The sequence below is a fragment of the Littorina saxatilis genome, linkage group LG17 (genome assembly GCF_037325665.1).
Source record: "Littorina saxatilis isolate snail1 linkage group LG17, US_GU_Lsax_2.0, whole genome shotgun sequence".
NCBI lineage: Eukaryota > Metazoa > Mollusca > Gastropoda > Littorinimorpha > Littorinidae > Littorina > Littorina saxatilis.
The window spans coordinates 71586473-71652760 of NC_090261.1; the positions used below are offsets into that span (position 1 = coordinate 71586473).

The 66288-nt window shown below is 43.5% G+C and overlaps 4 protein-coding genes and 1 long non-coding RNA gene across 5 annotated transcripts in view; 2 read left to right on the plus strand and 3 right to left on the minus strand.

The window, feature by feature from the left end:
- Positions 1-12000, plus strand: part of LOC138953689 (neuroglobin-like) — a 163729-nt gene extending 151729 nt beyond the window's left edge. Inside the window, exons 2-3 of the mRNA XM_070325582.1 lie at positions 6715-6952; positions 11794-12000. Coding sequence (XP_070181683.1) covers positions 6715-6952; positions 11794-11967 — 412 coding nt within the window. The 3' untranslated portion in view covers positions 11968-12000. The remainder of the gene's footprint in view (positions 1-6714; positions 6953-11793) is intronic.
- A 6881-nt stretch (positions 12001-18881) lies between these two features.
- LOC138952430 (lysosomal proton-coupled steroid conjugate and bile acid symporter SLC46A3-like) lies at positions 18882-31209 on the minus strand. The gene is made up of 8 exons (XM_070324099.1): positions 30274-31209; positions 28312-28555; positions 27130-27276; positions 26072-26310; positions 25368-25593; positions 24771-24854; positions 24300-24456; positions 18882-21508 (listed from the first exon to the last, which is right to left on the minus strand). The coding sequence occupies exons 1-8, from the start codon at positions 30817-30819 to the stop codon at positions 21424-21426; spliced, it is 1728 nt and encodes a 575-aa protein (XP_070180200.1). The 5' UTR covers positions 30820-31209; the 3' UTR covers positions 18882-21423.
- A 3427-nt stretch (positions 31210-34636) lies between these two features.
- LOC138952429 (uncharacterized) lies at positions 34637-39040 on the minus strand. Its single transcript, XM_070324098.1, has 2 exons — positions 37562-39040; positions 34637-36649 (listed from the first exon to the last, which is right to left on the minus strand). Exons 1-2 carry the CDS (start codon positions 38550-38552, stop codon positions 35703-35705), a joined length of 1938 nt encoding a protein of 645 aa, XP_070180199.1. The 5' UTR covers positions 38553-39040; the 3' UTR covers positions 34637-35702.
- A 4323-nt stretch (positions 39041-43363) lies between these two features.
- On the minus strand, positions 43364-44563 carry LOC138953690 (uncharacterized). The gene is made up of 2 exons (XR_011451588.1): positions 44258-44563; positions 43364-43973 (listed from the first exon to the last, which is right to left on the minus strand). It is a non-coding gene; the product is annotated as an uncharacterized lncRNA (long non-coding RNA).
- Positions 44564-50347: 5784 nt separating this feature from the next.
- LOC138953061 (uncharacterized) lies at positions 50348-53443 on the plus strand. The gene is made up of 3 exons (XM_070324834.1): positions 50348-50544; positions 52232-52388; positions 53284-53443. The coding sequence occupies exons 1-3, from the start codon at positions 50355-50357 to the stop codon at positions 53381-53383; spliced, it is 447 nt and encodes a 148-aa protein (XP_070180935.1). The 5' UTR covers positions 50348-50354; the 3' UTR covers positions 53384-53443.
- The last annotated feature ends 12845 nt before the right edge of the window (positions 53444-66288 follow it).

Genomic DNA, 66288 nt, shown 5'->3' on the forward strand with positions numbered 1-66288 from the left:
GCTGCAAACAGAAAGCATCGGTGCACTAAACATGTCAGCTACCCCTCACCCACCACCTTAAAACATGTCATCTTTAAATACCTCATCGAGCACGTGGGCCTGCACAAAACGGACTTTTTACAACAACAAAACAGCCATTTTCCGTCCTTCTCTCCCTATCTGCAAAAACCATATACAGATTAGTATTTTAGCGTCACAGAGAGTAAATTATGCGCTAACCTGGAAAGAACAACAGAGAGTATTTCATTCCACAACACAGACTCATCAACAGCGTTAAATAATGATTTATTACCTCAAAAGCCTATGATTGTACTCTCAATGGAAGCAAAGTCCGCCTCCTCCCTGGAGCAGCCTCTGTTCGTCAACAGTGACCAAAAAACCTCCAGAACCCCTTGTCGAATCCTTATGCGAAAGCCATCGCCGACGAAGGAATGTTGACGACTTGTCCTCAGCAAAATAGTGGCAGTGAGAAAGGAAATAACTGGTGGAAGCTCCCCTAGAGTGCCGAATACAATATTCGGTGAAAAACCATCATACTCTAGAAACTGTGTATTAGATCCTTCCCCTTCTGCCGCTGGGTGTCAAGTGCCCCGTACTTGTGTCTCTCTCAGACAACCTAGCCAATAACACGTGACTGACCTTGTCACAAAACCAGTCCAGCTATACACAATTCTGCCTCCCAAGCAGAAAAAAGACACGAGAAACTCAATCCGTGAAAATCCCGTGCGCGCTGTCAGCGAAAAACCGTCAGCCCTATGACAGCAAAAAAAACCCACTGTGAAACTCGTGCGCTACAAAACATCCGTGCTGATTGAGCACTGTCAGCAAACTCTGCTGTAGCCCAATATCACGTACAGGCGCTTTCTATCATAATCGACCAAGAACAGGCACTCCACTGAGTGACACTTTCTTGGTCTCTGTCACCCGATCGTGACACAACTTAATCCACTTTTCCATCTTCACCATCGAACGACCTTTTAACGATTGATGGGGCGTGAGAAAACCTAATAAGCAAGGGTATCTCTCGCCGCTGGAGGTATAGGCGAAGAATGGCCGGTGTAACACGAAATGTTTACTCCACGAAAAATTTACTCCGGAGTAAATATTTCGTACGAAATTCTTACTCCGAGTACACCTTTCGTACGAGAAAAGAACTCCCCAAGGCACGAAAAATTACTCCCTCCACGACATTTTTACTCCCCATTTTTGTTACTTCCAGTAAAAATCTCGTTCGCGAAAACCATGATGGGATGCGGGCGAAGGGATAATGCCAGTATATGTGATCTCGCGCAAACGAATGTCGCGCTACCCTCCCTCCACCCCTTCCACCACCAAGACTTACAGGGGACAAGGGAGTAAAAACTTCGTACACCTGGCATGGGAAGTTAAATTGCTCGTGTTAGGGTGAAGTAATTTATTCGTTATTTATTCGTCAGGGGAGTAACATTTTTGTACGAAATGTTTACTCGGAACTCACCTGTCGTGGGGAGTAATTTTCTCGTGTAATGGGGGAGTACTTTTTTTCGTAAAGGGAGTAACATTTTCGTACGAAATTTGTACTCCAAAGTAAAAATCTCGTGGCAGTAATTTTCTCGTGTTACACCGGCTGTCCGACTCGCCCAAATGAAGTGACAAACACAGGTTTTCCCCTCATCAACTCTCACCCTCTTGCTGCGTCATTGATGCATGGTGGGAGGAAGGGGGTAGGGGGGGGGGGGGTAGTTCGGAAAAAGTCTGGACATAAAGACACAGTCCCGTTATTTGTTTACGTCAGGGGTAAATGGAATAAAATGACGTGAAATGAAGTAACTTTAGAGATAACGCAACTGAATTCAAATTAAATAAAATTATGTAGAAAAGAAAAGGGAAAGGGGTAGAAACAAAGTTTCAGTGCAAAATAGCAACAAGGCCAAAAAATCATTTTCGAGTAGCATATCACGTCCGAGTTTGGGTATTGGAATGTACACACGTATTGTTAGCAGCTGAAAAAACCCGCAGTTTTAAAAGGGGAAGCGGTAGAAAAAAAATTCAGTGCAAAATTGCAAATCTCATCTCGTGATAAACATATCGCTGGGTCCGTCGAAGTATGTGTCCTCGACAACCATTCACAACTAAGGTGGCCGTATCATACACTCAGTATTAAATGCACCAAGATGTATTGTGTTTGCTTAACTTTTGAAAGAACAAATGTCTGCGGTTGTGAAATGATGTTAATAATGTCATCAATTGTTATTGAAAGTAGCACATTTCACACACACACACACACACACACACACACACACACACACACACAGTGGCACGCACGCACACACCAACCCAAGCACACACGCACGCACGCACACACACATACGCGCACACACACACACACACACACACACACACACACGCACGCACGCACACACACACACACACACACAGAGAGACTGACAGGCAGAAGGACAGACAGACACTCCTTCCCCGTAATCGAAACCCCTTGATCTGAAAAGCATGAAAGCGAAGCAGGCAGAACACTGTGTACACGACCTCTTTTTAAGCAGCAAGACCTTTTCCCTTCAGTTTTCACGTGCTTGAGACAGAGTGACCTACATAATACACTGCTTTTCAGGCAACCATCCACACCAGCTGCGACAGCAAATAAAAAGGATTGAATTTTCTCTAGTGCCGGGGGATCCAGATCATATTATTGCCCTCCGACCGATTCCACTGGGCCCGCTTCTTCTTCAACAGCCTCAAAGCGACGCCTCGGGACCCGAGCGTATCAGACTCCGCTTTCCCTGTTTCGCGCCATTTCAACAAGGGAGATGCTTTCTGGTCTCCCGCTGAGTCATCGAGGATCCAGTTACAATGCCGAGGGGGGGGGGGGGGGAGGAATGTCTCCAAAAAACTTTTTTTTTGGTTTTTTTTTTTGGGGGGGAGGAGTCACTGAGACTATGTGATCGCCAGAGGCGAGTACCTTTCCCTCTCTGTCTCTGTCTGTCTCTGTCTGTCTCTCTGTCTGTCTATCTCTCTTTCTCTCTCTCTTTCTCTATCTCTCTCTCTCTCTCTCTCTCTCTCTCTCTCTCTCTCTCTCTCTGTTCGCCTGTGGTTAATTTGAGAGAGTTTTGTTGCCGATGACGCCTGAAGAGGGAATCCGACACTGCCGGAGTTTTTGTGGAGAAAAGACTGCCATGTAGACACTGGATGTGAGCGAGTGGACTCTATTGGCAATGGAAGATCTAAACAAATACCCTGACACTTTTCGGTCGTGGTGGCCGTTTGAATAAAGGAATAAGTTGGTCATATCTAGGAAGCTGGCGGAACTTCAGAGAAAAGATGGTGCGTGTTGTACATATTGATACAATCCATTGACAGCTGAGAAACAAATACACGTCCTTGCTGAATCTTGCTACTTGCTAAAAAAATTCAGCCCTTTGCAGTGAATCCAGCAGAAAAATTACAGGCATAAACCCAGACCGCCGCTATCCCAGTCTCAGAGAGACAGACATCTATATATATATACGACTTGTGTGTGTGTGTGTGTGTGTGTGTGTGTGTGTGTGTGTGTGTGTGTGTGTGTGTGTGTGTGTGTGTGTGTGTGTGTGTGTGTGTGTGTGTGTGTGTGTGTGTGTGTGTGTGTGTCCGCGATGCACGCCCAAGGTTCTCGATGGATCTGTTTCAAATTTGGTGGGCATATTCAGGTACACCCCGGACACAACCTGCTCGATGAGATATTTCAACACGTGCTCTCAGCGCGCAGCGCTGAACCGATTTTGGTTTTTCTCTGGATCCATTCCCAGTAACTCTTCCTTATCTTCTCCAGTGTTTTCAGCGTTTATCTCCCTTCCTTCGTGTGGCGTCAATCCATATTCCCGTTACTACGTTACTATTTTTAGAATGTCACTGCACTGTCCAGAACACTTTCCTTGCACCCGTAAGTTGTCCTTACTGTAAAAGTGAAAAGGTCGAATCAATTTATAGCCACGCGAAAAATACACTGTCATCTATCTCTATATATTTATAGATATAGATATACATATATATATATACGGCTTCTCTGTGTGTGTGTGTGTGTGTGTTTGTGTGTGTGTGTGGGCAACACCTGTGGATTGTAGAGTTCTGTTTGTGATGTGGTCTGGCGGCTTTGGTATGTGTGTATGTTCAGGCCTTCCTTCGAGAAGCCATAAAAGTTATTCTCAATCCCGTTTGAGTGGACTTCGCCTTCAAAGGTGATTGTGGTGTTTCGGCACTCGGTTACATTTGGCGTCGTCGACAGCGATGGGACTCGACATGAAATGTTCAGGCCACTGAATCATTTTCGTGCTGTTCCCATTCCACCTGGGAGGGACCTAAGCTTGGCGGGTCCATGGTTCGGAACTTTGGGGACAAAGTTCATTCAAAGGGGGTCGAGTGTGACAGGGAGACTACCGTCGCCCTTCACAGCAGACTCTGCAGAGTTGTTCGCCTTAGCAGTTGTGGGCTTTCCTTGCATGTACCCGTAAGTTGTCCTCACTGTAAAAGTGCAAAGGTCGAATCTATTTATCGAAAAATCCACTGTCACCTATCTCTATATATTTATATATATACATAGATAAATACGGCTTCTGTGTGTGTGTGTGTGTGTGTGTGTGTGTGTGTGTGTGTGTGTGTGTGTGTGTGTGTGTGTGTGTGTGTGTGGAGGCAACACCTGTGGATTGTAGAGTTCTGTTTGTGATGGGGTCTGGCGGCTTTTGTCTGTCTGTATGTTCTGGCATTTGAGAAGCCATAACAGATAATATAGGGCTTAGAAATAAGCTCTAAAATTCTCAATCCCGTTTGAGAGGACTTCGCCTTCAAAGGTGATTGTGGTGAACCGCCACGCTGTCTGTCTCTGTCTCGCGATTCACCCCGGCGAAGCCGGGTATTTCTCTAGTAGATTCATATATGCATAGACAGATATGCATAGATAGATCGACACATACATACATACATACACACATACATAAAGACAGAAAGACAGAAAGACAGACGGACACACACATACACACACTCACACACACACACACACACACACAGACACACACACACACACACACACACACACACACACACACACACACAGACACACACACAGACACACACAAACACACAGACTCACACACACACACACACACACACACACACACACACACACACACAGACACACACACATACACACACACACACACACACATACACACACAGACACACAGACAGACACACACAGACACAGACTCACACACACACACACACACACACACACACACACACACACACACACACACACACACAGACACACACGTCCGCACGAAGAAACGCACACAAAGTTTTGGATTTAAAAATAATCTTTGAAGCTCAACAGACAAGAATAGTTGCAGTACTTTTGGTCAAGCAAGAAACGGTTCAGATTATACATATTCAAACGTCCCAAGTTGCAAAGGTTTCCTATTTCACAGCATGCACAATACGGGACAACAGCAATAGCCACAACCATAACAACGTCTACAACAACAACCACAAAATAACAACACGACCACCAACAACAACAACAGTAGCCACATCTTACACATTGTGTCATCACAGACATATTAAGATACGTTTTTGTCAAGCTAGCGTCCATTTTTGACATATTAATAAGTAGACTTGTGCTGACTTTTCTCCAGTTGCACAATCGAACACTAATTTTGACTCCAACTAGTGCAAGGCTTTCAATGCAACCTCGTTAGCACTCTTTCTTTGGCTTGGCAGACTTCTTTTAATCCAGTTCGATCGTAATCGGGTCCAAGAGTTCGCGCCTATACAGCGTTTCCCTAGTTTTGTCCTTGTCACACATCACAGCATTTTTCAACGGCAGAAGTTATTTCTGTGTGCATAGCTGTCACGTTGTTCCGTCTCCAATGACGACTGAGGATTTGCTATTCTCCGTTTCCAGGAATTCATTATCGTCACCTTCTTTGAGACATGGCCATGATGAGAGCAAAGTATAACGACAAATATTTTCTGTTCGGCTTTCCTTATCGGTCTTTTGTCCGTGCTTTCATTTTGTTGCCTTGGAGACAATTGACGCCGTGTGAGAGCATAAAAGTCAGAAATGCCAATGACGCTATTTGACTCTGGCGTTTTTCTTCTAGAGGAGCTGGTTTAGGAAAACATGGGTTTCCTGATTCACATTTGGCAATGATAATTAATTAGATTTCATGAATGTGTCTTTACCGTGGCATACGATATATACTTAAAATGCTGTCCCCTAGATCATCCGACCAAGGTGTTGCGGCTAGAGTGAAACTGTCTGTTGCTGCCGCTGCTCAGATTGTTGTTGTTGGTGGTTTTTTTTTTGGGGGGGAGGGGGGGGGATTTGTAAATTCACATTTAACAAAGCCTATAAGTTATATTATTTCTCGTCGGTTCCATTTTCTTCGACACAGACCCCGACCTGAAGACGTTGTTCCCCAAGATCATCCAGCTTTACAGTGTGAAATTGTCTCAGATTTGGGGGGTTGGGATTTCTTGGTTAACATTAACAAAACACTTTTTTTCTCTCGTTGGTTCCAGTTTCTTCAACACAGAACCCGACCCAAAGATGCTCTGCCCCAAGATCATCCAACTTAACAAGATGTTGCGGCTAGAGTGAAACTGACTCTAGCTGCTGATGCTTAGATTTAAGGTGGCGATTTCTCAGTTAACATTGACCAACCCTATAAGTTTTCTCGTTGGTTCCAGTTTCTTCGACACAGAACCCGACCTGAAAATGCTGTTCCCCAAGATCATCCGGCTGAACGAGGTGTCTCAGCTGGAGTGGTACGTGGACCGCGACATGCTGCAGAAGCACGCGGTGACGGTGATGGAAGGACTGGGGGCGGCGGTGGAGAGTCTGGAGGACTCCTACTTCCTCAACGGCGTCCTGATCGCACTGGGACAGACCCACGCCAAGCGCAACATGAAGGCTGCCATGCTCAAGGTAAGAAGCAAGTCAGACTCGAAGTAAGAAACGTGTCAGGCACAGAGTAAGACATATATCAGACTCAAATGGAGAAAAGTACTGTGGTCAAAGTAAAAAATCTGTCATACTCAGACGGAGAGAGAGAGCGAGAGAGAGAGAGAGAGAGAGAGAGAGAGACAGAGACACAGAGACAGAGACAGAGACAGAGAGAGAGAATTGAATTGAATTGAACTTTATTTAACAAGGATTAAGATTTAAAGGCACAGTAAGCCTCCCGTAAACCATCACAGATACGGTCAGGCTTTTACACACAGTACAAACACCCTTTCATTTAAACACTCACCGATTGAGAACATCCTAGGTGCCCTCCGTAAAGAGCGAACAATTTTCAAAGAATTTATTTTTGCGTGGTCTGTCTTACCCCTGAGCCATCGTGAAACCGTGTGATCCAGTTTCTCTTTTTCACAATGTAGTCGTCAGTTAGTCATTTGAATGCGACTCGATGTGAGCTTATTTACAATAGCACGTTTTTATGCACGAAACAAACGGATGTGGTTCACAAGAACTCTAGCGATGGCTTTTGACTGTTGAGAGGAACGGCGGTATGCACTGATAAACCGTCGTCTGCTACGACCCTTGCGTGACCCTGCTTCCGGGCTTTTCTTTTTTCAAACTTTCACAACTTCGAATTGTACTGATCTTGTCTTGATGAAAAAAGAATTCTTTTATGATTAAAGAATGTTTGTGTAACAAGCTGTCAATTTATCCAAGCGGAGCCCGCAGTTTTTTTTTTCATCTCCCAGCACTGAAAATTTTTTTGCCAAGTGGTGTCTGTCTGGACATTGTTCTAGAATTCATCTTTTAGCACAATATTAGCGACACTGTTTGGACAATTCTATTAAAATTAGGCGTACAAACTGATTTTGTTTCGGGGAATCCTCTCAGAGGATCAGAATTTTCATATAATATCATCGGAAGCTGTTACAACGGGAAAATGTGAAACTTTTGTCACTTTTTAACATGGAATTTCATCTTTGAGCGTTTCAAGCGGACTTTAATAAAATAGTTATTTGCGAATTAAGCAGCGGAAGACACTCACCGGTTCAACATGTGTATGGTCATTAAACCTCAAAACATTTCAGTAAGTGGTTTAGACAAACACCTCCGACATGTGAGGGTGACTGGTTTGTAGCTGAAGAGTTTTTTTTCTAAAGTGTGTTCTAAATACAAATGACGTACTGGTAATGATGTAATGAGTTGTTCTAATCTTGTTCTTGGAACTCTTGCTGTTCCAAGCTTGTTCTTAGCAAGTCTTGGTGACGAGAACAAAGACTATCAATGAAATCTTTAGAAATAACCTCTGACAACGACGACGATGACGACGACGACGACGATAACAACAACAACAACAAATGACATCGACGACGACGACGACAACAACAACAACAACAACAACAACAACAACAACAACAACAAAAACAACAACACGAGAACAACAACAATCACGACAACGAACATGACAACAACAACACCAACAACTACGACGACAACTACAACGACTGGGTTATGATGACATCACCAATGATTTAAAGGCCGTTAAAAAATCGTTAAATCCTATTTCTTCACTGATTCTTATGAAATTTTAAAGGTAGGTTTGTTGTCCCCAACTTATTTTCACTCCATACTTTTCCAGAAGAAAAACATAATTTTGGCAGTTAAAAACCGTTAAATTTCAATTCTTCATCGATATTTATGAAATTTTGTGGGTAGGTTCGTTGTCCCCAACTGATTTTCACTCTATACTTTTCCAGAAGAAAGACATAATTTTGGCAGTTAAAAAACGTTAAATTTCAATTCTTCACCTATCTTTATGAAATTTAGTGGGTGGGTCCGTTGTCCCAAACTGAATTTTAAGACATACTTTTCCAGACAAAAAACCTTATTTTTGGCAGTTAAAAACCGTTAAATCTCAATTCTTCATCGATATTTATGAAATTTTGTGGGTAGGTTCGTTGTCCCCAATTGATTTTCACTCCATACTTTTCCAGAAGAAAAACATAATTTTGGCAGTTAAAAACCGTTACATTTAAATTTTCACCTATCTTTATGAAATTTAGTGGGTGGGTCCGTTGTCCCAAACTGAATTTCAAGACAAACTATTCCAGTCAAAAAAACTTATTTTTGGCAGTTAAAAACCGTTAAGTCTCAATTCTACACCGATATTTATGACATTTTGTGGGTAGGTTTGTTGTCAGATTTGACATGATGGCAGAATTGAAAGTGTGAGATATCCTGATGTTTCACAATTTATGCTGCATAATTCAGCCCCATAGGCGCTTGAATTTTAGGTGGAGTTGGGTTTTTTTTCAGCCCAAACTAGTAACCCCCACATGGTTTTCATGTCCCTTTCTGAGAGACTTCAAGAAGTTTCAATTTGACGTCATGATTAGCCTGCCGCATTAGCAAGTATGAAAACACGTCATCGATGACACATTTTAAGACAGAGAGAGAGAGAGAGAGAGAGAGAGAGAGAGAGAGAGAGAGAGAGAGAGAGAGAGAGAGAGAGAGAATCATGTACACACAGATGGACGACTTCGCTTGGGGTATGTACTGCCCGGCAGTACACATCTACTTTATTATTTAGATTTTAAAAGTTAGGTCTAGCGCAAAAACGCACCACGGTCCAAAAGCATTTTGATAATCATCGATTCACGGCTATCGCCAGTTTACATCGATAGAATGAGACCCGAAGGGAAGTAACTTATGTTTGACCTGAGTTCAGGATGGGTCCAAAAAAGTGTTCGAGACAATCTGCAAAATTAATTCTTTAAAAATTGCTCGCTCTTTACGTAGGGCACCTAGGATGTTCTCAATTGGTGAGTGTTTAAATGAAAGGGTGTTTGTACTGTGTGTAAAAGCCTGACCGTATCTGTGATGGTTTAACAATAATAACAATAACAATAACAGCACTTTATTGTCCATTAAAATATTACATAAAAATGGAAATTTTTCTTCGGCACACCCTGCCTGCCTGTAAACGATTATAACAACAATTGTATAGGACGACACACATAAAACATAAAACATAAAAGGGATACAATCAAATATGATATTGCACTATGTGAATTTACCCTCTCATATCACAGGAATTGGGTTTCACAGCAGAGTAATCACATTACAAATATTTCACACACACCTTCACATGTACACATTGTTTGTTTTTTCCCAGCCGACCAGCCTCTACGTGATGCGAGAAGAATTTAAAATGGTGACTGCAGAAGGCAGGAATGACTTTTTAAACTGGTTTTTGCGTGCCAAAGGGACCTTATAACGTTTACCTGAAGGGAGAATTTCGAAACAGGGGTTGAGAGGATGGATCGGATCACGGACAATTTTGAGAGCTTTCCGCTTAATGGCAGCTTCGTAGAGACTGGTCAGCTGTCGTTGGGGTTGCCCAACAAGCTTGCTAGCCGTCGCAACAATGCGGTGGAGTTTAGCTTTGTTTTTAACAGTTGTGTTACCATACCATGTCACAGTGTTAAAAGTCAGTATGCTTTCAATCAAACTGCGATACACAAGTTCCATAACACTTTGATTGACATTAAAATATTTAAGCTTCCTGAGAAGAAAAAGTCGCTGCTGAGCTTTCTTATAAACAGCATGAACATGATCACTAAAAGTCAGCTTATTGTCAATTGAAACCCCAAGATATTTGAAGGTTTCCACAAGTTCAACTTCCTTGTCGCTTATTCTCACTTTTTGGGGACCACAATTATCACTCTTTCCTCCAAAAATCATTTCTTTTGTTTTGCCTACATTCAACTGCAAGAAACTGGACTTGAACCATTCATTCAGAAGATCAACTTGGGTAAAATACTTTGACAAAGTTTCGTCGTCCTTCAGACGCCCAACGAGGGCCATGTCGTCTGCATATTTAATGAGGGCTAGAACTGGATCATTTAAAAGCATGTTGTTTGTGTAAATAATAATAATAATAATAAATGAGCATTTATATAGCGCAACATCATAACTTTACAAGTATGCTCTTTGCGCTTGACACATTTAAAATTAAAACACAGTTATACAAGCATTTACATCTACATTCATAGTCAACAACGCTTAATTAAAAGCATACACCATCAAACATACATTACAAAAGATTCTTCCACTAACTAATTAATAAAAACATGAATAAAATAGGTAGTAAAAAACAAGGAAATACCAGCTGAATACCCTAATGGAAAAAAGGACGGGAGGCTTTCTGTCCGGGCGTGAATTCCGGTATTCATAACAGCCGTCCAGCACCAAAACGAGGCGCCATTGTTGTTGAGGACCAAGTCCACGAAAATAAATTCTTTGAAAATTTCTCACGCTCGACAGAAAGCAGCCAGGATGTTCCCGTTCGGTGAGCGTTCAAATAGAAGTATGCTTGTACTATATGTAGACGCTCGGGGAGCTCTGTGATGGTTTACGGGAGGCTTACTGTGCCTTTTAAGGCTACGCCTTTTCTTACAATCTGTCCTTGGGACGCACAGATACACAATGATAAAATTAAAAAAATTAAAAGAGAGAGAGAGAGCGAGAGAGAGAGAGAGAATACACGCGCGTGTGTGTGTGTCTGTGAGAGAGAGAGAGAGAGAGAGAGAGAGAGAGAGAGAGAGAGAGAGGGAGAGAGAGAGAGAGAGAGAGAGAGAGAGAGAAAGAAAGAAGAGAGAGAGAGACAGACACCGACACAGACGGATACTCATAGAGAGATCTACTATACACTAAGTGTCTAGTGTGTATTATTAGAATTAAAATTTGCTGCTTGTTATTCAACCCTTGGAATACCAATACTTACACATCTGTTTTTCTTTCAGCGTTTGTGGCCATCCTTGGAGGTGGGACTGCGAACGATGCTTGGGGAAACCTACACTCAGGACGTTGCTGAGGCCTGGCGAAAACTCTACTCCTACATTTGTTCACAGATGAAACGTGGCATGGAAAACCCGGACTTGCCACTGGACATCTGCGAAGATCACTGTGTATCTTGATAAGGTGTGCATGACTTTACAAGCATGACTTTACAAGCGTGACATGACTTTACAAGCATGATTCTACTCCTACATTTGCTCGCAGATGAAACGTGGCATGGAAAACCCGGACTTGCCACTAGATATCTGCGAAGATCACTGTGTATCTTGATAAGGTGTGCATGACTTTACAAGCATGACTTTACAAGCGTGACATGACTTTACAAGCATGATTCTACTCCTACATTTGCTCGCAGATGAAACGTGGCATGGAAAACCCGGACTTGCCACTAGACATCTGCGAAGATCACTTGGAATCTTGATAAGGTTCATGATCGATGTGACTTTACAAGCAGGATTCTACTCCTACATTATTTTGCTCGCTGATGAAACTTGGCATGGAAAACCCGGACTTGCCACTTGACACCTACGAAGATCACTGGGAATCTTGATCAGATTCAATATGTGACATGACTGTACAAGTTGGATTCACAGCTGGACTTCTGTTTGTGATGATTATTGTGAATCGGGATGGCATTCTCAGCGAGCTAGCGTTGCATGGATAGATTGGATTTATCATAGACGTATGTGATGAGCATTGGGAATTTGGACGATGTTCTCAACGTGGCATGAAACGATTGGATTCACTTTTGGAATGTTTATGGAAAACGTTGGTGAGATTTTGAAAATGGCAAAACTGAGACTTGCGACTGGATATCTGTGATGATTTCTAAAAACTGTGGATGGGTTACTCACCGCGGCGAAGATCTTCTGAATGAACAATTGGACCATCTGTGGATTTTTTGATTCTTGGTGGACTTCATAATGTGTCAAGGTAACCGTGGATTTGAAGTTGAATGTCTGTGCTGATTATTTGAAATGTTAGAGATACTGTCAATTAAAAACCTGGACTTACCTTACCACTGCACATTTTAGGTGATTTCCTAGATTCTCAGCGGGATTCTAGCGTTCGAGGAAGAAAACCTGGCATATGCTTTACCCCTTCAAATGAATTACTTGGATTCTAAATGTGATCATTTTATATTTGGCTGGTAAAAATAAACAAACTTGGATTTTCGCCAAACGGAAATTGCATGGACATCTCTGATTAAAACGTGGCATGCCGGGTAACGAGATATTGAATAGTCATGGATTGAAGTGAAGTGAAATGTGCACTGAAGAGTTAACACTAGTGTTCAGTTGAACACTAACTTTTACCATGTGTGCTACTTTTGCAAGCAGAATGATGTACTATTTCACATTTCAAAACTGGTTACACAAAGTGTGTTCAAAAGTGTGGAACACTTTAGTCTAGAGTGAACATTTCTGGCGATCACTGTAAATCTTGACGGAAATCGTCACAGACTGTTCAATGATTTAAAACAGAACTGTCTTTTGCTATCTGGTTAATTGTGACCGACAGAAACTTCATTCCAATGTGATTTTGTGGTGCTCATTCTGGAGCAATTTCACTTTCTTACATCATGTGTTTATCGCTTTGTCTCGCGAGAGCAATACCAGAGAATGTTATGAGTGTTGTGTTTGCTACTGCATTGAAAACGACCATGTTATAGTTTTGTTTGTTTAAACGAAAGTTGTGTTAAGCAGATTGTGTAAAGTCTTGTATCTTAAAAAGTCATGGTGGGATGAAAGGAATGCATATTTACCATATTGATAAATGTTCTATTATATCAATTTTTACCATATTGATAAATGTTCTATTATATCAATTTTTACCATATTGATAAATGTTCTATTATATCAATTTTTACCATATTGATAAATGTTCTATTATATCAATTTTTACCATATTGATAAATGTTCTATTATATCAATTTTTACCATATTGATAAATGTTCTATTATATCAATTTTTACCATATTGATAAATGTTCTATTATATCAATTTTTACCATATTGATAAATGTTCTATTATATCAATTTTTACCATATTGATAAATGTTCTATTATATCAATTTTTACCATATTGATAAATGTTCTATTATATATATCAATTTTTACCATATTGAGAAACTGCGCAGGACTACAAATGTCATGGTTCAAATCATAAATAATATATCATTCTGCCGAGTCGGGAGGAAGAAAAAACCCACAACGTGGTTGAAAGAAAATGACAAAATTACACCTTTCGAGCGCAGTAAATATGAGTTTAATTCTGACCGTTGACCATTTGTTTGGCTTGTGTTGTGATTCCTAAATCGGCAGTTTACTCAATCTGTTCCGATGAGGGACTGGACTGGCCTGGCCTGGACTGCACCCCATACTGGATTAAGGCCCTTGCGGTTATTTCTAGGTTGTAGGATTTTTTCGTTCTGAGAGAGTTTCCTTGAACCATCTCTAGTTAAGACAATGAGAACAGTTTAAATTTTGATATTTGCACTCAAGCAATTGCAATGCATAAAAATATTGTCAAGACTTAAGCACCCAACACACATCGGCAAAGAATTGTTCAATTTAGATCTCAATTTTGGTTCATATGTTTCTTGTTAGTTTCTTCATCTTAAACCGCGTCAGTTCTCCAATTATGATCAAAAATCGAGTTGTTGTGCATCGTAAAATTCTCGTTATAAGATATAAATCTGTGGTTTGTCTTTACTTTCCAAGCTTTTCTGTGATAATGATGAACGGCTGGACGAAAAGACCAGACTCCATGAAAAACAGAAGCAGATCTTACCACGTGCAGCAAAGTGATTCTTTCCCCAACCGCCGCCTAATTGTCATCTTCTATTTACAATGCAACTGAAAAATGCTAAAAGTATATCAAGTCATGTCTACCATCAGTGATAAATAAGTGACTAACTAACTAACTAACTAACTAACTAACTAACTCACTCACTGACTAACTGACTGACTGACTGACTGACTGACTGACTGACTAACTAACTAGCTAACTAAAGAACTAGGTAAAGAACTGAATAAAAAAAAACTTACTGAGAAGTTAAACAAATGAATAAATAAATAAATAAATCGATACACAATAAATAATAAATAAATGAATACATTTATAAACGTTAAAAAATAGATAAATCAATTAAAGGACAATACGATTCGAAAGGCACGTTAGCAACAAAACAAAAACAAAAAAAAACAAATGAAGAAATGGGAGCGGCCACAAACCTCCATGAAAAAAAAAAATATCCAACAGTAGGTAGACTTACAACTCGCAGATTCCGATGTATTCTTGAATTACTTTGGTACTTCTTTTTGCACTGTTTTATTTTCTGAAATGTATGGTTGTCTGTTTGTTTGTCAGTTAAATTACTGGCATTAACCTAAAGCGCACAAAACCATTGTAATAATGTTTGATTGGTAGTAAATATTTCGGAACCAAATGCCTCCTAAAACCGGCACCTTTGTCAAATACAAAAAAATATTCAACATCTATGTCCTAGTGACCAGTTTTGTCTTCACACGGTCTCAAAATACATTCCTTCCCTAAACTTTCGTGCACACCGCCACAGACATACCCAGGTTTTTAAACGGGACAAAGCATCCCTCCACGTGGACACGTACTAAACATCTACGTCAGGCTGCTTCCTTTACAGTCTGGACATTTTTGTCGAGGCCGAGGCGCACGAGAAAGTTACCAGCCGGATGAGAGCCAGCCGCGGAGTTGGATTGGTTGAAATCACAACAAATATCAATCAATTCAACCAATAAATTGATATTTGTTGTGATTTCAACCAATCCAACTCTGTGGTTTGTTCTTTCTCGATTGGGTGGCACCCACTTTAGGTTCGTGCAACTCAGCCCTGAATTACTTTCGCAGAATCACATAGGTGTCGGTCAAAGCAGCATAACATTCCTGTTCTGCACAGAAAACAGCCAGGCTGAAGAATTTGGTTATATGTGATACTCAATTCACACCAGTCTGTGGGGAGCCCTGTATATTGATCTGCTATGTTAACGTATACTATACGTTATTTGTAATTGTTGATCAAAATATGACATTTGACACATATCAAAACAGTCACTGTTATCTGAGAACGCAATAGCAATCAAGTCAAGTCAAGTCAATATATTTTTTTTTAAACCTATAGGTTACATGAATTCTACAACAACAACAAAATAATTCCAAAAAACACGACAAAAAAGATCTGTAATAATGAGACACAACACTTCAAAGAAACGCGACGGGACAACGATAACATGTGTTCCGTGAGGTGATCACTTACTGGCGGGATCTTTGTCAAATGTCATATTTTGGTCAAAATTACAAATAACATGTACGTATTGATCCAATTTAGTGAGAACTCCTTTTACTTTTTTCACGAATAAATGCATACACACATGCACTCTTGAAATATCGGCCATCCGCCTGAGTATGAGTCGGTGTCAGACGTCACCTGGTAAAAAGAAGTAAAATCCAATGTTCAGTCGTTACATTTTTTTTTAAACAAAGGGAGTAGTTTGTATGCGAATCCCCGTTTGGAATTAGTCAAGCCCTATTGCTCTTATTGACTAGAATCATTCCATTAAATCAGTTTCAAGTTTTAATCTGGAATTGGTTATTAAGCAATATAGCTATTCTGATGGACACGTGGGGGAATTCGGGGGCTGTGATTGGATGGTACATGGTCTCAACATCATCATCAAAGCATATTGCTACGGAAGTCGGCTATATTTGCCAATATCCAAAAGCATATTGGCAATAACAAAGACGCATGGTTCCGGTTTACCCATCTGTACCACACGATGTTAACAATCGACAACTTGAAATTCTTCTCGGGAATGTATTTCAGCTTTACAAATGTCGATAGCATACCCTTTTCTGCTAACTTCCCGATGAAACAGGACTAAACCAATTATTTTCTGTCCCTAAACACCACAAAATGCCCAAAGTCGAACTTTCGCATTCGGCTTTTCTTATCTCGTAACTCCACACTAAATACCCCACTTCCCCTCTGAATTATTGATGTACAACCCATGGCACTAACATTCATGTAGTCGTTTATAACTGAGGTTGAAAAATTCGCTTCATGACGAGACAAGTATGAATCAAAACTTCGCTGTCGTCTGCTCGCGTTGTACGGATTAGCTGTTCTCTTCTCCTTCCCTTGTTGCATCCTAGTTATTCAGTTGTTTCTAGTTTTCCGTTGATGTTGTGTTTTGGTCTTCTTCACAAGTAGTCTTGTTCAAAATTAAGTCAGTGTGGCGCCTGCGCAAAACTAATGCGCATAAGAAACGGCGTCTGCTATCAAAACCTGAGATCAACGCATCGACGCAAAAACTGTCATTTTTGGCTCACGTAAGTGTAGCCTATGCGATGCTAACTTTTGTCTGTCTGTGCGTGCGCGTATGTATGTATGTCTGTGGTAAAAACTTTAACATTTGACTGAACACTGAAATACTAATTTTACCTGGTTATTATTCAAGCAACAGCTTCAAAGTATTGAAGCAATGATCAACATTTCGTCGGCACGTATGTAGTTAAAGTGTGTACTCCAAAGAAAACGGGTGGTGGTTTTTTTTTTTTTTTTTGGGGGGGGGGGGGTAAAAACAGCTGACTGGTTTGTGTCGTGTGTGGTATGTAGACCAGGTCAAGGGTCAAGGTTAGGTCAGATCGCGTGAAGGATTGTGGTATAGATACAGTTATCACCGAGCTGCAGTTCGCCGATTCGGAGAAGACGACTCATGATTTCACATTGTTTGGTTTCGTAGCTCCAGAAAAATAGATAAAGAAGATACCAAAGGAGATTTCCTACAGGTTAATCTGCACACCGTGTTTCCAGTGTCTGCGCGAGGAAGCGCTGTCGAAAGCGCAGTGTCGATCTGGCCATCTGGCAGTCGTGTCCCCGTAAGACAGATCTAGATCTAGTGTCTCGCACTCTTGCACCGTGTCACCTATGCTTACTGAGTGTGTGTGTATGTGTGACGGAGTAAATGAGTTTGTGTTACTGTTTGTCGATTTCTTACGGGAGCCTTGAAGGCTTCGCCTCTTGTGTAAGTTTGGAACAACAAATCAAGGTCAGAACATTATACTTGTCTCGTCTAAATATCGGACCCTATTGCTACGCTGAAAACACAATAGCTGTTATTGATTCATTCTCAATACTTAAATACCGCGCCGTATTTTTATTTATTGGACCCACTATTTATGAATAAACTTTATAACGACCCAGAATACTCATCAACTAAAATAAAAACGTATTTCGCTGCAAGAGTTACATTGTACTAGGTACGAGGGTATTATTCTTGCAGATAACTTTATTTACATAAACTCAAAATATACTTGCGGATTACATATTCTTACATCAGTCATTTTATTGTTTGCAGATATCGTTTTGCCATTATTTAGTGCACTTGAGGTCATTTCATTTTGTAAATCACTTTTGCTTTAGCAATATTAGTAATGTGTTTTTGTTGCATATATGTGACACTTTGTCCCTTTTTTTGCAATGCCCACAAGCATGATCCTTAAATTGTTTTTCTGGCACATATTTGTGAAGCATTTGATTCACTTCTTGCATTGCACATATAGATGTTTTTACAAAAGTATGATCACTATTTTTGTCCGAAATAAACCTGTTCAGAAACTGTGGTACAGTGGGTGACATTTTTGTTGATTGGTTTATTTGTCAACAGGGTTCTCAAACTGGTTTACTTGTCAACAGGGTTCTCAAACTGGTTTACTTGTCAACAGGGTTCTCAAACTGGCATTGACGCAAGCAAAGACACAAACAAAGAAAACACACACACACACACACACACACACACACAGACATTACACGCAGAACACCTATTTTGAATGTAAGTAACTGTGGTACAGTGGGTGACATTTTTGTTGATTGGTTTACTTGTCAACAGGGTTCTCAAACTGGTTTACTTGTCAACAGGGTTCTCAAACTGGTTTACTTGTCAACAGGGTTCTCAAACTGGCATTGACGCAAGCAAAGACACACACACACAAACACACACACACACACACACACAAACACACACACACACACACACACACACACACACACACACACACACACACACACACACACACACACACACACACACACACACACACACACACACACACACACACTCACGCGCGCGCGCGCGCGCGCAGACACAAACAAATTACACGCAGAACACCTATTTTAAATGTAAGTAGTCACATTTCTCGATGGATGTTTTATCATTTACAATTTGTGAAAAAGGAAACGTTGAATGGTAGGTAAAAAGCCATTTCGCAAATAGAATCTTCCCTTTTTGGTGTCTGAGTTGAGGACGTAGGAAGGGGACGGGTGGGGGATGAGAACTGGGAGAGTTTGTGAGAGAAATAATACATGTACAATTCCTATTGAAGAGCTAAGATGAAGTCAAAGTCAACAATGTAGGGTTGTATCGACTCTTAAGAAGCAATATTTAAATGTCAAAAAAGGAAAGAAAAATTCCGTGGTACACAACTAACGAAAATAACATTTCCGGACTGTTTGAGCACTTGCTCTAGAGCGAATTGAAATAAGCAGGCGTAAATGTAAACTCAAAACCAGCCGCGTAAAGCCATGTCAAAACATTTAGTCAATCTCTCGACCTAAACATAACAATAATACTAATAATAACTGGACATGTTTTAGTGCCTAACCTATGGTTCTAGGCCCTTTACAAAAGAACATATACAGAATAGAACAATTAAATGCAAAACCTACATAAGACAATTAACAATACGGCATTAAGTCTCAGGGCTTGGAAACATGAATACACGCATGCAGGATAAAATAAAAAAAAATGGGTAGCGCCGTATACTGTATGGCAGCTCGCTTTCCCCAGGGAGAAAGCAGCCCGAATTTCTGTGAGGTTACCCTCATGGACTATATAAAATCTTATCCTATCCTTATACGGACAAAAATCACCACATGTACTGTTTACACAATATTCATGTAGGCCTATATAGCTATTCCAGTGATGAACACGTGGGGGAATTCGGGGGCTGTGATTGGATGGTCTCTTCCGATCAGCAAAGCATAATGCTACGGAAGTCGGCCGTTTTACTCAATATCCAAAAGCATATTGTCAATAACAAAGACGCATGGTTCCGGTTTACCCATCTGTACCACGCGGCGATGTTTCTATCGACAACAGCATACACTGACAACTTGAAATTCTTCTCGGGAATGTTTTTCAGCTTTACAAATGTCGATAGCATACCCTTTTCTGCTAACTTCCCGATGAAACAGGACTAAACCAATTATTTTCTGTCCCTAAACACCACAAAATGCCCAAAGTCGAAAGATGTAGTACAAACAGGGGAGTAAAACGGAACAGCCGTTTTTGTGTGCCTGTGTGAGCTCAGTTGCCGACTAACACAAACTCAGTTTCGCATTCGGCTTTTCTTATCTCGTAACTCCACACTAAATACCCCACTTCCCCTCTGAAGTATTGATGTACAACCCATGGCACTAACATTCATGTAGTCGTTTATAACTTAGGTTGAAAAGTTCGCTCCATGACGAGACGAGTATAAATGCCATTCACCCAAACTGAAAACTTCGCTGCCATCTGCTCGCGTTGTACGGATTAGCTGTTCTCTTCTCCTCCCCTTGTTGCATCCTAGTTCTTCAGTTGTTTCTAGTTTTCCGTTGATGTTGTGTTTTGGTCTTCTTCATAAGTAGTCTTGATCAAAATGAAAAAAACTCAAACTTCTTTTTGTTGTATACGAATGAACTAATAAAAAGCTGTTTAACAGCTGTGTTGTCAAAGAAACGGCGTCTGCTATCAAAACCTGAGACCAACGCATCGACTCAAAAATTGTCATTTTGTAAGTTTGGAACAACAAATCAAGGTCAGAACAGCTATATAATCGCTAGTGTGTTTTCAGCGTAGCAATAGGGTCCGATATTTAGACGAGACAACACAATAGCTGGTAATACTATACATACTATCACAAGTGAATAAAATACTACATAGTATGATAGGCTTCTGACACTGTAATTATAATATTACCTGCTATTCCGACTTGGTCGTGTGACAGACGTTTTCTTCCACACGAGATTACGTTGATTGTCTAACGAAGCCGTCACTCACTCTCTCTCTCTCTCGCTCTCTCTCTCTCTCTCTCTCTCCCCCCCCCCCTCCCCCTCTCTCTCTTCCTGTCTCTCTGGAGAGAGAAAGATACAGAGAGATTAATGTTGGCATTGACAGATTACGGGAGGTAACTCTTTTATTCATCACTCTCTCTTGCTAAACAGAGTTGTTCCCTTTGGCTTATGCTTTGGAAATCAAGGCGGTTATCTTGCGTCGATTTCTTAATTGGTACCTACGTTTTTGACGGATCAATGTTGGGGGTACCTTTATTTGAGCGGCGGTCTCCTGACCCATTTAAACAAAATGTTTGATCCGAAACGTGTCCGAAATAACAAGGTTAAGTGCCATTATAACCATAGAAATGTTTTAGTTCGGGTATGAAAAATGTCGAAATGATTGGTTGCGGAGTTTTGTCTGTCGTGATGAACACGCATGTTTGCTAAGAGTCCGGGATGTCCTCTGTCTGCACGCTGATTGGTGCAACTTGACTGGGAACCACTCTCCGGAACAAGCACAGGTAAATTCTGCAAAAAGAAGAAAGACCGAAGTCAGTATTTGATAATTAACTGTTATGAATTCCTCAATATCACCATAGAACAGGCACACAAGGCACACAAGGCACACAAGACACACAAGGCACACAAGGCACACAAGGCACACAAGGCACACAAGACACACAAGGCACACAAGACACACAAGGCACACAAGGCACACAAGGCACACAAGACACACAAGGCACACAAGGCACACAAGGCACACAAGGCACAAGGCACACAAGGCACACAAGACACACAAGGCACACAAGGCACAAGGCACACAAGGCACACAAGACACAAGGCACACAAGGCACACAAGGCACACAAGGGGCACAAGGCACACAAGGCACACAAGGCACACAAGGCACACAAGGCACAAGGCACACAAGGCACACAAGGCACACAAGGCACACAAGACACACAAGGCACACAAGACACACAAGGCACACAAGGCACACAAGGCAAGGCACAAGGCACACAAGACACACAAGGCACACAAGGCACACAAGGCACAAGGCACACAAGGCACAAGGCACAAGGCACACAAGGCACACAAGGCACAAGGCACACAAGGCACAAGGCACACAAGGCATACAAGGCACACAAGACACACAAGGCACACAAGACACACAAGACCCACAAGGCACAAGGCACATAAGGCACACAAGGCACAAGGCACACAAGGCACAAGGCACACAAGGCACACAAGGCACAAGGCACATAAGGCACACAAGGCACAAGGCACACAAGGCACAAGGCACACAAGGCACAAGGCACAAGGCACACAAGGCACACAAGGCACAAGGCACACAAGGCACAAGGCACACAAGGCATACAAGGCACACAAGGCACACAAGGCACAAGGCACACAAGGCACACAAGGCACAAGGCACACAAGGCACACAAGGCACAAGGCACACAAGGCACACAAGGCACACAAGGCACATAAGGCACACAAGGCACACAAGGCACAAGGCACACAAGGCACAAGGCACACAAGGCACACAAGGCACACAAGGCACAAGGCACACAAGACACACAAGGCACACAAGGCACACAAGGCACAAGGCACACAAGACACACAAGGCACACAAGACACACAAGGCACACAAGGCACACAAGGCACAAGGCACACAAGGCACAAGGCACACAAGGCACACAAGGCACACAAGACACACAAGGCACACAAGGCACACAAGGCACACAAGGCACAAGGCACACAAGGCACAAGGCACACAAGGCACAAGGCACACAAGACACACAAAGCACACAAGGCACAAGGCACACAAGACCCACAAGACACACAAGACACACAAGGCACACAAGACACAATACACACAAGGCACACAAGACACACAAGGCACAAGGCACACAAGGCACACAAGGCACACAAGGCACAAGGCACACAAGGCACACAAGGCACACAAGGCACAAGGCACACAAGGCACAAGGCACACAAGGCACACAAGGCACAAGGCACACAAGGCACACAAGGCACAAGGCACACAAGGCACACAAGGCATACAAGGCACACAAGGCATACAAGGCACACAAGGCACAAGGCACAAGGCACACAAGGCACACAAGGCACAAGGCACACAAGGCACAAGGCACACAAGGCACACAAGGCACACAAGGCACAAGGCACACAAGGCACACAAGGCACACAAGGCACAAGGCACACAAGGCACAAGGCACACAAGGCACAAGGCACACAAGGCAAACGAGGTACACAAGGCACAAGGCACACAAGGCACACAAGGCACACAAGGCACACAAGGCACACAAGGCACAATACACACAAGGCACACAAGACACACAAGGCACAAGGCACACAAGGCACACAAGGCACACAAGGCACAAGGCACACAAGGCACACAAGGCACACAAGGCACAAGGCACACAAGGCACAAGGCACACAAGGCACACAAGGCATACAAGGCACACAAGGCACAAGGCACAAGGCACACAAGGCACACAAGGCACACAAGGCACACAAGACACACAAGGCACACAAGGCACAAGGCACAAGGCACACAAGGCACACAAGGCACACAAGACACACAATACACACAAGGCACACAAGGCACAAGGCACACAAGGCACACAAGGCACAAGGCACACAAGGCACACAAGGCACACAAGCATGAATACACAAGCACAGACACGTAATCCACAACAACAAAACAACAAAACGTATGCAAAGGGCTAAACTGAAACAATATAATATCATTTCTAACCAGTAGCTACTTTCACATTCCAAAAGGCTTTTGTCTTTTCCATGTTCTTTGCACAAATAACCCCACAACTTGGAGTACAAGTGCTGAATTAAGATTGCAAACACACGCAGGCACGCACACATACACGCACGCGAGCACGTAAACACAAACACACACACACACACACACACACACACACACACACACACGAGCACGCACAAACACGCAAGCACTCACGCACGCATGCACTCACACACACACACACACACACACACACACACACACACACACGAGCACACACAAACACGCACACACGCACGCACTCACGCACGCATGTACTCAGAAACACACACACACACTCACATACACAAACGCACACACACACTCACATACACAAACACACACACACACACACACACACACACCCACACACACACACACAAACACACACACATATAACAACAACAACAACAACAACAACAACAACAACAACAACAACAACAACAACAACAACAACAACAACAACAACAACAACAACAACAACAACAACAACAACTTACACATAGATGACGATGATGAAGAAGTGGAAGCCAGCGAAAAAGAAAAAGATGACGCCTTGGAAGACGTGCATGGTGGCCTGGTAGATGGAGAAGAACGTCGTCTGCCCCATGCAGTAACACGCGCTCTCAACCACGGCTATGGCAGCGAACAGTGCGCCTGAAACAATCATTTTTCTGTATAAAAAACGCGCAAGCAAAACTTTTGATATCTATCTATATATATATATATACGACTTGTGTGTGTGTTTACTGTCCCTCTTTGATTTGCGGGCTTCAAATTTGAACCCAAATATGGCCAGAAACAGCCGATTTGTTATAATAATAGATTTAGTAATGCAATTGTTTTGTGAGGGTGGTTTGTACTGGCAGCTTCTACAAGTGGCCTGCGTTCTTCTGTTCCGTGCAATCGGTGGTTTTCACCTGTTCCTGCTTTACCCCTTGCTGCCTATCCTTCGCGTTTCTACGCCTTACCTTGTTTGTCTGGCGGCACGAGTCGTGACATCATGGACCGGATGGCAGCGAACACCATGTAGCCTGCCATGGACACCACGGGCACTGGACAAACCACAAGACTGACCACTTCATGTTTTAAATGCGAGTGGGATACAGCACTGCAGACCTCTGGGTTTGTTTTGGGGCGAGAGGGAGATATGGGGCTGGTGGGAGGGGGGGTACTGTTATAGGGAGGTGGGAAGTAAATCAAAAACATCTTACGGAGCATTTATAAATGTTAGCAAGCTTATTAAATAATGAATCTTCAAGACTACGATACGACGTATGCATCATCTATATTGCCTCCACCGTACCCCCCCCCCCCCCCACTCCCCCACACAGGTACAGCATCAGACAGGTACAGCATCAGACAGGCATAGACACACGCCAACCCCACCCTTACATACGTACCTACCCACATACACACACACACACACACACGCACACACACACACACGCACACACACACACACACACACACACACACACACACACACACGCACACACACATAACCCAACCCACCCACCCCCGCACCCACCCACCACCCCCATCCTCAAAAACTCACAGACACTAACCCATAAAGACAGCAAGGTCATCACGAGCGAACGCCATCAGGACATCCCCAGCAACGTAAGCCGTGGCGGCAATAATGGCCAGGGCGGGAGTCAGCAGACAGCGCTGGAGGACCTTGATCAGGAAGAGACTGGAACAGCGACTTGCGCCATCTTTGGCAGCCTGGAAGATGCCCATCTGAACGGAGCTCCAGCAGAAAGGCTCGTTCATCAGGTACAGCGACCTCACCTACGAAGATAGAAACATTCAGTTATAGAGATTGCGAGGACAACGACCCAGAAGTCAGTGCGGAACAGAGACAAAAATGGCGTCATAGCTCATCTTTCAACTGCTGCTGTTACCTCCCGTTTGCCCCCACCCCCCTCTCATCGACGGAACGCTACCTAGGGGGACGAGCTGGTATCGCGAAACTGTTACATCGATAGTCCGGTACGTGGAACATGTCGTTATCTATAAATACTGATCATTCGATCGTTGTAATCGCAACCTCAACCTTGGGGTTGGGGTGGGTGGGGGTGGTTTAAGTGATGCAAATCGTACATATACAAATCAGAACATGATAAGAAAAGCCGTTGCTTCGACTGATGTCATAAAAATTGCGAATAATTAAGCAATCATCCGAAATGCTTGCGGCATCGAACGCCAGTTACGGATGCAAATTCGAATCCTAACCCCTCAGCCCTATTCACTCGTAACTGTGGATTACCTTTACATCGGCAAATTCCGGCATCATTGCCAGGAAGAAAGCCAGCAGACCCATCCACAGAAAAGCACGCTGGTACTTCTGACCACGTGACAGAAAAATGCTGAACACGCGCCGTGCGCCCTCTGCCGGCGAGAACCAGCCCTTCCGGTCACGTGGTACAGTTTCCGGCAACAAGCAGAGAATGACGAGAGCGCTCATCAGCAGGAAAATGGCGGACACGAGTGACGGGTAGAAGAATCCTGCACAAGGGAGAAAGATTCTATTGTTGTAATGGTCAGATGGGTTTGAAGTTTCAAGTTTTATTGATTCTGTACTGAACTCCATTTTGGTAATGTATTTCTTTCACAATGTGCGAAAGTAAGATGCTGTCGCTCTCTTACGTTGAATTCGAACGGCACTGAATTACCAACAAGGAACATCAAGAACAAGAACAAAAACAAGAAAATCACACACACACACACACACACACACACACACACACACACACACACACACACACACACACACACACACACACATACACACTCACCCACACGCACACATGCACATACACGAGCATACACACTACCATATGGAAAGCCGTTTGGCTCATAACCATTACACGTGTAATAAAACATAAATACACGCGTAATAAATGATTAATACACGTCTATTTATTTCTCATTGCACGTGTAATTTATCTTTTTTCTTATGCTATGGAATAGCATAATGATTAAATACACGTGTAATAAATATTTCATACTCGTGTAAGAAATGATTAAATACACGTGTAATTAACATTTCATGCGCGTGTAAGAAATGTTTAAATACACGTGTAATTATTTATTACACGTGTATTTAATCATTTCTTACACGTGTATGAATTATTTATTACACGTGTATGAATCAATCATTACGCGCGTATTAATTATTTAGTACGCGCGTATGAATCATTTCTTACGCGCGTATGAATTATGTATTACGCGCGTATGCATTATTTATTACGCGCGTATAGGTTATGAGCCAAACGGCTTTCCATACTACCATCACAACACACAAGAAGAAAGTCACAGATGTACCTGTGTATTCAATAAAGTATCCAGCCCCGAGGTAGGCCAGTGCACCGGTCAGTCCTGTAGCCGTGTCCACGACGGCCATGCCCACTGTCCGACTCTTGTCCGAGCTTGTGATGTCCGCTGTGTACACGTACAGACCAAGGGCTACCCCTGCACAGGACACAACATTCAATATAGTGTTGAAAGGTTATCAATAGCAATTGACTCTTTGACCGGGTCCTCCACAGCAACATTTTCGGTCTATGTTTGTCCGAGCGTTGAGAGTCCGCTGTGTATACGTACAGACCAAGGACGACTTCTGAACACAGCACACAATTACATTTTCCGTTGAATCGGTGATATATTAATACGATGTTTGACTGTGTAGCCTATAGCCACACCCAAAGACACCGTTTGTCCGAGCGTTTGTTGTCCGGCGGGTACATATACAGACAAAGGGGTATTTCTGCACTCAAGACACGCTTTAATTGACTTTTTGGCTGGGCTACTACTGCACACAACACAAGTCAGTTCAGTAATTTGTTGATTGGTTGATAGATTAACTGAAATGTTGACGCCCTGCACTGCTGTTTAAGCCTGTCCTTAATTGAGCCCAAAGACGACTTCGCGAACACTTTGCGAAGTCTTTTTACCGAAAACTCCGTGCTAAAACTCCGTGCTAAAGCTCCGTGCTAAAACTCAGTGCTAAAGCTCCGTGCTAAAGCTCCGTGCTAAAACTCAGTGCTAAAGCTCAGTGCTAAAACTCAGTGCTAAAGCTCAGTGCTAAAACTCAGTGCTAAAGCTCCGTGCTAAAACTCAGTGCTAAAACTCAGTGCTAAAGCTCAGTGCTAAAACTCAGTGCTAAAGCTCCGTGATAAAACTCAGTGCTAAAGCTCCGTGCTAAAACTCAGTGCTAAAGCTCCGTGCGGCCAGCTTTGCGAAGTATACATCGCGTAGTCCACTTGGCCCAGTTAAGGACAGGCTTGACGAGTAGTCCACTTGGCCCAGTTAAGGACAGGCTTGACGAGTAGTCCACTTGGCCCAGTTAAGGACAGGCTTGACGAGTAGTCCACTTGGCCCAGTTAAGGACAGGCTTGACGAGTAGTCCACTTGGCCCAGTTAAGGACAAGCTTGACGAGTAGTCCACTTGGCCCAGTTAAGGACAGGCTTCAATGGCTGTCGTGTATCATTAACAATAACACTTACCCGATGCGCCTCCGCAAAGACCATCAATGACGTATCCCACGTAGAGATAGGACGCGCCCAGGTTCCAGTGGATGACGACGGGGGCCGTGGCGTTACGCAGGAAGTGACCCACTATGGGCACTAGCAGCACGAAGCGACGTCCCAGCACGTCAGAGTACGACCCCAAGAACAGGTTCACCACGATGGAGAGGCCGCCAGACACCAAGTCCAGCTGCATCAAGAGGTCTGCACTCTTATCTTGAACCTACAACATACACTTACACTTTAGACTCAGAGATCAAATAACCACAGGGAAGTAAGCGCTCTATATGCATACGACATGTGTAATGGAGCAAGCGAGAGTTATACGGAACCTTTCTCCTGGCACCTGAGAGAATAACAAGCATTAGAATGAACAAGCGAAAGTCTTCTTATTCTAATTATACTGTTCAAAAAAAGAAACGCATAGCTTGTAATATTTGGTTAATTTAGTTATATGGCTACAAGGATATCCACCAAACTGCAGAAAATGTTTATCTGGTCGTCGACCTTTCGTCCATTGCCACAAGTGAGCTCTGCACGTGACGCATGCGTTATCAGTGGCTACAATGTCAAAATTGCTCATTTGGCATGACCACTCGTCATGCTTCAGTGTAATCTCGTGAAACTCGGGGAATATTGAGCTCTCACCATGTCTCCCAAAACCCATAAAAGCGGATTGTTCGCCACAAAGAAATCAGACGACAATTCAGCGACGAAAGATGGCCCGATTGAGCAGAGAAGACCGCCAAATTGCATTGGGTCGTTTACAAGCAGGCCAAAGTCAAAGTGCAATCGCCAGGCACTTCCACGTGTCCCAGAGCACCATCAGTAGACTGTGGGTCAGGTTTCAAGCCACTGGCTCCGTTGCTGACTTGCCACGAGCGGGAAGACCAAGGGCGACAACTGCTGCTCACGACCGCTTCATACGGCTCCGCCACCTCCGGAATCGTTTCCTGTCGGCCTCATCTTCTGTCCAGGCTCTCCCCGGGCCACACCGATTATCGGACCAGACCGTGCGGAACCGCCTGCATGAAGCTGGTTTGAGAGCTCGCAGACCTCACAGAGGAGCTGTCCTCACCCGCCGCCATCGCCAGAACCGAGTGCAGTGGGGCAACCAGCACCTTCGCTGGACCGTCCGGAATCACTGGAGACACGTGTGGTTCAGCGACGAGTCCTACTTCCTGCTCCAGCGACATGATGGTCGGAGGAGGGTCTACCGGAGAGTAAACGAACGTTACGCGCCCAACTGTGTGGACGAGGCACCCGTTCATGGTGGTGGAGGCGTCATGGTGTGGGTGGCGATCAATACCGCTGGAAGGAGCACCCTGGTGCACGTCCAAGGGCGCATAACTGCCCAGCGATACGTGGAGCAAATTCTGCGCCCACACGCCCTTCCTCTTCTGGCTGACCAGGATGCCATATTCCAGCAGGACAACGCTCGCCCGCACACAGCACGACTCACCACCCAGTTCCTCACCGACCACCATGTCCAGGTGCTTCCCTGGCCATCCATGTCGCCAGACATGAACCCGATAGAACACCTCTGGGATGAACTGGACAGACGTGTGCGCAGGCGAGAAGAAGCGCCGGCAAATCACCGCGATCTATTGCAGGCACTTCAGGAGGAGTGGGACACCATCCCACAGCAAGATATCCGGCATCTGATCCAGTCCATGCCCAGAAGGTGCCGGGCAGTTGTTGCTGCTCAAGGCAGTCACACCCCCTACTGACTTGACAGCCTCGGCACCCAATCGTATTGATTGACTGATTGATTTGAAGATGCAAATGAACTGTGTGTGCATTCAACTGTGTCCATACCAAATTTCAAACAAATAATCTAAATATTGGATTTTCTGTTAATTTTTTCGAAAAATAAAACAAATTTGGCAAGTAGCAACTATGCGTTTCTTTTTTTGAACAGTATAACTTACACCCACTAACCTCTTTACTGCGGGGATCAGTAGACGCTATGCCCGTGTCATTGACACAGGGTTGCTTGCTGATGTGAACACCAACACTCTCGTTGCCGTACACACTGTCCGTGAAGACCTGGTAAGCGTACTGTGTCAGCATCGGCCCGTGCAGCTTGGAAGCACAGGAGTAGAAGAAGGTCACTAGTGTCAAGAACGCCATGCGAACCCATCTGTCTTTCGGGTTGTGGTCAATGACGTCAGAGTCGCCATCTTTGTTTGAGACGGCAGAGGAGGAAAGAGGTGGGTTTGAAGGTTCGGATGTGGCTTGTGTGTGTCCATTTTGCTCCAGAGCTGAAATGGATTCGTACTGATTCGAGAGTGTTCTTCCACTTCTGTGTGGTTCGGATAAAGAGCGTTGAGATTTTGCCTTCTGAGTTCGTGGTGAAGGTTCTTGTTCGAGGCGCGCATTGTTGTCTACCGCACCCTCATTAAAGTTCCGGTAAGACGTGTCTTCTTTGGAGAACGAAGGACTCTTGAGCAGGTAGTCTTTCTCGGAGTAGGAATCTTGATCCATAATTTGTTTGTAATTCACAAATCCTCAGCTTCTATCTTGTATGACTATTTAAAGACTTGTGAGTCACATTGCTGAACTGGTAATTTGATCAGGCTGGACAGAATTTATAAGCCCTTACTAAACGTTTTGTCCAACTGTTTCGACGAACGTAATTGCATTTAGAATTGCAGCGGACAGACACCGTTTTATGTACGGAACACTGGTACACAACACAACATACGTACTTTTGCTTAGGCCAAAAAAAAATAGGTGTGGTTACGGTAACATAGCCAAAACAAATAGGGTAGGAAGGTAGGCAATCACTTTTTTTTTGTTTTTACTTTTTTTTCTAATGTGTACAAATTAAACCTACTTGACAGGGAAATATGTGTGCGACTCGGGCGCTTTCGCTTTCATTGCGTTTTCTGCACTTGTTTTCTTGGGTTTTTTTGTTTTGTTTTTGACAAATGTAATAAAAAGTTATAGGGTCGGCCCCTAAAAATAGGGTAGGTCTGGTTACTGTAACCACACCTAATTTTTTTTTAGGCCTTAGCCTTTTCTCCTGCAAAACTGTGTAGAGTGACTGATTTGAACTTACGCGAACTTGACAATGCACGAGTTACATCGGAAAGATAAACACTGTTTCAGTTTTTGTGTATCGAATACTCCATGAATGCCGACTACAAAAGACCACTTAACACATCACACACACTGTGTTCCGTGCAAGCTCAGAGTTGACCAGATAACATTCTTTCACGAATATCATCCATGATTACAAAGAGTGAGAGTGCAAGCGTTGATATTTGCTTGTACGTGGTTTAGTTACATCTACATGTATCGAACAAATGCGAACACACTGTGTGGACAGATAACAAAATAACCTATTTGAAGTTACGCACACAAACAGGCGCGTGTCAGTTCCTGATTCCCACAACATAAATATATGTTATGTTTGGATTAAAACCTAGCTCAGAAAGTTAAAAAGAATAGAGATACAGAACAGCGGGCTATCCTTTTAAGCGCAACCGCTACAGCGCTATACTGGCTTGTCAGTTTCACTGCTTTATCCACGTGCGGGGGACGCGGACCACATATCAATACACAAACTAACGTAAGCGTGCACCGTTTTCTCTATCGTTGCGTATCGTGTTCACTGATATACCCCCACGACTACCTCTCTGCAATCCCTTTCTCACTCTCGTTTTGACAGGCAGGTAGATGAAGAGACACAGCGAGTGACAAACGCATGCGAGCGAACGTCAAAATTAATGAAAATAGGTACTGCGTTCGCATGCTTCGCGGAGCCGAGCGTGACCCGTCTCGGTCTTCTGCTAGCCAAGACAACATTTAATCTCGGTGATGGCTGGTTTTTACACCCCCGGTATTCACGACTTGTTTGCTTGACCTTTCGGACTTCATGGGGGCTGCCATTTTGGTTTTGATGCGCTTCCTCATCCGGTTTACGTATTACATAGCATTTGCGTATTTTTGTCAGAAGAGTGATATTTGGTTATGAAGGAAGTCAAGTCCGCCATTACCTGCAACCTCAGTTGAGTGTTTACTTTGAACTTAAACTTGAACCGTAACAGTGTGTAGCCAGTTCGCAAGACCTGTTCATCTTCCTACCAGTTCCAACTGTTGTTATCAATGGGTCGCGCAGCTGGAGGAAGTGTTTATTTTCATTTGGAGCCCAACTTCAGTTCAAAACCAGTCAAGAACTGGCCTTGACATTCGTTTGGAACTTAGTTCAACGAGTATTTTCTCGAACGTAACTTTTGACCCAGCTGTCAGGTAGGCATCATGAATTAGACGTACACCGGCAGTTATAAATCATGTTGTGCAAAAGACTGAAAAGAAGTAGAAAATTGTGGAAAATCGGGAATGCTTTCTCAGTTTGTGCACCCTGGCAACATTCATCAGGAAAAAAACTGCATATGCCTTCCTCTGCAAAACAAAAGTCGCGCGAAGAATGCTGAACGGGCAGCGACGACTAGCTGTTATTCTTCAAAGTAATAAACAACCCCCCAAACCCTGCAAGTTTGTGCGATTTACTTTGTGGACATGAAGCCAGCAGAGGGCTCAGGAATGCCCACTTAATTCCTTGATTTTACTTCCGTCACAAGAACTAAAAGAACATTCAATGTTCGTTAAATCTGTGGATCAAGTGACTCTAGAAGCGGAGGAAATGAAAATCACCGGCAGATCTGTACAAGATGTTGAATTCTGCCAGGGAAACGAAGCCGCTGTCACGGCAGAGAAGTCTCTGCCCACGAAAGTCGGTAGATCTAGAGCAAGGTAAACATACGTTTTTCAACGCTTGTTCACAAACACACACACACGTACACAAACACACACACGCTCACACCATCACACACACACACTTATGAAAGAGATGGAATAGCTGATCGAGTGATGACAATGTTGATTGATAAGTATTTTTTGGTGCGGTGAACTTGAGGCAATATTGTTCTATCAATCCATGAATATATTTTACACTTTCACCCCAGAAATGAAGCACGTGTACACATATTGAACAAAAGAACCATTTTAAGCTTCCATTGGTATTGTTTCCTCTTTTTTTTGCAGACATGTTGGCAGGAAGTGAGTGTTTCACCCCACTCTTGCAAGGTAGGTTGATCACTGATGATCACAAGTTCTGATTGTTTTTCCTTTTTAATATTAAACGGATGACAATCCGTACTCTGCAGATGGATCTAACCGAGATGGATCTAACCGATACACGGAAGCAACATTGGGAACACACTGTTATTCAGTCTGTGAATAGTTCATGTGTGAGGGGTATTACTGCAAGTACGTTCACTAATGTAGAGAAATAATTTTGGACTCAAACTTCAAGTTAAATTGTTTCTGCTGTCAGAGCCATCTTTCTGAAGGAACAATATTTTACATGCCACTGGATTGTTGTATATTCCTTATTTTGCATATTGTGTATAGGTTTCGGTCGATGTGTTTGTGTGTTTGTGTGTTGGTGTTCGCATATAGATCTCAAGAATGAACGGACCGATCGTCACCAAACTTGGTGAACAGGTTCTATACATTCCTGAGACGGTCCTTACAAAAATTGGGACCAGTCAAACACACGGTTAGGGAGTTATTGGTGGATTAAGATTCTACAAGGACTTATTGGATTGGATTGGATTGGATTGGATTGGATTGGATAAGATTTACAATCCAGTGAGGTTACCCTCATGGAAATTCGGGCTGCTTTCTCCCCGGGGAAAGCGAGCTGCCATACATACGGCGCTACCCATATTTTTTTTTTTCTGCATGCGTGTATTCATGTTTCCTGAGACTTAAGGCCATGTGAGGGCCAAATCGCTATTTTCCATATCTGATGATCAGCACTGTTTGTGTCGCTTTTGTTATAATACTGATGGTCTCTGAATTAAAAAATGTTAATGTGTTTGTTTATTGTGTATGTCGTTGCTATAGAAACAGAAAAGTAAACAGCAGCCATATTGGATTTTAGGAACCGTTTTTTCCATATCCAAATGCTCGATTTCTGTCCAATATTTTGCATAAATATAGATTTAGATCATATCTACAGATTTACCATTTATTTTTTCTGTGAGTATTACAGTTATTTAAAAAAATTTTTTTTTATCATAATGTTGAAATTTTGCGTAAAATTTAATATTAAAAAAATCGTAAAGCCAACATTTCTTTTCCGATTCATTATTCAAATGGTAATTCTGTAGATAGTATGTAAAAGTACAAGTATGCAGAATTTCACAGAAATCTAACCAGTAGATTTGAAATCATTTCGTTCCCAAATGTCAAAACATGCAAACTGAGGAAAAGGCAAAAACGCACACAATTTGTTTTGAAACCATTGATAGTTGTAATTAAACTCAAAATACATACATGTATCACCAAATTCCACACTGAGGAATGTCTTTCACACCTTAGAGACACAGTTTAAAAGTTAGGGAAGACATAAAACATAAGTTATTTCAAACATGTGCAGTACACTAGGAAAATTGTTTGTCCCGAGTTACAAACAATGCATACACACACTCCCAATTACAGCATGCACACCAAAAAAAGCTCGCTCACTCGTTCACATTCACACACACACACACACACACACACACACACACACACACACACACACACAAGCTAGCTCCAAATTACGAAACGTACCCAAGTCATTAATTGCACATATGCGTACAATAACCACAATATATGAGAATAATGTTAACCACAATAACAATGACAAGTCGCGTGAAGCAATATAAAAACATTTAGTCAATCAGTATGAAACTTAAATATCAACACCACAAACCAGTCATCGCCAAGACTACGAGATACATTTAGATAGTCTCGGCTAACAATACCGAGACGGATCACGCTCGTCTCCGCAAAGCATGAGACCGTATAGTACTTACTAAACCTATTTTCTGTAATTCTGAGCACATTGTTAGAGTGAACATGACATATCTATATATTTTTGAATTCAGGAAAAAATGAGGAATGCAATGCAGTCAAAGTTTATTTTGTTACTAAAAATTAGATTTTAATGACAAACTTAACAAGCAAACTCATTAATTTATTTTTAAAATTTTGAGCTGAAATGCAATACCATAGTCCGGACTTCGTCGAAGATTGCTTTACCAAAATTGCAATCAATTTGGTTGAAAAATTAGGGTGTTAGAGCGCTGCCTCAACTGCCTAAAAAAATCCGGATATGACGTCATCAAAGACATCTTTCCAAAAAATGGAAAAAAGACATCTGGGGATATCGCACTCAGGAACTCTCATGTTAAGTTTTATCAAGATTGGTCCAGTAGTTTCCTCGGAATCACTTTATACACAAACACACCATGAGTCATGACCCTCGTCTCGATTCCCCGTCTATGTTAAAACATTTACATAGTCAAAACTTAGAACATGCCTGCAGCATATGCAGGGCCACCTTCCAGCTGAACAAGTTCTTCCAGTCTCTTTGACTTGGCTGCCCGCACTTTGTCTCTCCTTTTACTTTGCTTGTCTCTCACAGCCTTCAGACTGTTCCGCACCCTCTTGTGCATCCTGGCTGCTCCAAGCCTCTTCATGTGATGTCCAGTCTGGAATCCGAAGAACTGGGCAGAGTCGGCAGCAGCAGCAGGTCCAAAGTTGAACTCTCTAATAGCAGTCAAGACTGCAAACTCAACACGACTGCGGGAAGCAAAGTGGTCCTTAGCACATCTTGACCAAATGAGGCTGTGGAGACACTCATTGGCATTTTGTGTCTTGCCAGAAACACATCTGCTGAGTAGGTGTTCTTCAGAAAGTCTCTCATAAATGGGCAACAGGTGTGCAGCTAACTTCTCCTCATTGAGGGGTGTGTGGATGAGGTGTTTGTGTGGACCTGGAACTTGGTGCTTCGCCAGCGCTTCCTGAAAGAAACACCACGAGCTCTCTCCAGCAGGACAAAGTTCATGTTGTGGATTTTCGTCAGTGGAAAAACAATGGTACAGTGATGCCATGATTGCTTTTTTCATGCTACACACATCCTTGTTGCTACGAATTGCCCGGTTGTAGTAAATCTGTAGCTTGCGTATGGCATTGCCTGTCAGCTGACCCCTTCCACGTCCACCAAGAGTCACCCCTCGCTTTCGGCAGTCTGTCACCATGTTGCGAAGAGCTGTACCAAGTCGTTTACTCACATGGTTCACACACTCTTCCTTGTCAATGTGAATATCCTCACCATAGGGCTTGATGTCGTTGAGCTCTGTAAAAGTCTTGGAGTCACCGTCCGACAGAAGTGTTGTGTAGCGAAGCTTGTTGGTGTTCACCGATCGACGCCATATGACACGGGCTGCTTCCACCTCCATCATCCCTGATGAGCCTGCAAACAAGAACAAAATAAGAAATGTAATTTGCAAACAGAGTATTTTTTAAGTGTGTGTGTGTGTGTGTGTGTGCACGCATGTGTTATTCACAGTCATTGTACAGCTAATACTTCAACTGTAATTAATACAGAAAAGAATTGAAATAAACATGGAATTACCAAATTACTGTATATTAAATTTCTAGCAGCAGGTATTTTTTTATTTATTTATTTATTTACTTTTATTTATTTACGAGGATTTATATCGCGCACGTATCTCACCCCACAAGGCGACTCAAGGCGCATGTTACCTATTAATAGTGGTGAGAACATGTTATATTGTGGCACTGAACATGTTAGATTGTAAACGTTAAGCATAATTCATCAATTGATACTATTTGAACATTTTTAAATACACTTGTATTGTGCCACACATACTTACACGTATGTATGTGGCCACACATGTATAGTTGTATGTATGTATTTGCCACCCCCTGACCACTACTAGCTCCCTCTGTTCTAAGCCCGTTGATTCTGAAGACTTGTGAATCTCACTTCATGCTGTAAATACAGCTCTCTCTCTCTCTCTCTCTCTCTCTCTCTCTCTCTATCTGTGTGTGTTTTCTTATTATTTTCATCACACACATCCACTCCCCCATGCCCTGAACTATTCTTAAAAATTGGATTTATATATGCATGTGTTACAACTTTCATTATTATTATCATAAATTGATGATCTGTCTTTATGACGCTTTTTTTTAATCCATCATCCATGCCTTTAGTTTTGGTTTTCAGTTTCACTGGAATGCATGGAAAATAATATCCACTCATCGCTATTACATTTACTTGTAATTTGCTATATTTGAGTAAGTTGCTTAAATTTGAAATAAACTCTATTCAAATATTTCTGGGCAAACAAATATAATTTACCTTTATAGTTCACCTCACACTTGTCCAAGTGGTCCACGAGCCAGGCCGCATACTCCTCTGGTTTTTCCTGAAACAGCTTCTGCCCCGTAGACTCGCACACCTGGCAGTAGGTACACATGACATGGGCATCAACACAGAGTCCAGTAAGTAAGTCCACAGCACACCCAACTCCAATGTGCGAAGAGTGTCCACGAGTAAGCCAGGTGCCATCATAGCTCACAATAATGTTCAGGGTGTCATCGACACCAAGAGTAGTGCCACAGTATCTTGCATGAACTTCTCGAACATATGCAACAGTCTCACTGAACACATGCTTCCGGAATCCCTCTAGTTGTGTGAATAGTTGGCTGGCATGAGTATGAAAGGTCTTGTGGTGAAGTCCAGCTAAATCCATGTTTTCACAGAAATTTCTGAATGTGGTGGCTCCCAGTCCACAAGCAAGCGAGGAATACACTGCCTGTCTGTTCATGTCGAACACTTTTGTCTTGGATTTAAATTTTGTCGCCAGATACTGTTCATACACAGGCTCTTTGCACGAAGAACAGTTCACCTGGGCAAATACTGCCAAGCCACTTGTTGGTCTGGAGTCTGTGCAAAGAGACAAGCACTTGTTTTTGCACTGTGGACAGCACAAACTTGCAACCATACTGTCTACTTCGGCAAAGTCTACAACACCCCTCTGGGTTTTTACCAGGGTTTCAGTAGCAGCAGATGACTTAGTGTCAACTCCACCGGAAACAAACCTCTCATACGATTCTTTTTTGAACTCACTTCTTGTCTTCGTGCCGAGAATGTTTTCAGTGGAAGGAATCGACGCGGAAAATGTAGCACTAGCAGACGACCCCAAAACCGGCACACATTCTGTCACGTCAGTCAGCACAGAAGCTGATTGCGCTGATTTCTTCGCCTTCCATTGACTCTTCACTTGATCTGTCCTCTTTTTCGTAGATTTTGGGGCTCCTCTGGTTGTTGATGGCTTGGTGCGAACCATTTTTGCACAGGAGCGTGTACTTTCACTGCTTGTAAACAAGCGCCATTGTTGTACCACGTGACCCCGGTTGAACGAATCAAGATCGCATCGTACGTCATACTCTCCGTATAAGGAAGTTGGCGTAGATTGAACTACATTGACAATGTTCCGTTAGAGCCGAAGTAGTCCGGAAAATAACGAAACAACGGTCACATGCAAACAGGGGAGGCTATGTAGCATGCAACGTCATGCAGTGTTCGCCCTGTCGTCTGCTCAAATTTGCTGATCAAGGTGTTGAAAATCGGCAATAATAAGGCAAGTTCAGGACAAATGAACGCAATCAGGCGAGGGTTGGTTTATTGAATTTATTTTTATTACACAAAAAAACCATGTATATGCAACATCAACGGCAGAAATTGAAAGAAAAATGACCACAGTTTTCCAAACAGTCAAAATGTCTAAATGCCCAAATTTGCCCAAAAGCTCAGAAATCACCCCCGCACATCCCCTTAATGCCGTGTGAGATGGAATTTTTACAGGGACATATTAATGGTCAAAGGGAAATAACCTTCTCAGTTGGTGGCAGTGAGAATGGTTATTTCCCTTTGACCAACGGGGGTGTTTTTTCTACCTCGGAGGAATTTCTTGTTAATGTTAACCTTTTAGTTTGAAACTGACATTTTGACTAAACGTTTTGATATCGCTTCACGCGACTTGTTTATTTTTTGTATCACAAACGAATTTTTTTCTTTATGTGGTAGATATTATGTGGTAGATATTATGTGGTAGATATTATGTGGTAGATATTATGTGGTAGATATTATGTGGTAGATATATGTGCAAGCACGTGTGTGCCTCGCGGTATGTGTCTGTTTGGTTTGCGCATTTGTTTGTTTGCTTCTGTGTGAATAAATCATATAAACTCACACTGGACTTATCATTCAAGAAGAAGTTTCTCTTCTAACAAGTTTTGTGTATTCAATGCATTCATCATCAACTCTTATCAGCCAATAAAAAAAATTAAACAAGAGGCGAAGCCTTCAAGGCTCCCGTAAGAAATCAACAAACAGTAACATAACACAAACTCACTCACTCCGTAACACACACACACAAACACACACACACACACACACACACACACACACACACACACACACACACACACACACACACACGCACACACACACACACAGTTAAAACTAACGCATCATATCAACTCCATGTATAATTTTCAAAAGAAGGCAAACAGATAAAATGACTAGGGTAATAGGTTAGGTACCTGCCATGTGGGCACTTTTTCCACTGCTGTCTTCAGTCCTATACTTTTCATCAAGACTTGTCACCATGCCGAGTAGATCTAAATTCGGAAGTCTTCATGTGGCTGAGGCATATATCTGACATAGCGTCGATCTTGTTGTAGGTTAACCTCCTTTCTGAAACAAATGGCAAAATGCGATTAGTTATGATGACTACAACCTACACAAATATAAACAGTGTTTTGAAACAGAATAGTCAGGTTATACAAGCCACTTTACCTATGCAGCATGGTAACCCTACAATATGCGAAACATGTCGACTGCAGCAGCCTGGTTCTTAAAATAATTCTGACGGTCAACACAGCCAGAAATGCCAACAAAGACAAGAAAGCTGTGGCAAGGTAAGCTTACCAAACGTTACATAGCGAATCATATGATAGTGCGTAAACAGCAAACAGTAGATCTACAATCAAAGAGAGGATCGAGTCTGGAATGAAACGCGATACAGATCTAGCATTCAAAAACTGTCTTTCACGTTCAAGGAAGTTGTTGCAAAGTACTTAAGACTTACTAAATTGTACAGACAAAACCATGACAGTGCATGTTTTGAATCTGAGGAAAAAATCGTGATCATTTTGACTTTGAGAACAGATTAATTCCGTTTCCTTATATCTGCATGTTCAAGTAAATGGTGGACAGTTTTTTTCGGGCAGAGTAAACTTAACTTGAGACTCTACTGCAAGTCTTGAAATTCACATAAATCGAACCACGAGCAAAGACATCCAAACATTACAGGCACTTTAGATCAACTCATTTCACTAGAGGTGACTGCCTAGCACTGTGTTTGACATCCGTGTCTGCTGAAATAAAAAGAAATTAAAACAAAACGGATTAACAGTAGGTGACACGTTATCAGAGTGGGAGACACTATATCTGTCTCTGAACTTACCGGGATACGGCTGCAAGATCGACACTGACTGCCGCGCTTTCGACAGCTCTTCCTCGCGTGGACATTGGAAACACGCTATGCAGATCAAATTGTAGGAAATCTCCCTTTGGTATCTTCTTTATTTACTTTTCTGGAGCTTAGAAACCGAACAACATGAAATCGTCTTCCCCGGCGAATCGGCGAGGTGAGAACTGGACCACAATCCTTCGCGCGACCCCTGACCTGATCTTGACACCTGACCTGCCGTCTACATGCCAAACACGACACAAATCAGTCAACTGCTTGTACCCCTTCAAAACCCCCCACCACCCGTTTTCTTTGGATACACGCTTTAACTACACACATGCCGACACAATGTTGATCATTGCTTCAATAATTTGAAGATGGTGCTTGAAAATTAACCACGTGAAATGAGTATTTCGGTGTTTAGCCAAAAATGTTAAAGTTTCTACCACAGACATACACACATACATACATACGCACGCACGCACGCACAGACAGACAAAGTTTACCATCGCATAGGCTACACTTACGTGAGCCAAAAAAGAAATTACATCTCAAAACACCTATTTGGTTTTAGTGTTTATCGTTTTCCTTGGCTATGTAGCAATGCTAAGTCAGTCAGAGTTGACAAACTTTGTTTTCATTATCAAAGTTTTTTATCTATGACCTGGAATGTCTGTTTGCACTCCGGTATCGCAGAAAGACAGCCAAACATTCGATGCGGCCTTGAAATTGACCGCTTTTGATACCACTTGTAGATAAGCGTTTATGTCATACATATGCTGTATATGCTCATACTGATTTTAAAATATGTAGTGCATGTTCAAGCGATCATTAGATGCTATCATTGTACCTTTACTCGTGACTCGGCCTGGTGACATTATGTGACTGATATTTTCAATACAGAGCTGTGGATTACATTAGAACAGTACACACACACTGGTGCACATATGACCCAGATTTATTCATCACATGAATTTGGCCTTGTCATTGCTGAACTTCCTGTAAAACGAGAAAACGTTGGAAAGTAATCTGCATTTTTGCGTCCGTTGCAATTGGTCGTTTTGAAGTCACTTTTGTTTTAAAATATATAATAATTTTTAAATTGAACACACTAAAGTTTCCTGCAACGGACGAACGAAAGATTTTTACTAAGATGATTTGGTGCTTGTGCAAAATATTGTGTCGAGGTTTCACAGATGAAATGACAACACTTTCCAGAAATCGAGAATGTTAACATTCTGCCGTAAATTTGGAAAAAGTAGGCACTTACCTTGAGCGACAAACTTAGATGCTGGCCTGGAACTTTTCACCTTAAGTGGTTTGTTGTCGTGTGCGCTTTGCTGTTGCTTAATTAGATGGGCCTTCCGCAAAAGGCTCTAGTGAAAAATCAAAAATAAAACATTACATCGGTTACACACAAACGATATTAAAGCAACAACAACAACAGTAATAACAATAATAACAATTGTCAGTAAGTACTGGTGTCACATGACTCAATCAATCAATCAATCAATCAATCAATATGAAGCTTATATAGCGCGTATTCCGTGGGTACAGTTCTAAGCGCTTGTCGAAGAGTTGTCAACACAGGACTAACAAAGAAACTAACATCTTCAGACGGACACGAACCCTATCACACACTAGCAAACCCTGGTAAACATACAACAAACAACTGTTTAACAACAATGTACACATCAATAGCTAGGTCCAAACAAAATAATATTAAGCACAAAGAAAATCCCTCTCACAGAGCACAGCACAAGAATGTCTTTTGGGGCACAACACATCACGTCGAGCATGAAAGTCGCAGCCAGCTACGGGAAGAACTGAGTCTTCAACCTACACTTGAACGCGTCAAGAGAGGGGCTCTGGCGAAGCTCAAGCGGCAGGGAGTTGCAGACGGAGGGGCCCGCGGAGGGAAATGCATGTGAACTGATGACTGATGTGAACCTTCCACAGAGCGTATTCTTCCGCCCTTTGCCTAAGCGAGACTGTGCTCTGATCCTCAGAATTAATTCATGACATGTAGCTTATATTCTCCACAATACCAAATGACCATAAATTCTCTGCTTCTCAATTAAAGCAGAAGTGGGTTTTTTTCTGACAGATTGCATGTGCCTGTGCCAGTGCCAGTGATCTAAAAATTGAAGTCGCTGTGTTTCATCTAATTTTCGCCTACTTGCATAGATTCTTCTCATATGCCGTGTTAGTGGCATGTAGCTTATCATCCACATTACCAAATGATGAGTTAGTATACAATTCCCAGCGGCTAACAGAAAACACAAGTGTTATTCCGATAACGTACCAGCTAGACCAGTTTGGAAGACTGACTCGATCGACTCTGTAGCAGACTACACAGAAATACGACTACATCAGTTCAGTAAATGAATGGTTTCCGAATTATTATTTCAAGGCAAGAACAATCGTAATCGAAAACGTGTAAGGTTCAGAACGTTCTTACCATATATATGTTACGGCTGTAATTTATGTGTGTATGTCTGTATGTATGTATATCTACTCCTATCAGAAATTGTGCGTGCTACTCTCTGTTTACTATCTAGCCTTCACACACACACACACACACACATTCCAACCAGGCACAAAACACGAACACAGTTACGGCCCTTTGCCTCTGTACCTCTATTAGAATGTTCAATAACACAACATAAACATATTATTCTTCATCCATTCTACAGATCACTCCCGCTCAACATGGAAGTTCTATTTCTGTTAACACACAGAGTCTAACTGCACAAAATTACATACATGTTACTTTGTCATGCAGTCTACAATTCACGTGCACACACGTATAACACTTTAAGCTTTGTTCCGTGAGAGCCCGTCTGTCTCACTACACACGAAGTCATTGTCTCAAGCAATACTTCTGTCAATATTCACTTCTGTTACACACAGATGATAAAAACCCACGACGCTCGACGTCTCGTGGTTGTTCACTTGGGAAACGTATCTCCGTACAGCTATCACGCTGGTTAATTTCTCCCAGTCGTACTCACATATTCAGTGGCACGTACTGCTCCACCCCACCCACACAAACTGGCTTCGTGTGGTGGAATGGGGACGGGGTTCCCGTTTTACAGCGCTTCACGCTGTCTCCCCTCCTGCACTCCCACAGCTCTCGGCTCGGGCGTAAGGCAGAACCTCCCGTCTCGTTCCCACTTCCGCGACCGCTCTCGGCCCGGGATACTTCCGCGACCCACTCGGCCCGGGATGCTAAAATACACAAGTTTAAACTACCATAAGTCTCCATACTTGAATAAACTTTTCTGACATTCTTTATCACTACCGGCAACTAACTTATGCGGTTACAGTATATACACCCGCTAACTCATAAGCGACTTCATTTCCGAAAAACATGTAAACATTCCATTTTCAACAATGGCTGACAACCGCGCACGCTTTTCAGCCAATTCACACATGACTCTCCCGGTCATTTCTCAAGTCAATATTTCCGAGCAAAATAATATCTCCGAGCAAAATATCAATTCAATAAATACCTGTAAACACAGCAGTTGAATCCAACGATTCAATACCGCGGCACGAGTCTAACCGACCTCCCAGCGCCCGGTGAGAAACTTTACCCAGTAAGAGACCCGTCTTCTCTTGTCAATGGTCTGCAAAGCTCTGCTGTCTAATCTATCTACAAACGTGACCTCAGTCAATACTCTTCTCTGATTGGTCACATCTCACTGCATTGCGTCAACGACATCTCACCGTGCGGTGTCTACTCAAAGTTCGTGGCCCATGAAACTTTGTACACCTGAGTCACATAACTCCAATATACATTATGTGCAAATCCGTTTGTCACAATATAAGACTTATTACCAGCGTGCAGACTCAGTGCAGACTGCAGTGGTTCGATTGCCCAGGTAGCCTAGCACTAGCAGACGACATTAACCCCGCTCAGCAAATTAACATGTTGGGCAAATGTGAACGAAAAAAACGATGGGGATATAATACGTGTAGGGTTCAGAGCATTCTTACCGTTCATATTTAGTATCAGACTCCCCGATGAGTGAAGATACAACACGAGAAATATGCCACATTTGTTTTGAAAATGTGCGAACCGTCGAGTCCTTCGAGTCAATTCAAGGGGAGTCACTCCGCACAGTCAATCCGTCGAAGCTCGACTGGAGGTTTCGAATCGCAAATCCTTTCTCCGAGTTCAAATGAGGTCTCTCTGAAAGATCATCACTGTTCAGATTAACGCTACACTGGAATTTACCAACAGAAATTAAAATGCGTGTGACGAAAGCACGACACACTTGAGACACCCCACACAAAAGTAGATCTTTACTGTACACGACCTGACCACACAGTTATGCCTATTCAAATGCGCGTTGCAAAATGTGCGTTTGGAATCTTCTTTTTTCTATGGCGGTACTGACAATATCGTTATTGAAACAATCCCAGTGCACTAAGGGTTAAATCCCTTAGTGCACTGGGATGTCTCAATAACTTAAATAATAACAACAACAACAACAACAACAACAACAACAAAATATACACAACTACAACAGTGATTATCAACCAGGAAGGGCAAAGTAAAGCAAGGAAAGACCAACCCCAAAAATGGAAAGACAGCCACTATTGAATCACGATCGTCAAGTCCCAAGATGGAAAGACAGCCACTATTGAATCACGATCGTCAAGCCCCAAGATGGAAAGACAGCCACTATTGAATCACGATCGTCAAGCCCCAAGATGGAAAGACAGCCACTATTGAATCACGATCGTCAAGCCCCAAGATCTCGCAGCGCTCCACCAGACTTTGAAGAGCACTACAAACATCACTCAAGAATCTACCAGCCACAGTACTACGACACCCATGACCGACAACCGCAAGGGTACCAATCCTGCAAGGCGCGCCACGTCCAAGAATCAGACGATGAAGAAGGAGAGGAAGGGAACCTGCTCCAAAACGTGCTCTTCCACGATGACTCTTTCAAAAACCAAGGATCGTATTCCAGGCAGATATCACTGCCAGGTTGTCCAAGACACCGAGCAGATCCAGATCAAGGACGATCTTCATCAGGGTCTGATTCACAAGATCTTTCTCCCGGGAGCAGTAGTGCGAGGGGATCTCAAGATCCTAAGACTGACGTCCTGAAGGACCAAAAACGTCGAATGGCTCTTATAACTTTAGTGGCGTTCTTCGTGTCGTGTGCCGGCCGGGTGCACGCCCCGGTGATGAAGCTGTACACGTATCAAGTCTACACTGACGTCATATACGGCAACGCCAGTCTGGGACAGTCCGTCAGCAAAGAACCGTGTGTCAACGCTTCAGGCAGCAAGTCTGATCTGGATCTGATGAGAGCTGAGGTAGGTACTAAAATGTCAACATGTTCTAGCTATTTTTATTTGTTTGATTGTCCATGGGCTTTGTATCGTCATTTATTAAACGTTCCATAAATAAACCCCTCTTTTGTTTTGATACTTGTGGGGTTAGCTAGGTGTTTTTTTCTCCAAATTGTGTGACGATACGCTTAACAGGAATAGATTCATTGCTTCATAATACCGTTCTTTGCAAATGTTTCCTGGAATGGCTGTCTTAACTCCCTATTTCCTGCCCAAGCTTAACCTTACTTTTAACACCCTCGTCATTTCGTCTTTTCGAGATCTTTTGACTTCTCACGAGAATGATACACATCGTAAGCCTTGTGAAGAAATTTAAAATGTAAGGAATCCCTCACATTTTCGCGGTTACCTTCGTTTTTGTGTGTGTTGTTGTTGTTGTTGTTGTTGTTGTTGTTGTTGTGGTTGTTGTTGTTGTTGTTGCGAGTAGTACAGTAAAGGTAAATCATTATTATCGGGGGCGAATGAAAAGAGCGTTTGCAGCACTGCCTTTGCTGAGGCCTGCTCTGTCAAGTCAGTCATATAATTCATGGACAGTATTTTTGACTCGCCTGGTCAGTAAGGAGATTGTTAATATAAGTAATATACACTGAAGGGGGTCATTCTGCCAGGCTTTTGTTTGTCTCACAACTTCTCCATCTCATACCTGAGTATCGCACTCAGTAGTGTACTGTGGAACGCCTTTTTTAAGACCTCAAAACATCTGAGAAAACTAGTTGTCATAAAGAAGAGAGTCTTAAAATGGGGGGTAAATTTACAGAGGTTATGTACAGAAAATCTGAGAAAACAGGGTAATAAAAGGGACGTAGTCTTAAATTGGGGGGTCTTAAACAGCTGGTTCCACTGTGGTACAGGTGCAAGATAAAACGGCAGATCTGCTGAAACTTCTGGAACTGGTGTCAGGAGCAATCGGCATCGTGTTCAACCTGGTCCTCGGGTCCTACTCTGACGTCATTGGCCGACGGTTCCTGCTGCTGGTACCCATCATCGGTCACTTCCTGTGAAACGCCACGGCACCCATCATCATCTACTGGGACTTCGGCCTACCCGCCCTCTACGTGGGCTACGTCATTGATGGATTGTGCGGTGGAGCCATCGGTGAGTAGGGTGGAGGGGGGTGGGTGGGTGGGTGGGTGGGTGGGTGGGTGGTGCGGGGGGGGGGGGGGGTCACACAAGCATTGTCTTCGCATCTTGTACTTCTTCTTCTTCTTCTTTATCGTTCATGGGCTGAATTTCAAGTACACTCGTGGTTTTTGCACGAGTGAGTTTTTACGTGTATAGCCCAACCGTTTTTACCCCGCCATCTAGGCAGCCATACGCCGCTTTCGGGAGAAGCATGCTGGGCATTTTTGTGATTCTATAACCCATCGCTCTCTGACATGGATTACATGATCTTTTCCGTGCGCACTTGGTCTTGTGCTTGCGTGTACACCCGAAGGGGGATAAGGCACTAGCAGGTCCGCACATAAGTTGACCTGGGAAATTGAGAAAAAAAAATCTCCACCCTTCAACCCTCCAGGCGCGGCCGGGATTCGAACCAACGACTTTCCGATTGGGAGGCCGATGTCTTATCCACAAGGCCAATGTCTTATCCACAAGGCCGATGTCTTATCCACAAGGCCAATGTCTTATCCACAAGGCCAATGTCTTATCCACAAGGCCAATGTCTTATCCACAAGGCCGATGTCTTATCCACAAGGCCAATGTCTTATCCACAAGGCCAATGTCTTATCCACAAGGCCAATGTCTTATCCACAAGGCCAATGTCTTATCCACAAGGCCGATGTCTTATCCACAAGGCCGATGTCTTATCCACAAGGCCAATGTCTTATCCACAAGGCCGATGTCTTATCCACAAGGCCGATGTCTTATCCACAAGGCCAATGTCTTATCCACAAGGCCGATGTCTTATCCACAAGGCCAATGTCTTATCCACAAGGCCGATGTCTTATCCACAAGGCCGATGTCTTATCCACAAGGCCAATGTCTTATCCACAAGGCCGATGTCTTATCCACAAGGCCAATGTCTTATCCACAAGGCCAATGTCTTATCCACAAGGCCAATGTCTTATCCACAAGGCCGATGTCTTATCCACAAGGCCAATGTCTTATCCACAAGGCCGATGTCTTATCCACAAGGCCAATGCGCCCGGCACTTCTTGCACGTTTATGGGAGTAGTAGCAGCAGAATATACCTTCTTTTTCCTACAAGGTATTGCAGTGGGCTACTGAACATTCCTCCAGTTCTTCACAAAGTATTGCGCTGCCACTGGGTTTCTGAACTTTCCTTCATTTCTTAACGAGGCGCACTGGGATACTGAATAAACCTTTTTTTCTCACAAGGTATTGCACTTGGTTTCTGAACATACCTCAATAACTTCACAAGGCATTGTACTGGGTTTACTGAACACATCTTGATTTCTTCACAAAGTATTGCACCTCTACTGAGTTTGTGAACATACCTTCATTTTCTAACAAGGTATTGCACTGGGTTATTCAACATACTTTTATTTCTTCACAAGGTAGTACACTAGCACTGGGTTTCTTAACATACCTTCATTTTCCGACAAGGTATTGCACTGGGTTACTACGCCTACACGGCAGACATCACAAAGGGAGACAAGCAACGTACGATGGGAATGGCCATCATTGGAGCGACGACAACCTTGAGCACGGCAGCAATGAGCATTGCTGTCAGCATCTTTATCGACGATACAAGTAGAACTTATGTTCTCTTGCAACAGATACATCTGCATGTATCTGTTTTTTCTTAGCTTTGCATTTGATACTTTATAATGTTTTTGTTTTTTCATTGAAATCACAGAGATTACTCTGGCAAAAAGGCTTGTTCTTCTGTCTTTCTTGTTCATTTAGCACTTTCCTTTTTCTTTTTTTTTTTTGTTGTTGGTGTATTTCTTTCTTCTTTCTTTCGTCATTCAATCATGTGATCTTCTCAGCTATGCAACGTCAAATACAAAGAATACCACTGTCTTTAAAGTGAATAAGGTCAGGATTATCGGTTTAAATGACATTTTTCTCTCTCAATATACAACGCCACGTGCACAGTTCAAGATACAACTAAAGCGAAATAAAGTCAGGATTTTCGGTTTACACGGCGCGTTTAGATCGTGCGATTTTCTCAAATATACCCTGCCTTATAATCCATACAAAGACGAATATTGTCATTTAAATGAAATAAGCCAGCATTTTGCAATGACACTGCGTTTTTCACTCGTGGGATTTTCTCAAATACACAACGCCAAATACGAAGACAAGCCTTTTCATTAAAGTACATGTTAAAGTCAGGATTGCTCTGTTTCTTTCCAGGTTTCCTCTACCCATCGCTCATGGCTGCCGCTCTTCTGCTCGTTAGTGTCTTCGTCGTCGTCGTCCTTTTACCGGAAACTGTGACACGTGACCGGAAGAGCGGCGCTTCTTCACCTTTGCAGAGCGCAAAGCGCATGCTGGGACTTTTCGTTCTGAAGGATCATCCGTACCAGAGGACATTTCTAGTACTGGGGTTGTTGTCGTTCTTCCTTGTGACCTTTCCTTTGTATGGAGTTATTGAGGTGAGCAGTGCATTAAACTTTGAATTTTGTTAATACAAATTACTGCATTTTTCGTACCCAAACCAAACAATTTAGAACCCTGTCTATGCCGTGAAAGGCTGAGTTAACTGAGTTATCTGGCACACGTTTTGGATACAAGGGACGCAATATTTGGGTGTTTTCTGAGTTGATTGGATACCAGTTATTTCAAATATTCTGACTGTTAACAAATGATTATAGACATTTCGAGAAGTTCACCCTCATAATAAGCCAGCTATGCCAAACACGTAGCCTACAAAGAAAAACTAAACAACGGAATGAGTGATTTGTAGCTACTTGTTAGAGACTTTTATTAATCCTGTACGTAAACTTGCCAAACAAGAGCCAAGAAAAGACGTTTCAGTACGCCAACTGGCTAATTTTCATGGTCATCTTCTCGACATGCCTATACTCAGTCTCCTGGCAACTGAGAGATTGAAGAAGAAGCGAAAAGAAGACTTTCATTTTACAATCATCATTTGAGAGGATGTTTAGTTTGTCTGTGGCATTTATGTTGAATAGCTGTCAGGTCTGTACGGGGTGGACTTCCATTCTGCAATCATCGTATGAGAGGATGTTTGGTTAGTCTGTGGCATTTTTTGTTCGTATAGTTATCTGGACTTTAGTTTACGTCATGGAGAAACCGTTCTGCATGGATGCCCTCACCAGCGGCATCAGAAGCGCGATCAGCGGCGTGGTGCAGGAACTGGCCGGTCTGGGCCTCATCAAGGTACTGCAGAACGTCGTCGTCACGCCGGGACTCGTCATCATAGGCTGCCTCTCCGTCATCACGGGTGACGTCATAACTGGTCTGGCCACCAGCACGCTGATGCTTTATCTCAGTCAGTGTTCTCACTTTTACTTTTATTTGTACGGCGAAGTAAGGTCATGTTTACTACTGTCGTTTGAGTTTTGCTTCAAGAAAGTTTGGGTATCAAGGTACCTTTTGCATTGTCTGTGAGTTCAAGATTGGGACAACATAGCATTATCTTCATTAAAGGTATAGCGCCGAACTTCTTCTTCTTCTTAATCTGCGTTCGTGGGCTGAAACTCCCACGTACACTCGTGTTTTTGCACGAGTGGAATTTTACTTGTATGACCGTTTTTACCCCGCCATTTAGGCAGCCATACGCCGCTTTCGGAGGAAGCATGCTGGGTATTTTCGTGTTTCTATAACCCACCGAACTCTGACATGAATTACATGATCTTTTTCGTGCGCACTTGGTCTTGTGCTTGCGTGTACACACGAAGAGGGATAAGCCACTAGCAGGTCTGCATATTTGTTGACCTGGAAGATCGGAAAAATCTCCACACTTAACCCACCAGGCGGCCCCGGCCGGGATTCGAACCCTCGACCTTCCGATTAAAAGGCCGACGTCTTACCACCCCGCCATAGCGCCGAACTAAGACAAGGCGTTTTATCCACGGATTACAACCCAAGCTTTCTTGAAGCAAAACTCAAATAACCCGAAGTCATATTACAAATGGACATTAAAAGCGGGCGAATTTGACACAGTTTAAGTTACATTTATGGACCGAGAGACATGAAAATATATAGATACTCAAATTTAGACCCTAACCAAGACCGCAATAACGTTGATAATACTCGTACATTGAGGTTTACAAGACTGAAAGAAAGTAAGGTCCCTTCTCGTGCCATTAGTTTCATTGCTATGAAATGCAGACAAAATGCAGACAAAAAAGAAACCAGTTCGAGCTAAGGTACCACACTTTGTTATCAAAACTGCTTTCAAGCCGTTCGTGCGTAGTGTTGCACAGCATTGCGTCTTATTTCTGATTTCTCGCGTACGATTTTTGATGCTTTTTGCCGTGGTTGGTTCTGCCATCTTGTGCAACTGATTCTTAGACATGTGACTTTGGTTGCACAGGCGATGTAGCTGGGATAGCCACCCCCCTCATCTCCCCTTCCCTTCGTTCCATGATGTCCCGGATGGTGTCCGCTGACAGACAAGGTCTGAGGACATCCGAAACAGATACACTGCTCTGTCTGTCTGTCTGTCTGTCTGTCTGTCTGTTTGTCTCTCTCTGTCTCTGTCTCTCTCTCTCTCTTTGATCGTGTGTGTGTGTGTGTGTGTGTGTGTGTGTCTCTCTCTCTCACACACACACAAACACACACACACACACACACACACACACACACACACACAGACAACCCCCCTCACACACACAAACAAACACACACGCACACACACACACTCACGCACGCACACGCACACACACACAAACACACACAGACAACCCCCCTCACACACACACACACACACAAACACACACGCACACACACTCACGCACACACACACACACACACACACACACACACATATATACACACACACACACGCATACACACACACACACACACACACACACACACGCACGCACGCACGCACGCACGCACGCTAGCTCACACGCTCGCACGTACACACGCACACACACACGTCTATCCCCCCCACACACACACACACACACACAGATTTCACCATATCTATATATCATTGTCTTTAACAGGAACCCTGCTGGCCTGGATTGCCATGATAGAGAGTGTCTGCAAATGCTCCGCGCAGATGGCCTTCACCCCTATCTACGAGGCGACCTTGCCCTTCATGGAAGGATTCGTCTTTCTCATTGTCGCGAGTACGAGGGTTTTCATCGTCATTATACAGCTGTAAGAATCTTACACATTTTTTTCTCTGTTTGTTTGTGTCTACGTCTTTTGCATTAGTTTCCAGTTTAAGAAATACATTTTATGATTTCGTTCGATTTTCATTGCATTATCCTAGTGTTTCTGGGCGCTTCAATGTCAGAGGTTAATGGTTTGATTGACTAATTGCGACCGGCACGGTTGACCTAGTGGTAAGGCGTCCGCCCCGTGATCGGGAGGTCGTGGGTTCGAACCCCGGCCGGGTCATACCTAAGACTTTAAAATTGGCAATCTAGTGGCTGCTCCGCCTGGCGTCTGGCATTATGGGGTTAGTGCTAGGACTGGTTGGTCCGGTGTCAGAATAATGTGACTGGGTGAGACATGAAGCCTGTGCTGCGACTTCTGTCTTGTGTGTGGCGCACGTTATATGTCAAAGCAGCACCGCCCTGATATGGCCCTTCGTGGTCGGCTGGGCGGTAAGCAAACAAACAAACAAACAAACAAACAAACAAAAGACTAATTGCGAAAGATCAGTTGCATGCGTAGATGACACGACAGACAGGGAGGAAGACTAAGTGGAGGAGGGGTTGGGACAGTTAGGGTGGAAGTGGGGGGGGGGGCGGGGGGTAATTAGACGGAACTAGTTGGCTTGTTGGTCAGTTTTCTGGTAGGTTAGTCGAAGGTTAGTCGTAGTTTATTTGTTCGGTAACATGGTAAGTTTACGGGTTGGCTGGTCGGTTGGCAACGATACAACGTGGGTTAATGGCTAGTCGCTTGCAGTTACTTAAGTTCTAAATGACTATTTGAGCAGGTTAATCGGCTAATTAGCTGTCAACATCTTTCTTTCGATGGTTTGAACATGTATCAGAAGATAAGATACGCTGGTTGATTGCTTCAGTATTTATCTGCCTTGTTGCAGATTGTACATCTACTTGCTGAACAAGAGCCAGAGGAAGAAGTTTCAATCAGTCAGCGTGCAGACCGACATTGTTGTGGAAGTTGATGATGACACCAGCTAGCACTGACCAAATCTGAGCTCAAAGATAGCAGTACAAACAATCGACTGTGCAATTTAAGTCCGTAGTGAGAGATTCTTAACTTTTCTCAGCATAAGATTGACATTTTGTTTCTTTGGTGCTGTCTGATGAGACCTTGAGTCGAAATGCCTGTGATATATGTGTTTAGGGGAAGGGCTCCTAATATGGACCGGCTCCTAATATATGACAGCTAAGACCGTATGTGTTACATTTTAGCAGTTTTGACCCCGAATACCACACACACACACACACACACACACACAGACACACACACACAGACACACACAGACAGACACACACACACACACACACACACACACACACACACACACACACACGCACACACGCACGCACACACGCACGCACACACGCACATACACCACGACCCTCGTTTTGATTCCCCCTCGATGTTAAAATATTTAGTCAAAACTTGACTAAATATAAAAACATGATCTACGTACTTGTAAAAATAACCCTGACATACTTAAATCAAAACAGCCTTGGCGTACTTAAATCAAAACAGCCTTGGCCTACTTAAAATACCTTGACCTACAAACAAACAAACAAACAAACACACAAAGAAAAGAAAAAGAAAAAAATAATAACCTTGTAATTGCAGAAATCTATGAAAAAAGTGATGATAGTGGTCCGAGGGAAGCAACTCCTGTCAAAAAACCTGTAAAAAAAAGAAGTAGATTAGCTCCCTTACATACAATAGTTGAAATGCGGTAAAAGAGCGAGCAAAATGAAGCTAACGGTCTAAGAGGAGCAACTCCTGTTAGCAGCAAAAGTGTTAAGAAACGTAATTAGCTCCCCTGAAAAACAGTTTTTGGAAAGAGGCTAAAAATGTTTGAAAACGGGTAAAAGAAGCAAGAAAAAGAGTGTAAAATGTAATGAATGGAAGCATAAATGAGTAATGTAAGTGCTTACCATGATAAGAAGGGCAAAAAAAGCGAAAACAAGAACAAAACGCCGGAAATATCGACCAGAACATGGGCGGGAAGATGCAGACAGAAAATGGCGGCATTAGGGTCCAAGGGAAGCAACTCCGACTGACTTTGGCAAGGGAGGCAACCACAAGTAAGCAACCCACAATAGTGTAACATGACGTGTAAAACATTATTTGCGGATTGGCGATTGGGCGGGTCATGTTTTGTGTATCTTTTGCAGATATTAACGACCCTCGCAGGGGTTTTCCGGGATTTTTCTGCCCTGCAATGCGCAACAACCCCCCAAAAATGTTGTAGCCCTAAAAATATTTGTACCATTTGAGAATATGAAATACGTAAATGCCCGATTCCGGAATAATAAAGTCCCATTCCGGAATTGTTGCTTGCCCCATTTGAGAATATTACTATTTAAGAATACGTGACCCATTCCGGAATAATAAAGTCCCATTCCGGAATTTTTGCTCCATTTGAGAATAACAAAGCCCATTCCGGAATTTTTGCTCCATTTGAGAATAACAAAGCCCATTCCGGAATTTTTGCTCCATTTAAGAATAACAAAGCCCATTCCGGAATTTTTGCTCCATTTGAGAATAACAAAGCCCATTTCGGAATTTTCGCTCCATTTGAGAATAACAAAGCCCATTCCGGAATTTTTGCTCCATTTGAGAATAACAAAGCCCATTCCGGAATTTTTGCTCCATTTGAGAATACCAAAGCCCATTTCGGAATTTTTGCTCCATTTGAGAATAGTTGCCCCATTTGAGAACAAAAAGGTCATAGTCATATACTACGTGAAATGGATGGATGGCTGGTTGGCTGGCTGGCTGGCTGGCTGGCTAGGCTGGCTGGCTGAAAGAAATGATCTGGTTGGCTGGCTGGCTGGCTGGATGGTTGGTTGGCTGGCTGGTTGGCTAAAAGAAATGGGCTGGCTGGCTGGCTGGCTGGCTGGCTGGCTGAAAGAACAAATGGGCTGGCTGGCTGAAAGAAATGGGCAGGCTGGATGGCTGGCTGGATGGTTGGCTGGCTGGTTGGCTAAAAGAAATGGGCTGGCTGGTTGGCTGGTTGGCTGGTTGGCTGGCTGTCTGAAAGAAATGGTCTGGTTGGCTGACTGAAAGAAATGGGCTGGTTGGTTGGCTGGCTGGCTGGCTGGCTGGCTGAAAGAACGACATGGGCTAGCTGGCTGGCTGGCTGGCTGGCTAAAAGAAATGGGCTGGTTGGTTGGCTGGCTGGCTGGTTGGCTGGCTGGCTGAAAGAACGACATGGGCTAGCTGGCTGGCTGGCTGGCTGGCTGGCTCGCTGAAAGAAATGGGCTGGTTGGCTGGCTGGTTGGCTGGCTGAAAGAACTGGTCTGGCTGGCTGGTTGGCTGGCTGAACGAAATGGGCTGGCTGGCTGGCTGGCTGGCTGGCTGGCTGGCTGGCTGGCTGGCTGGCTGGCTGGCTGAAAGAAATGGTCCAAGGGAAGCAACTCCTGTCAAAAAATCTGTCCCAAAAAAAACCGTAATTAGCTCCCATAAATAAAATAATTTAAAAGTAAAAGTAAAAAGAGCCAAAACTGTCAAAGGGGAGCAACTCCTGTCAGCAAAAACAGTGCTAAGAACACGTAATTATCTCCCCTAAAGAAAATAAAAACATTTACAAAAATGGGACAAAACAATCAATAAAATGCAGCCAACGGTCAAAGGGAAGCAACTCCTGTCAGCAAAAACAGTGCTAGGAACACGTAATTATCTCCCCTAAAGGAAATAAAAACATTTACAAAAATGAGACAAAACAGTCAATAAAATGCAGCCAACGGTCAAAGGGGAGCAACTCCTGTCAGCAAAAACAGTGCTAAGAACACGTAATTATCTCCCCTAAAGGAAATAAAAACATTTACAAAAATGGGACAAAACAGTCAATAAAATGCAGCCAACGGTCAAAGGGGAGCAACTCCTGTCAGCAAAAACAGTGCTAAGAACACGTAATTATCTCCCCTAAAGAAAATAAAAACATTTACAAAAATGAGACAAAACAGTCAATAAAATGCAGCCAACGGTCAAAGGGGAGCAACTCCTGTCAGCAAAAACTGTGCAAAGAACACGTCATTATCTCCCCTTAATAATTTTTTTTTCTTTTTTTTTTAATCCTAGGCCTGCGGCCAGGGGGAGAAGTATACCTGTAACACTTCAGAGTCAGACCAAATAAGAATTGAACCATTTGAGAACATCGCTTTTTTTTCAATCACTGTATCCAAGGCCTGCGGCCCGGGGGGTTGATATAGTACGATTTGCAAATCACACCAAATCAGAATAAAACCATTTAAGAATAAAACTTCGTGCAATTACTAAACATTTTAAAGAGTCAATTAGTAGCTACCAAACAACGTAATACAAGTAAATAAGCAATGAATTGGGTCATTAAGTAGGTCAGTTAAGTAGGTTAGTTAGTTAGTTACTAAGTCAGTAAATAAGTAAGTAAGTAAGTAAGTAAGTAAGTAAGTAAGTAAGTAAGTAAGTAAGTAAGTAAGTAAGTAAGTAGGTAAGTCATTACTAAGTAAGTAAGTAAGTATGTAAGTAAGTAATCAGTAAGTAAGCAATCAGTAAGTAATAAGTAAGTAATCAGTAAGTCAGTAACTACGTAAGTAAGTCAGTAAGTCACTACTCAGTAAATCACTAAGTAAGACATTTCGTTGGTTGGTTGGTTGGTTGGTTGGTTGGTTGGTTGGTTGGTTGGTTGGTTGGTTGGTTGGTTGGTTGGTTGGTTGGTTGGTTGGTTGGTTGGTTGGTTCGCCGACTGGTTGGCTGGCTAGCTGGCTGGCTAATTGGTTGGATGGGTAATTGGCTGGTTAGCTGGCTAATTGGTTGGCTGGCTATTTGGTTGGCTGCCTTATTGGCTGGCTGCCTTATTGGGTGGCTTGCTGGGTGACTGGGTGGCACCAAAGTCTGTAAGTAGGTCAGCCTTAAGTAGGTCATTAAATGAGTCTGTAAGTAGGTCAGTCAGTAGCTCAGTCTGTAAATAGGTCAGTTTTGATCAGATTTACTTAAGTCATTCGGTCAATTTCTTTGATTAGCTTAGTTAGTCAAGTAAATACGTCAACTAGGTTGGTGAACTCAATAGGTCAAATCAGTCAATCAGTCAGTCAGTCAGTCAGTCAGTCAGTCAGTCAGTCAGTCAAATAAGTAGGTGAAGTGTTTTGGGTCAAATTAGTCAAATCAGTCAAGTAAGTAGGTCAAGTTACTTAAATGGGTGAAATAAGTCAAAATATAGGTCAAATAAGTTAGTCAAGTAAGGCAATCTGGTAACTAGGTCAAGCACAGAGGTCAACTACTTCAAGTCAGTAAGTAAAGTGAGTAAAAGAAGTAGGTCAAGTCAGTCAAGTTTAGTGAAAAACTTGTATTCCTTTTTGTTTAAACTTTTTGTGCTTTCATTTTTTTATTTAAAATAATACAATTTCATTTTTGCTTCAACTTGGTTATTCTGTTGTCTTTTTACTAAATTTTGGCAATTTTATTATTTTTTTCATTTTTTTACCTTTTTCTTGATTTGTACAGTAGGGTCCTTACCCTAATCCCTAACCCTAATCCCTTATTCCTAACCCTAATCCTCACCCTATTCCCTTATCCTTCATCCTTATCCCTAACCCTAATCCTCACCCTATTCCCTTATCCCTAATCCTAATCCCTAACCCTAACCCTAACCCTAACCCTAATCCTTATCCCTAACCCTAATCCTTATCCCTAACCCTAACCCTAACCCTAACCCTAATCGTCACCCTAATCCTTATCCCTAACCCTAATCCTTATCCCTAACCCTAATCCTTATCCCTAACACTAATCCTGACCTATTCCATTATCCCTAACCCTATTCCATTATTCCTAACGTAATTATCATCCTATTCTCTTATCAATAATCCTTATCCCTAACCCTATTCCATTATCCCTAGCCCTAATCCCTAACCCTAATCCTTATCCCTAACACTAATTCTTATCCCTAACCCTAATCCCTAAACCTAATCCTTATCCCTAACCCTAACCGTAACCCTAATCTTTATCTCTAACCCTAATTCTTATCCCTAACCCTAACCCTATTCCATTATCCCTAGCCCTAATCCCTAACCCTAACCCTAATCCCTAACACTAATTCTTATCCCTAACCCTAACCCTAACCCTAATGCCTATTCCTCACCCTATTCCCTTATCCCTAATCCTTATCCCTAACCCTAACCCTAATCGTCACCCTAATCCTTATCCCTAACACTAATCCTTACCCTATTCCATTATCCCTAACCCTATTCCATTATTCCTAACCCTAATTATCACCCTATTCCCTTATCAATAATCCTTATCCCTAACCCTATTCCATTATCCCTATTCCCTTATCCCTAGCCCTAATCCCTAACCCTAATTCTTATCCCTAGCCCTAATCCCTAACCCTTATCTCTAACCGTAATTCTTATCCCTAACCCTAATCCTTATCCCTAACCCTAATCCTTATCCCTAACCCTATTCCCTTATCCCTTATTCCTAACACTAATCTTCAGCCTATTCTCTTATCCTGAAGCCTTACCCTATTTTCTTATCCCTTATTCTCACCCTATTCCCTTATCCCTAATCCTTATCTGCAACCCTAACCCTAACCCTAACCCTAACCTTATACCTAATCCTTATTCATATTCCCTTATCCCTCACCCTAATCCTACCCTATTCCCTTATCCCTAACACTAATCCTCAACCTATTCCCTTATCCCTAACTTTTATCCCTAATACTAATCCTCAACCTAACCCTAATCCTCACCCTAACCCTAATCCTCATGCTATTATTTTATCCCTTATCCCTAATCCTTATTTCTAACACTAACCTTAACCCTAATGCTGATCCCTGACCCTAATCCTTATCCCGAACCCTAACTCTTATCCCTAACCCTAATCCTAACCCTAATCTCTTGTGCCTAACCCTTATCCCTGACCCAAATCCTTATCCCTGACCCAAATCCTTATCCATAACCCTACTTCTTACTCCTAACCGTAATTCTCACCCTAATCCCTTATCCCTAACCCTTATCCTAAACCCTTATCCCTAACCCTAATTCTCACCCTAATCTCTTATCCCTAACCCTTATCCCTAACCCTAATCCTCACCCTATTTCCTTATTCCTCATGCTAATCCTTATGGCTAACAGAAACAGGAACCCTAATCTTTGCCCTAATCCTTATGCTTTGAACACCCTAATCTTTTATCCCTAACGTTTATTCCTAACCTTAATGAATAATCTCTTATTTTTACCCTAATCCTAAGAGTTAGTGTTATTCCTAATCCTTATTCATAACCCTAACCATAAAGCTAACCTTAACCCTAATTTTATTGCTAACCCTAATCTATTGGGTTAGGGTTAGGGTTAGGGTTAGGGTTAGGGTTAGGGTTAGGGTTAGGGTTAGGGTTAGGGTTAGGGTTTAGGGTTAGGGTTAGGGTTAGGGTTAGGGTTAGGGTTAGGGTTAGGGTTAGGGTTAGGGTTAGGGTTAGGGTTAGGGTTAGGGTTAGGGTTAGGGTTTAGGGTTAGGGTTAGGGTTAGGGTTTAGGGTTAGGGTTAGGGTTAGGGTTAGGGTTAGGGTTAGGGTTAGGGTTAGGGTTAGGGTTAGGGTTAGGGTTAGGGTTAGGGTTAGGGTTAGGGTTAGGGTTAGGGTTAGGGTTAGGGTTAGGGTTAGGGTTAGGGTTAGGGTTAGGGTTAGGGTTAGGGTTAGGGTTAGGGTTAGGGTTAGGGTTAGGGTTAGGGTTAGGGTTAGGGTTAGGGTTAGGGTTAGGGTTAGGGTTAGGGTTTAGGGTTAGGGTTAGGGTTAGGGTTAGGGTTAGGGTTAGGGTTAGGGTTAGGGTTAGGGTTAGGGTTAGGGTTAGGGTTAGGGTTAGGGTTAGGGTTAGGGTTAGGGTTTAGGGTTAGGTTAGGGTTAGGGTTAGGGTTAGGGTTAGGGTTAGGGTTAGGGTTAGGGTTAGGGTTAGGGTTAGGGTTAGGGTTAGGGTTAGGGTTAGGGTTAGGGTTAGGGTTAGGGTTAGGGTTAGGGTTAGGGTTAGGGTTAGGGTTAGGGTTAGGGTTAGGGTTAGGGTTAGGGTTAGGGTTAGGGTTAGGTTAGGGTTAGGGTTAGGGTTAGGGTTAGGGTTAGGGTTAGGGTTAGGGTTAGGGTTAGGGTTAGGGTTAGGGTTAGGGTTAGGGTTAGGGGTTAGGGTTAGGGTTAGGGTTTAGGGTTAGGGTTAGGGTTAGGGTTAGGGTTAGGGTTAGGGTTAGGGTTAGGGTTAGGGTTAGGGTTAGGGTTAGGGTTAGGGTTAGGGTTAGGGTTAGGGTTAGGGTTAGGGTTAGGGTTAGGGTTAGGGTTAGGGTTAGGGTTAGGGTTAGGGTTAGGGTTAGGGTTAGGGTTAGGGTTAGGGTTAGGGTTAGGGTTAGGGGTTAGAGTTAGGGTTAGGGTTAGGGTTAGGGTTAGGGTTAGGGTTAGGGTTAGGGTTAGGGTTAGGGTTAGGGTTAGGGTTAGGGTTAGGGTTAGGGTTAGGGTTAGGGTTAGGGTTAGGGTTAGGGTTAGGGTTAGGGTTTAGGGTTAGGGTTAGGGTTAGGGTTAGGGTTAGGGTTAGGGTTAGGGTTAGGGTTAGGGTTAGGGTTAGGGTTAGGGTTAGGGTTAGGGTTAGGGTTAGGGTTAGGGTTAGGGTTTAGGGTTAGGGTTAGGGTTAGGGTTAGGGTTAGGGTTAGGGTTAGGGTTAGGGTTAGGGTTAGGGTTAGGGTTAGGGTTAGGGTTAGGGTTAGGGTTAGGGTTTAGGGTTAGGGTTAGGGTTAGGGTTAGGGTTAGGGTTAGGGTTAGGGTTAGGGTTAGGGTTAGGGTTAGGGTTAGGGTTAGGGTTAGGGTTAGGGTTAGGGTTAGGGTTAGGGTTAGGGTTAGGGTTAGGGTTAGGGTTAGGGTTAGGGTTAGGGTTAGGGTTAGGGTTAGGGTTAGGGTTAGGGTTAGGGTTAGGGTTAGGGTTAGGGTTAGGGTTAGGGTTAGGGTTAGGGTTAGGGTTAGGGTTAGGGTTAGGGTTAGGGTTAGGGTTAGGGTTAGGGTTAGGGTTAGGGTTTAGGGTTAGGGTTAGGGTTAGGGTTAGGGTTAGGGTTAGGGTTAGGGTTAGGGTTAGGGTTAGGGTTAGGGTTAGGGTTAGGGTTAGGGTTAGGGTTAGGGTTAGGGTTAGGGTTAGGGTTAGGGTTAGGGTTAGGGTTAGGGTTAGGGTTAGGGTTAGGGTTAGGGTTAGGGTTAGGGTTAGGGTTAGGGTTAGGGTTAGGGTTAGGGTTAGGGTTAGGGTTAGGGTTAGGGTTAGGGTTAGGGTTAGGGTTAGGGTTAGGGTTAGGGTTAGGGTTAGGGTTAGGGTTAGGGTTAGGGTTAGGGTTAGGGTTAGGGTTAGGGTTAGGGTTAGGGTTAGGGTTAGGGTTAGGGTTAGGGTTAGGGTTAGGGTTAGGGTTAGGGTTAGGGTTAGGGTTAGGGTTAGGGTTAGGGTTAGGGTTAGGGTTAGGGTTAGGGTTAGGGTTAGGGTTAGGGTTAGGGTTAGGGTTAGGGTTAGGGTTAGGGTTAGGGTTAGGGTTAGGGTTAGGGTTAGGGTTAGGGTTAGGGTTAGGGTTAGGGTTAGGGTTAGGGTTAGGGTTAGGGTTAGGGTTAGGGTTAGGGTTAGGGTTAGGGTTAGGGTTAGGGTTAGGGTTAGGGTTAGGGTTAGGGTTAGGGTTAGGGTTAGGGTTAGGGTTAGGGTTAGGGTTAGGGTTAGGGTTAGGGTTAGGGTTAGGGTTAGGGTTAGGGTTAGGGTTAGGGTTAGGGTTAGGGTTAGGGTTAGGGTTAGGGTTAGGGTTAGGGTTAGGGTTAGGGTTAGGGTTAGGGTTAGGGTTAGGGTTAGGGTTAGGGTTAGGGTTAGGGTTAGGGTTAGGGTTAGGGTTAGGGTTAGGGTTAGGGTTAGGGTTAGGGTTAGGGTTAGGGTTAGGGTTAGGGTTAGGGTTAGGGTTAGGGTTAGGGTTAGGGTTAGGGTTAGGGTTAGGGTTAGGGTTAGGGTTAGGGTTAGGGTTAGGGTTAGGGTTAGGGTTAGGGTTAGGGTTAGGGTTAGGGTTAGGGTTAGGGTTAGGGTTAGGGTTAGGGTTAGGGTTAGGGTTAGGGTTAGGGTTAGGGTTAGGGTTAGGGTTAGGGTTAGGGTTAGGGTTAGGGTTAGGGTTAGGGTTAGGGTTAGGGTTAGGGTTAGGGTTAGGGTTAGGGTTAGGGTTAGGGTTAGGGTTAGGGTTAGGGTTAGGGTTAGGGTTAGGGTTAGGGTTAGGGTTAGGGTTAGGGTTAGGGTTAGGGTTAGGGTTAGGGTTAGGGTTAGGGTTAGGGTTAGGGTTAGGGTTAGGGTTAGGGTTAGGGTTAGGGTTAGGGTTAGGGTTAGGGTTAGGGTTAGGGTTAGGGTTAGGGTTAGGGTTAGGGTTAGGGTTAGGGTTAGGGTTAGGGTTAGGGTTAGGGTTAGGGTTAGGGTTAGGGTTAGGGTTAGGGTTAGGGTTAGGGTTAGGGTTAGGGTTAGGGTTAGGGTTAGGGTTAGGGTTAGGGTTAGGGTTAGGGTTAGGGTTAGGGTTAGGGTTAGGGTTAGGGTTAGGGTTAGGGTTAGGGTTAGGGTTAGGGTTAGGGTTAGGGTTAGGGTTAGGGTTAGGGTTAGGGTTAGGGTTAGGGTTAGGGTTAGGGTTAGGGTTAGGGTTAGGGTTAGGGTTAGGGTTAGGGTTAGGGTTAGGGTTAGGGTTAGGGTTAGGGTTAGGGTTAGGGTTAGGGTTAGGGTTAGGGTTAGGGTTAGGGTTAGGGTTAGGGTTAGGGTTAGGGTTAGGGTTAGGGTTAGGGTTAGGGTTAGGGTTAGGGTTAGGGTTAGGGTTAGGGTTAGGGTTAGGGTTAGGGTTAGGGTTAGGGTTAGGGTTAGGGTTAGGGTTAGGGTTAGGGTTAGGGTTAGGGTTAGGGTTAGGGTTAGGGTTAGGGTTAGGGTTAGGGTTAGGGTTAGGGTTAGGGTTAGGGTTAGGGTTAGGGTTAGGGTTAGGGTTAGGGTTAGGGTTAGGGTTAGGGTTAGGGTTAGGGTTAGGGTTAGGGTTAGGGTTAGGGTTAGGGTTAGGGTTAGGGTTAGGGTTAGGGTTAGGGTTAGGGTTAGGGTTAGGGTTAGGGTTAGGGTTAGGGTTAGGGTTAGGGTTAGGGTTAGGGTTAGGGTTAGGGTTAGGGTTAGGGTTAGGGTTAGGGTTAGGGTTAGGGTTAGGGTTAGGGTTAGGGTTAGGGTTAGGGTTAGGGTTAGGGTTAGGGTTAGGGTTAGGGTTAGGGTTAGGGTTAGGGTTAGGGTTAGGGTTAGGGTTAGGGTTAGGGTTAGGGTTAGGGTTAGGGTTAGGGTTAGGGTTAGGGTTAGGGTTAGGGTTAGGGTTAGGGTTAGGGTTAGGGTTAGGGTTAGGGTTAGGGTTAGGGTTAGGGTTAGGGTTAGGGTTAGGGTTAGGGTTAGGGTTAGGGTTAGGGTTAGGGTTAGGGTTAGGGTTAGGGTTAGGGTTAGGGTTAGGGTTAGGGTTAGGGTTAGGGTTAGGGTTAGGGTTAGGGTTAGGGTTAGGGTTAGGGTTAGGGTTAGGGTTAGGGTTAGGGTTAGGGTTAGGGTTAGGGTTAGGGTTAGGGTTAGGGTTAGGGTTAGGGTTAGGGTTAGGGTTAGGGTTAGGGTTAGGGTTAGGGTTAGGGTTAGGGTTAGGGTTAGGGTTAGGGTTAGGGTTAGGGTTAGGGTTAGGGTTAGGGTTAGGGTTAGGGTTAGGGTTAGGGTTAGGGTTAGGGTTAGGGTTAGGGTTAGGGTTAGGGTTAGGGTTAGGGTTAGGGTTAGGGTTAGGGTTAGGGTTAGGGTTAGGGTTAGGGTTAGGGTTAGGGTTAGGGTTAGGGTTAGGGTTAGGGTTAGGGTTAGGGTTAGGGTTAGGGTTAGGGTTAGGGTTAGGGTTAGGGTTAGGGTTAGGGTTAGGGTTAGGGTTAGGGTTAGGGTTAGGGTTAGGGTTAGGGTTAGGGTTAGGGTTAGGGTTAGGGTTAGGGTTAGGGTTAGGGTTAGGGTTAGGGTTAGGGTTAGGGTTAGGGTTAGGGTTAGGGTTAGGGTTAGGGTTAGGGTTAGGGTTAGGGTTAGGGTTAGGGTTAGGGTTAGGGTTAGGGTTAGGGTTAGGGTTAGGGTTAGGGTTAGGGTTAGGGTTAGGGTTAGGGTTAGGGTTAGGGTTAGGGTTAGGGTTAGGGTTAGGGTTAGGGTTAGGGTTAGGGTTAGGGTTAGGGTTAGGGTTAGGGTTAGGGTTAGGGTTAGGGTTAGGGTTAGGGTTAGGGTTAGGGTTAGGGTTAGGGTTAGGGTTAGGGTTAGGGTTAGGGTTAGGGTTAGGGTTAGGGTTAGGGTTAGGGTTAGGGTTAGGGTTAGGGTTAGGGTTAGGGTTAGGGTTAGGGTTAGGGTTAGGGTTAGGGTTAGGGTTAGGGTTAGGGTTAGGGTTAGGGTTAGGGTTAGGGTTAGGGTTAGGGTTAGGGTTAGGGTTAGGGTTAGGGTTAGGGTTAGGGTTAGGGTTAGGGTTAGGGTTAGGGTTAGGGTTAGGGTTAGGGTTAGGGTTAGGGTTAGGGTTAGGGTTAGGGTTAGGGTTAGGGTTAGGGTTAGGGTTAGGGTTAGGGTTAGGGTTAGGGTTAGGGTTAGGGTTAGGGTTAGGGTTAGGGTTAGGGTTAGGGTTAGGGTTAGGGTTAGGGTTAGGGTTAGGGTTAGGGTTAGGGTTAGGGTTAGGGTTAGGGTTAGGGTTAGGGTTAGGGTTAGGGTTAGGGTTAGGGTTAGGGTTAGGGTTAGGGTTAGGGTTAGGGTTAGGGTTAGGGTTAGGGTTAGGGTTAGGGTTAGGGTTAGGGTTAGGGTTAGGGTTAGGGTTAGGGTTAGGGTTAGGGTTAGGGTTAGGGTTAGGGTTAGGGTTAGGGTTAGGGTTAGGGTTAGGGTTAGGGTTAGGGTTAGGGTTAGGGTTAGGGTTAGGGTTAGGGTTAGGGTTAGGGTTAGGGTTAGGGTTAGGGTTAGGGTTAGGGTTAGGGTTAGGGTTAGGGTTAGGGTTAGGGTTAGGGTTAGGGTTAGGGTTAGGGTTAGGGTTAGGGTTAGGGTTAGGGTTAGGGTTAGGGTTAGGGTTAGGGTTAGGGTTAGGGTTAGGGTTAGGGTTAGGGTTAGGGTTAGGGTTAGGGTTAGGGTTAGGGTTAGGGTTAGGGTTAGGGTTAGGGTTAGGGTTAGGGTTAGGGTTAGGGTTAGGGTTAGGGTTAGGGTTAGGGTTAGGGTTAGGGTTAGGGTTAGGGTTAGGGTTAGGGTTAGGGTTAGGGTTAGGGTTAGGGTTAGGGTTAGGGTTAGGGTTAGGGTTAGGGTTAGGGTTAGGGTTAGGGTTAGGGTTAGGGTTAGGGTTAGGGTTAGGGTTAGGGTTAGGGTTAGGGTTAGGGTTAGGGTTAGGGTTAGGGTTAGGGTTAGGGTTAGGGTTAGGGTTAGGGTTAGGGTTAGGGTTAGGGTTAGGGTTAGGGTTAGGGTTAGGGTTAGGGTTAGGGTTAGGGTTAGGGTTAGGGTTAGGGTTAGGGTTAGGGTTAGGGTTAGGGTTAGGGTTAGGGTTAGGGTTAGGGTTAGGGTTAGGGTTAGGGTTAGGGTTAGGGTTAGGGTTAGGGTTAGGGTTAGGGTTAGGGTTAGGGTTAGGGTTAGGGTTAGGGTTAGGGTTAGGGTTAGGGTTAGGGTTAGGGTTAGGGTTAGGGTTAGGGTTAGGGTTAGGGTTAGGGTTAGGGTTAGGGTTAGGGTTAGGGTTAGGGTTAGGGTTAGGGTTAGGGTTAGGGTTAGGGTTAGGGTTAGGGTTAGGGTTAGGGTTAGGGTTAGGGTTAGGGTTAGGGTTAGGGTTAGGGTTAGGGTTAGGGTTAGGGTTAGGGTTAGGGTTAGGGTTAGGGTTAGGGTTAGGGTTAGGGTTAGGGTTAGGGTTAGGGTTAGGGT

Coding starts and splice junctions, on each gene's coding strand:
- LOC138952430 (XM_070324099.1), bottom strand. CDS start 30,819: ATGGATCAAGATTCCTACTCCGAGAAAGACTACCTGCTCAAGAGTCCT. Junction 26,311..27,129: donor ATACTTTATTGAATACACAG/GTACATCTGTGA, acceptor TCCCTTGTGCAG/GATTCTTCTACCCGTCACTC. Junction 25,594..26,071: donor CGGAATTTGCCGATGTAAAG/GTAATCCACAGT, acceptor CTATCTTCGTAG/GTGAGGTCGCTGTACCTGAT.
- LOC138952429 (XM_070324098.1), bottom strand. CDS start 38,552: ATGGTTCGCACCAAGCCATCAACAACCAGAGGAGCCCCAAAATCTACG. Junction 36,650..37,561: donor GTGTGAGGTGAACTATAAAG/GTAAATTATATT, acceptor TCTTGTTTGCAG/GCTCATCAGGGATGATGGAG.
- LOC138953061 (XM_070324834.1), top strand. CDS start 50,355: ATGGATGCCCTCACCAGCGGCATCAGAAGCGCGATCAGCGGCGTGGTG. Junction 50,545..52,231: donor CACGCTGATGCTTTATCTCA/GTCAGTGTTCTC, acceptor TGTCTTTAACAG/GAACCCTGCTGGCCTGGATT. Junction 52,389..53,283: donor TTCATCGTCATTATACAGCT/GTAAGAATCTTA, acceptor GCCTTGTTGCAG/ATTGTACATCTACTTGCTGA.